This window comes from Pristiophorus japonicus, chromosome 5 (genome assembly GCF_044704955.1).
Source record: "Pristiophorus japonicus isolate sPriJap1 chromosome 5, sPriJap1.hap1, whole genome shotgun sequence".
NCBI lineage: Eukaryota > Metazoa > Chordata > Chondrichthyes > Pristiophoridae > Pristiophorus > Pristiophorus japonicus.
The window spans coordinates 112,767,198-112,839,286 of NC_091981.1; positions in this window are offsets into that span (position 1 = coordinate 112,767,198).

Consider the following 72,089-nt stretch of genomic DNA (forward strand, 5'->3'; position numbering starts at 1 on the left):
CAATATCCTATGCCCCCATGTCCACATGTCCCATGTCCCCATGTCCCATGTCCCCATGTCCCCATGTCCACATGTCCCCGTGTCCCATGTCCCCATGTCCCCCATGTCCCCACAGTATACCCTGTCCCCATGTCCCCATGTCCCCATGACCCCATGTCCCCATGTTCCATGTCCCCATGTCCTATGCTACCATGTCCCCATGTCCCATGTCCCATGTCCCCATGACCCCATGTCCCCATAACCCCATGTCCCCATGTCCCATGTCCCCATGTCCCCATGACCCCATGTCTCCATGTCCCCATGTCCCCATGTCCCCATGACCCCATGTCCCCATATCCCATGTTGCCATGTCAATTGTCCCCATGTCCCCACAGTGCCCTATGTCTCCATGTCCCATGTCGCCATGTCCCATGTCCCATGTCGCCATGTCCATTGTCCCCATGTCCCTACAGTGCCCCATGTCCCAATATCCCATGTCCCCATGTCCCATGTCCCCATGTCCCCATATCCAATGTCCCCATGTCCCCATGTCCAATGCCCCCGTGTTCCCATGTCCCCATGTCCACAGTGCCCATATCCACATGTCCCCATGTCCCCATGTCCACAGTGCCCATATCCACATGAGCCCATGTCCCCATGTCCACAGTGCCCATATCCCCATGTCCCCCATGTCCCCATGTCCCAATGTCCAATGACCCCGTGTCCCCATGTCCCCATGTCCACAGTGCCCCATGTCCCCACAGTGTCCCCATGTCCCATGTCCCTATGTCCCTATGTCCCCACAGTGTCCCCATGTCCCATGTCCACATGTCCCCATGTCCCCCTGTCCCCATGTCCCCACAGTGTCCCCATGTCCCAATGTCCCCATGTCCCCACAGTGTCCCCATGTCCCCATGTCCCCATGTCCCCACAGTGTCCCCATGTCCCAATTTCCCCATGTCCCATGTCCCCATGACCCCATGCCCCCATGACCCAATGTCCCCATGTCCCATGTCCCCATTACCCCATGTCCCCATGTTCCCACAATGTCCCCATGTCCCCACAGTGCACCCATGTCCCCATGTCCCTATGTCCCCATGTCCCCACAGTGTCCCCATGTCCCCACAGTGTCCACATGTACCCATGTCCCCATGTACCCATTTCCCATGTCCCCATGTCCCCATGCCCCATGTCCACATGTCCCCGTGTCCCATGTCCCCATGTCCCCATGTCCCCGTATTCCATGTCCCCATGTCCCATGCCCCCATGACCCCATGTCCCCATGTCCCATGTCCCCATGTCCCATGTCTCCATGATCCCAAGTCCCCATGACCCCATGTCCCCATAGTGTCCTCATGTCCCCACAATGTCCGCATGTCTCCAAGTCTGCATGTCCCCATGTCCCATGTCTCATGTCCCCATGTCCCATGTTCCATGTCCCCATGTACCCATAGTGTCCCCATGTCCCCGTGTCCCCATAGTGTCCCCATGTCCCATGTCCCCATGTCCCCATGTCCCATGCCCCCATTTCCCCACCGTGTCCCCATGTCCCAATATCCCATGTCTCCATGTCCACATGTCTCCATATCCCATGTTCCCATGTCCCATGTCCCCATGTCCCCAAAGTGTCCCCGTTTCCCCATGTCCCCATATACCCATGTCCCCATGTCCCCATGTCCCATGTCCCCATGACCCCATGTCCCCATGTCCCATGTCCCCATGTCCTATGCCCCCATGACCCCATGACCCCATGTTCCATGTCCACATGTCCCATGTCCCCATGACCCCATGTCCCATGTCCCCATGTCCTATGCCCCCATGTCCCCATGACCCCATGTCCCCAAGTCCCATGTCCCCATGTCCCCATGTCCCCATGTCCCATGTCCCCATGACCCCATGTCCTCATGACGCCATGTCCCCAATTCCCATTTCCACAGTGCCCATGTCCCCATGTCCCCATGTCCCAATGTCCCCAAAGTGCCGACATGTCCCCATGTTCCATGTCCCCATGTCCCCATGTCCCATGTCCCCATGTCCCCATGTCCCCACCGTGTCCCCATGTCCCCATTTCCCCACAGTGTCCCCATGACCCATGTCCCCAAGTCCGCCTGACCCATGTCCCCATGTCCCCATGTCCCATTTCCCCATGTCCCCATGTCCCATGTCCCCTTGACTCCATGTCCCTATGTCTCATGTCCCCATGTCCCCATGTCCCATGCCCCCATTTCCCCACCGTGTCCCCATGTCCCAATATCCCATGTCTCCATGTCCACATGTCCCCATATCCCATGTTCCCATGTCCCATGACCCCAAGTCCCCAAAGTGTCCCCGTTTCCCCATGTCCCCATATACCCATGTCCCCATGTCCCCATGTCCCATGTCCCCATGTCCCCATGTCCCATGTCCCCATGTCCACATGTCCACAGTTTCCCATGACCCCATGTCCCCATGTCCCATGTCCACATGTCCCATGTCCCCAGGTCCCCATGTCCCCATGTTCCAATATCCCATGTCTCCAAGTCCACATGTCCCCATATACCATGTCCCCATGTCCCATGTCCCCATGTCCCCATGTCCCATGTCCCTTTGTCCCATGTCCCATGTCCCCATATCCCCATGTCCACATGTCCCATGTCCCCATGTTCACAATGGCCCATATCCCCATGTCCCCATGTCCACAGTTTCCCATGTCCACAAGTCCCCATGTCCCAATGTCTCCACATTGCCCCATGTGCCCATGTCCCCATGACTCCATTTTCAAATGTCCCCATGTCCCCATGACCGCATGTCCCGACAGTGATCCCCATGTCCCCATGTCCCCAGGTCCCCGTGTTCCCATGTCCCCATGTCCCCATGTCCCATGTCCCCATGTCGCAATGTCCCCATGACCGCATGTCCCCAAAGTGATCCCCATGTCTCCATGTCCCATGTCCCCTTGTCTCCATGTCCCCTTGTCCCCATGACCCCATGTCCTCATGTCCCCATGTCCCATGTCCCCATGTCCCCATGTCCCCACAGTGTCCCCATTTCCCCATATTCCCACAGTGTCCCCAAGTCCCCGTGTCCCCACAGTGTACCCATGTCCCCATGTCCAGACAGTGTTCCCATGTCCCCATTTCCCCATGTCCCATGTCCACATGTGCCCATGTCCCCGTGTCTCAATGACCCATGTCTCCATTTCCCCATGTCCCATGTCCCCTTATCCCATGTCCCCATGTCCCCATAGTGTCCTCATGTCCCCACAGTGTCCGCATGTCTCCAAGTCTGCATGTCCCCATGTCCCATATCTCATGTCCCCATGTCCCATGTTCCATGTCCCCATGTACCCATAGTGTCCCCATGTCCCCGTGTCCCCATAGTGTCCCCATGTCCCATGTCCCCATCTCCCATGTCCCCACAGAGCCCCCATGTCCCCACAGTGTCCCCATGTCCCCAAGTCCCCATGTCCCATGCCCCTTGTTCTCATGTCCCATGTCCCCATGTCTCAAGGTCCCCATGACCCCATGTCCCATGTACCCATATCCCCATGTCCCATGTCCCATGTCCCCATGTCCCATGTCCCCATAGTGTCCCCATGTCCCACAGTGTCCCCATGTCCCCACAGTATCCCCATGTCCCCATGTCCCCATATCCCATGTCCCCATGTCCCATGTCCCCACAGTGTCCCCATGTCCCCACAATGTCCCCATGTCCCCATGTCCCAATATCCTATGCCCCCATGTCCACATGTCCCATGTCCCCATGTCCCATGTCCCCATGTCCCCATGTCCACATGTCCCCGTGTCCCATGTCCCCATGTCCCCCATGTCCCCACAGTATACCCTGTCCCCATGTCCCCATGTCCCCATGACCCCATGTCCCCATGTTCCATGTCCCCATGTCCTATGCTACCATGTCCCCATGTCCCATGTCCCATGTCCCCATGACCCCATGTCCCCATAACCCCATGTCCCCATGTCCCATGTCCCCATGTCCCCATGACCCCATGTCTCCATGTCCCCATGTCCCCATGTCCCCATGACCCCATGTCCCCATATCCCATGTTGCCATGTCAATTGTCCCCATGTCCCCACAGTGCCCTATGTCTCCATGTCCCATGTCGCCATGTCCCATGTCCCATGTCGCCATGTCCATTGTCCCCATGTCCCTACAGTGCCCCATGTCCCAATATCCCATGTCCCCATGTCCCATGTCCCCATGTCCCCATATCCAATGTCCCCATGTCCCCATGTCCAATGCCCCCGTGTTCCCATGTCCCCATGTCCACAGTGCCCATATCCACATGTCCCCATGTCCCCATGTCCACAGTGCCCATATCCACATGAGCCCATGTCCCCATGTCCACAGTGCCCATATCCCCATGTCCCCCATGTCCCCATGTCCCAATGTCCAATGACCCCGTGTCCCCATGTCCCCATGTCCACAGTGCCCCATGTCCCCACAGTGTCCCCATGTCCCATGTCCCTATGTCCCTATGTCCCCACAGTGTCCCCATGTCCCATGTCCACATGTCCCCATGTCCCCCTGTCCCCATGTCCCCACAGTGTCCCCATGTCCCAATGTCCCCATGTCCCCACAGTGTCCCCATGTCCCCATGTCCCCATGTCCCCACAGTGTCCCCATGTCCCAATTTCCCCATGTCCCATGTCCCCATGACCCCATGCCCCCATGACCCAATGTCCCCATGTCCCATGTCCCCATTACCCCATGTCCCCATGTTCCCACAATGTCCCCATGTCCCCACAGTGCACCCATGTCCCCATGTCCCTATGTCCCCATGTCCCCACAGTGTCCCCATGTCCCCACAGTGTCCACATGTACCCATGTCCCCATGTACCCATTTCCCATGTCCCCATGTCCCCATGCCCCATGTCCACATGTCCCCGTGTCCCATGTCCCCATGTCCCCATGTCCCCGTATTCCATGTCCCCATGTCCCATGCCCCCATGACCCCATGTCCCCATGTCCCATGTCCCCATGTCCCATGTCTCCATGATCCCAAGTCCCCATGACCCCATGTCCCCATAGTGTCCTCATGTCCCCACAATGTCCGCATGTCTCCAAGTCTGCATGTCCCCATGTCCCATGTCTCATGTCCCCATGTCCCATGTTCCATGTCCCCATGTACCCATAGTGTCCCCATGTCCCCGTGTCCCCATAGTGTCCCCATGTCCCATGTCCCCATGTCCCCATCTCCCATGTCCCCACAGAGCCCCCATATCCCCACAGTGTCCCCATGTCCCCAAGTCCCCATGTCCCATGCCCCATGTTCTCATGTCCCATGTCCCCATGTCTCAAGGTCCCCATGTCCCCATGTCCCATGTACCCATATCCCCATGTCCCATGTCCCATGTCCCCATGTCCCATGTCCCCATAGTGTCCCCATGTCCCACAGTGTCCCCATGTCCCCACAGTATCCCCATGTCCCCATGTCCCCATATCCCATGTCCCCATGTCCCATGTCCCCACAGTGTCCCCATGTCCCCACAATGTCCCCATGTCCCCATGTCCCAATATCCTATGCCCCCATGTCCACATGTCCCATGTCCCCATGTCCCATGTCCCCATGTCCCCATGTCCACATGTCCCCGTGTCCCATGTCCCCATGTCCCCCATGTCCCCACAGTATACCCTGTCCCCATGTCCCCATGTCCCCATGACCCCATGTCCCCATGTTCCATGTCCCCATGTCCTATGCTACCATGTCCCCATGTCCCATGTCCCATGTCCCCATGACCCCATGTCCCCATGACCCCATGTCCCCATGTCCCATGTCCCCATGTCCCCATGACCCCATGTCCCCATGTCCCCATGTCCCCATGTCCCCATGACCCCATGTCCCCATATCCCATGTTGCCATGTCAATTGTCCCCATGTCCCCACAGTGCCCTATGTCTCCATGTCCCATGTCGCCCTGTCCCATGTCCCATGTCGCCATGTCCATTGTCCCCATGTCCCCACAGTGCCCCATATCCCCATATCCCATGTCCCCATGTCCCATGTCCCCATGTCCCCATATCCAATGTCCCCATGTCCCCATGTCCAATGCCCCCGTGTTCCCATGTCCCCATGTCCACAGTGCCCATATCCACATGTCCCCATGTCCCCATGTCCACACTGCCCATATCCACATGATCCCATGTCCCCATGTCCACAGTGCCCATATCCCCATGTCCCCCATGTCCCCATGTCCCAATGTCCAATGACCCCGTGTCCCCATGTCCCCATGTCCACAGTGCCCCATGTCCCCACAGTGTCCCCATGTCCCATGTCCCTATGTCCCTATGTCCCCACAGTGTCCCCATGTCCCGTGTCCACATGTCCCCATGTCCCCATGTCCCCCTGTCCCCATGTCCCCACAGTGTCCCCATGTCCCAATGTCCCCATGTCCCCACAGTGTCCCCATGTCCCCATGTCCCCATGTCCCCACAGTGTCCCCATGTCCCCATTTCCCCATGTCCCATGTCCCCATGACCCCATGCCCCCATGACCCAATGTCCCCACAGTGTACCCATGTCCCCAAGTCCCTATGTCCCCATGTCCCCACAGTGTCCCCATGTCCCCACAGTGTCCACATGTACCCATGTCCCCATGTACCCATTTCCCATGTCACCATGTCCCCATGCCCCATGTCCACATGTCCCCGTGTCCCATGTCCCCATGTCCCCATGTCCCCGTATTCCATGTCCCCATGTCCCATGCCCCCATGACCCCATGTCCCCATGTCCCATGTCCCCATGTCCCATGTCTCCATGATCCCATGTCCCCATGACCCCATGTCCCCATGTCCCATGTCTCCATGTCCCTATGTCCCCATGTCTGATGTCCCCATGTCCCATGTCCCCATGACCCCATGTCCCCCTGTCCCATGTCCCCATGACCCCATGTCCCCATGTCCCCATGACCCCATGTCCCCATGACCACATGTCCTCATGACCCCATGTCCCCATATCCCATGTTGCCATGTCAATTGTCCCCATGTCCCCACAGTGCCCTATGTCCCCATGTCCCATGTCGCCATGTCCCATGTCGCATGTCGCCATGTCCATTGTCCCCATGTCCCCACAGTGCCCCATGTGCCCATGTCCCATGTCCCCATGTCCCATTTCGCCAATTCCCATGTCCCCATGTCCCCAAAGTGCCCCCTGTCCCCATGTCCCCATGTCCCCTGTCCCCATGTCCCCACAGTGTCCCCATGTCCCAATGTCCCCATGTCCCCACAGAGTCCGCATGTCCCCATGTCCCCATGTCCACACAGTGTCCCCATGTCCCCATTTCCCCATGTCCCATGTCCCCATGACCCCATGCCCCCATGACCCAATGTCCCCATGTCCCATGTCCCCATTACCCCATGTCCCCATGTTCCCACAGTGTCCCCATGTCCCCACAGTGTACCCATGTCCCCATGTCCCCATGTCCCTATGACCCCATGTCCCCACAGTGTCCCCATGTCCCCACAGTGTCCACATGTCCCATGTCCCCATGTACCCATGTCCCATGTCCCCATGTCCCCATGTCCCCCATGTCCCCACAGTGTACCCTGTCCCCATGTGCCCATGTCCCATGTCACCATGTCCCCATATCCATACAGTGTCCCCATGTCCACAGTTTCCCATGACCCCATGTCCCCATGTCCCATGTCCACATGTCCCATGTCCCCAGGTCCCCATGTCCCCATGTCCCAATATCCCATGTCTCCAAGTCCACATGTCCCCATATCCCATGTCCCCATGTCCCATGTCCCCATGTCCCCATGTCCCATGTCCCTTTGTCCCATGTCCCATGTCCCCATATCCCCATGTCCACATGGCCCATGTCCCCATGTTCACAATGCCCCATATCCCCATGTCCCCATGTCCACAGCTTCCCATGTCCACAAGTCCCCATGTCCCAATGTCTCCACATTGCCCCATGTGCCCATGTCCCCATGACTCCATTTTCACATGTCCCCATGTCCCCATGACCGCATGTCCCCACAGTGATCCCCATGTCCCCATGTCCCCATGTCCCCGTGTTCCCATGTCCCCATGTCCCCATGTCCCATGTCCCCATGTCCCCCTGTCCCCATGTCCCCACAGTGTCCCCATGTCCCCATTTCACCATGTCCCATGTCCCCATGACTCCATGTCCCATGTCCCCATGTCCCATGTCCCCATGAACCCATGTCTCCATGTCCCATGTCGCCATGTCCCATGCCCCCATGACCCAATGTCCCCATGTCCCATTTCCCCATGTCCCATGTCCCCATGTCCCCATTACCCCATGTCCCCATGTTCCCACAGTGTCCCCATGGCCCCACAGTGTAGCCATGTCCCCATGTCCCCATGTCCCCATGTCCCCATGTCGCCACAGTGTCCCCATGTCCCCAGAGTGTCCACATGTACGCATATCCCCATGTACCCATGTCCCTTGTCCCCATGTCCCCATGACCCCATTTCCCCATGTCCCATGTCCCCATGTCCTATGCCCCCATGACCCCATGACCCCATGTCCCATGTCCACATGTCCCATGTCCCCATGACCCCATGTCCCATGTCCCCATGTCCTATGCCCCCATGACCCCATGACCCCATGTCCCATGTCCACATGTCCCATGTCCCCATGACCCCATGTCCCATGTCCCCATGTCCTATGCCCCCATGTCCCCATGACCCCATGTCCCCATGTCCCATGTCCACATGTCCCTATGTCCCCATGTCCCATGTCCCCATGACCCCATGTCCTCATGACGCCATGTCCCCAATTCCCATTTCCAAAGTGCCCATGTCCCCATGTCCCCATGTCCCAATATCCCCAAAGTGCCGACATGTCCCCATGTTCCATGTACCCATGTCCCCATGTCCCATGTCCCCATGTCCCCATGTCCCCACCGTGTCCCCATGTCCCCATTTCCCCACACTGTCCCCATGTCCCCATGACCCATGTCCCCATGTCCACCTGACCCATGTCCCCATGTCCCCATGTCCCATTTCCCCATGTCCCCATGTCCCATGTCCCCTTGACTCCATGTCCCTATGTCTCATGTCCCCATGTCCCCATGTCCCATGCCCCCATTTCCCCACCGTGTCCCCATGTCCCAATATCCCATGTCTCCATGTCCACATGTCCCCATATCCCATGTTCCCATGTCCCATGTCCCCATGACCCCATGTCCCCATGTCCCATGTCCCCATGTCCTATGCCCCCATGACCCCATGACCCCATGTCCCATGTCCACATGTCCCATGTCCCCATGACCCCATGTCCCATGTCCCCATGTCCTATGCCCCCATGTCCACATGACCCCATGTCCCCAAGTCCCATGTCCCCATGTCCCCATGTCCCCATGTCCCATGTCCCCATGACCCCATGTCCTCATGACGCCATGTCCCCAATTCCCATTTCCACAGTGCCCATGTCCCCATGTCCCCATGTCCCAATGTCCCCAAAGTGCGGACATGTCCCCATGTTCCATGTCCCCATGTCCCCGTGTCCCATGTCCCCATGTCCCCATGTCCCCACCGTGTCCCCATGTCCCCATTTCCCCACAGTGTCCCCATGTCCCCATGACCCATGTCCCCAAGTCCGCCTGACCCATGTCCCCATGTCCCCATGTCCCATTTCCCCATGTCCCCATGTCCCATGTCCCCTTGACTCCATGTCCCTATGTCTCATGTCCCCATGTCCCCATGTCCCATGCCCCCATTTCCCCACCGTGTCCCCATGTCCCAATATCCCATGTCTCCATGTCCACATGTCCCCATATCCCATGTTCCCATGTCCCATGTCCCCATGTCCCCAAAGTGTCCCCGTTTCCCCATGTCCCCATATACCCATGTCCCCATGTCCCCATGTCCCATGTCCCCATGTCCCCATGTCCCATGTCCCCATGTCCACATGTCCACAGTTTCCCATGACCCCATGTCCCCATGTCCCATGTCCACATGTCCCATGTCCCCAGGTCCCCATGTCCCCATGTCCCAATATCCCATGTCTCCAATTCCACATGTCCCCATATCCCATGTCCCCATGTCCCATGTCCCCATGTCCCCATGTCCCATGTCCCTTTGTCCCATGTCCCATGTCCCCATATCCCATGTCCACATGTCCCATATCCCCATGTTCACAATGCCCCATATCCCCATGTCCCCATGTCCACAGTTTCCCATGTCCACAAGTCCCCATGTCCCAATGTCTCCACATTGCCCCATGTGCCCATGTCCCCATGACTCCATTTTCACATGTCCCCATGTCCCCATGACCGCATGTCCCCACAGTGATCCCCATGTCCCCATGTCCCCATGTCCCCGTGTTCCCATGTCCCCATGTCCCCATGTCCCATGTCCCCATGTCACAATGTCCCCATGACCGCATGTCCCCAAAGTGATCCCCATGTCTCCATGTCCCATGTCCCCTTGTCTCCATGTCCCCTTGTCCCCATGACCCCATGTCCTCATGTCCCCATGTCCCATGTCCCCATGTCCCCATGTCCCCACAGTGTCCCCATTTCCCCATATTCCCACAGTGTCCCCAAGTCCCCGTGTCCCCACAGTGTCCCCATGTCCCCATGTCCAGACAGTGTTCCCATGTCCCCATTTCCCCATGTCCCATGTCCACATGTGCCCATGTCCCCATGTCTCAATGACCCATGTCTCCATTTCCCCATGTCCCATGTCCCCTTATCCCATGTCCCCATGTCCCCATAGTGTCCTCATGTCCCCACAGTGTCCGCATGTCTCCAAGTCTGCATGGCCCCATGTCCCATGTCTCATGTCCCCATGTCCCATGTTCCATGTCCCCATGTACCCATAGTGTCCCCATGTCCCCGTGTCCCCATAGTGTCCCCATGTCCCATGTCCCCATGTCCCCATCTCCCATGTCCCCACAGAGCCCCCATGTCCCCACAGTGTCCCCATGTCCCCAAGTCCCCATGTCCCATGCCCCATGTTCTCATGTCCCATGTCCCCATGTCTCAAGGTCCCCATGTCCCCATGTCCCCATGTCCCATGTACCCATATCCCCATGTCCCATGTCCCATGTCCCCATGTCCCATGTCCCCATAGTGTCCCCATGTCCCACAGTGTCGCCATATACCCACAGTATCCCCATGTCCCCATGTCCCCATATCCCATGTACCCATGTCCCATGTCCCCACAGTGTCCCCATGTCCCCACAATGTCCCCATGTCCCCATGTCCCAATATCCTATGCCCCCATGTCCACATGTCCCATGTCCCCATGTCCCATGTCCCCATGTCCCCATGTCCCCATGTCCACATGTCCCCGTGTCCCATGTCCCCATGTCCCCCATGTCCCCACAGTGTACCCTGTCCCCATGATCCCATGTCCCCATGACCCCATGTCCCCATGTTCCATGTCCCCATGTCCCATGTCCCCATGTCCCCATTTCCACAGTGCCCATATCCACATGAGCCCATGTCCCCATGTCCACAGTGCCCCATGTCCCCACAGTGTCCCCATGTCCCATGTCCCTATGTCCCTATGTCCCCACAGTGTCCCCATGTCCCATGTCCACATGTCCCCATGTCCCCATGTCCCCCTGTCCCCATGTCCCCACAGTGTCCCCATGTCCCAATGTCCCCATGTCCCCACAGTGTCCCCATGTCCCCATGTCCCCATGTCCCCACAGTGTCCCCATGTCCCCATTTCCCCATGCCCCATGTCCCCCTGACCCCATGCCCCCATGACCCAATGTCCCCATGTCCCATGTCCCCATTACCCCATGTCCCCATGTCCCCATGTCCCATGTCCCTTTGTCCCATGTCCCCATGTCCCATGTCCCCATGTCCCCATGTCCCCCTGTCCCCATGTCCCCACAGTGTCCCCATGTCCCCATTTCACCATGTCCCATGTCCCCATGACTCCATGTCCCATGTCCCCATGTCCCTTGACCCCATGAACCCATGTCTCCATGTCCCATGTCGCCATGTCCCATGCCCCCATGACCCAATGTCCCCATGTCCCATTTCCCCATGTCCCATGTCCCCATGTCCCCATTACCCCATGTCCCCATGTTCCCACAGTGTCCCCATGGCCCCACAGTGTCGCCATGTCCCCATGTCACCATGTCCCCATGTCGCCACAGTGTCCCCATGTCCCCAGAGTGTCCACATGTACGCATATCCCCATGTACCCATGTCCCTTGTCCCCATGTCCCCATGACCTCATGTCCCCATGTCCCATGTGCTCATGTCCTATGCCCCCATGACCCCATGACCCCATGTCCCATGTCCACATGTCCCATGTCCCCATGACCCCATGTCCCATGTCCCCATGTCCTATGCCCCCATGTCCCCATGACCCCATGTCCCCATGTCCCATGTCCCCATGTCCCTATGTCCCCATGTCCCATGTCCCCATGACCCCATGTCCTCATGACGCCATGTCCCCAATTCCCATTTCCACAGTGCCCATGTCCCCATGTCCCCATGTCCCAATGTCCCCAAAGTGCCGACATGTCCCCATGTTCCATGTCCCCATGTCCCCATGTCCCATGTCCCCATGTCCCCATGTCCCCACCGTGTCCCCATGTCCCCATTTCCCCACAGTGTCCCCATGTCCCCATGACCCATGTCCCCATGTCCGCCTGACCCATGTCCCCATGTCCCCATGTCCCATTTCCCCATGTCCCCATGTCCCATGTCCCCTTGACTCCATGTCCCTATGTCTCATGTCCCCATGTCCCCATGTCCCATGCCCCCATTTCCCCACCGTGTCCCCATGTCCCAATATCCCATGTCTCCATGTCCACATGTCCCCATATCCCATGTTCCCATGTCCCATGTCCCCATGTCCCCAAAGTGTCCCCGTTTCCCCATGTCCCCATATACCCATGTCCCCATGTCCCCATGTCCCATGTCCCCATGACCCCATGTCCCCATGTCCCAAGTCCCCATGTCCTATGCCCCCATGACCCCATGACCCCATGTCCCATGTCCACATGTCCCATGTCCCCATGACCCCATGTCCCATGTCCCCATGTCCTATGCCCCCATGTCCCCATGACCCCATGTCCCCAAGTCCCATGTCCCCATGTCCCCATGTCGCCATGTCCCATGTCCCCATGACCCCATGTCCTCATGACGCCATGTCCCCAATTCCCATTTCCACAGTGCCCATGTCCCCATGTCCCCATGTCCCAATGTCCCCAAAGTGCCGACATTTCCCCATGTTCCATGTCCCCATGTCCCCATTTCCCATGTCCCCATGTCCCCATGTCCCCACCGTGTCCCCATGTCCCCATTTCCCCACAGTGTCCCCATGTCCCCATGACCCATGTCCCCAAGTCCGCCTGACCCATGTCCCCATGTCCCCATGTCCCATTTCCCCATGTCCCCATGTCCCATGTCCCCTTGACTCCATGTCCCTATGTCTCATGTCCCCATGTCCCCATGTCCCATGCCCCCATTTCCCCACCGTGTCCCCATGTCCCAATATCCCATGTCTCCATGTCCACATGTCCCCATATCCCATGTTCCCATGTCCCATGTCCCCATGTCCCCAAAGTGTCCCCGTTTCCCCATGTCCCCACATACCCATGTCCCCATGTCCCCATGTCGCAATGTCCCCATGACCGCATGTCCCCAAAGTGATCCCCATGTCTCCATGTCCCATGTCCCCTTGTCTCCATGTCCCCTTGTCCCCATGACCCCATGTCCTCATGTCCCCATGTCCCATGTCCCCATGTCCCCATGTCCCCACAGTGTCCCCATTTCCCCATATTCCCACAGTGTCCCCAAGTCCCCGTGTCCCCACAGTGTCCCCATGTCCCCATGTCCAGACAGTGTTCCCATGTCCCCATTTCCCCATGTCCCATGTCCACATGTGCCCATGTCCCCATGTCTCAATGACCCATGTCTCCATTTCCCCATGTCCCATGTCCCCTTATCCCATGTCCCCATGTCCCCATAGTGTCCTCATGTCCCCACAATGTCCGCATGTCTCCAAGTCTGCATGTCCCCATGTCCCATGTCTCATGTCCCCATGTCCCATGTTCCATGTCCCCATGTACCCATAGTGTCCCCATGTCCCCGTGTCCCCATAGTGTCCCCATGTCCCATGTCCCCATGTCCCCATCTCCCATGTCCCCACAGAGCCCCCATGTCCCCACAGTGTCCCCATGTCCCCAAGTCCCCATGTCCCATGTCCCCATGTCGCAATGTCCCCATGACCGCATGTCCCCAAAATGATCCCCATGTCTCCATGTCCCATGTCCCCTTGTCTCCATGTCCCCTTGTCCCCATGACCCCATGTCCTCATGTCCCCATGTCCCATGTCCCCATGTCCCCATGTCCCCACAGTGTCCCCATTTCCCCATATTCCCACAGTGTCCCCAAGTCCACGTGTCCCCACAGTGTCCCCATGTCCCCATGTCCAGACAGTGTTCCCATGTCCCCATTTCCCCATGTCCCATGTCCACATGTGCCCATGTCCCCATGTCTCAATGACCCATGTCTCCATTTCCCCATGTCCCATGTCCCCTTATCCCATGTCCCCATGTCCCCATAGTGTCCTCATGTCCCCACAGTGTCCGCATGTCTCCAAGTCTGCATGTCCCCATGTCCCATGTCTCATGTCCCCATGTCCCATGTTCCATGTCCCCATGTACCCATAGTGTCCCCATGTCCCCGTGTCCCCATAGTGTCCCCATGTCCCATGTCCCCATGTCCCCATCTCCCATGTCCCCACAGAGCCCCCATATCCCCACAGTGTCCCCATGTCCCCAAGTCCCCATGTCCCAGGCCCCATGTTCTCATGTCCCATGTCCCCATGTCTCAAGGTCCCCATGTCCCTATGTCCCCATGTCCCATGTACCCATATCCCCATGTCCCATGCCCCATGTCCCCATGTCCCATGTCCCCATAGTGTCCCCATGTCCCACAGTGTCCCCATGTCCCCACAGTATCCCCATATCCCCATGTCCCCATATCCCATGTCCCCATGTCCCATGTCCCCACAGTGTCCCCATGTCCCCACAATGTCCCCATGTCCCCATGTCCCAATATCCTATGCCCCCATGTCCACATGTCCCATGTCCCCATGTCCCATGTTCCCATGTCCCCATGTCCCCATGTCCACATGTCCCCGTGTCCCATGTCCCCATGTCCCCCATGTCCCCACAGTGTACCCTGTCCCCATGTCCCCATGTCCCCATGACCCCATGTCCCCATGTTCCATGTCCCCATGTCCCATGTCCCCATGTCCCCATGTCCACAGTGCCCATATCCACATGAGCCCATGTCCCCATGTCCACAGTGCCCCATGTCCCCACAGTGTCCCCATGTCCCATGTCCCTATGTCCCTATGTCCCCACAGTGTCCCCATGTCCCATGTCCACATGTCCCCATGTCCCCATGTCCCCCTGTCCCCATGTCCCCACAGTGTCCCCATGTCCCAATGTCCCCATGTCCCCACAGTGTCCCCATGTCCCCATGTCCCCATGTCCCCACAGTGTCCCCATGTCCCCATTTCCCCATGCCCCATGTCCCCCTGACCCCATGCCCCCATGACCCAATGTCCCCATGTCCCATGTCCCCATTACCCCATGTCCCCATGTCCCCATGTCCCATGTCCCTTTGTCCCATGTCCCCATGTCCCATGTCCCCATGTCCCCACAGTGTCCCCCTGTCCCCATGTCCCCACACTGTCCCCATGTCCCCATTTCACCATGTCCCATGTCCCCATGACTCCATGTCCCACGTCCCCATGTCCCTTGACCCCATGAACCCATGTCTCCATGTCCCATGTCGCCATGTCCCATGCCCCCATGACCCAATGTCCCCATGTCCCATTTCCCCATGTCCCATGTCCCCATGTCCCCATTACCCCATGTCCCCATGTTCCCACAGTGTCCCCATGGCCCCACAGTGTCGCCATGTCCCCATGTCACCATGTCCCCATGTCGCCACAGTGTCCCCATGTCCCCAGAGTGTCCACATGTACGCATATCCCCATGTACCCATGTCCCTTGTCCCCATGTCCCCATGACCCCATGTCCCCATGTCCCATGTCCTCATGTCCTATGCCCCCATGACCCCATGACCCCATGTCCCATGTCCACATGTCCCATGTCCCCATGACCCCATGTCCCATGTCCCCATGTCCCATGTCCCCATGTCCCCATGTCCCCCTGTCCCCATGTCCCCACAGTGTCCCCATGTCCCCATGACCCATGTCCCCATGTCCGCCTGACCCATGTCCCCATGTCCCCATGTCCCATTTCCCCATGTCCCCATGTCCCATGTCCCCTTGACTCCATGTCCCTATGTCTCATGTCCCCATGTCCCCATGTCCCATGCCCCCATTTCCCCACCGTGTCCCCATGTCCCAATATCCCATGTCTCCATGTCCACATGTCCCCATATCCCATGTTCCCATGTCCCATGTCCCCATGTCCCCAAAGTGTCCCCGTTTCCCCATGTCCCCATATACCCATGTCCCCATGTCCCCATGTCCCATGTCCCCATGACCCCATGTCCCCATGTCCCATGTCCCCATGTCCTATGCCCCCATGACCCCATGAACCCATGTCCCATGTCCACATGTCCCATGTCCCCATGACCCCATGTCCCATGTCCCCATGTCCTATGCCCCCATGTCCCCATGACCCCATGTCCCCAAGTCCCATGTCCCCATGTCCCCATGTCGCCATGTCCCATGTCCCCATGACCCCATGTCCTCATGACGCCATGTCCCCAATTCCCATTTCCACAGTGCCCATGTCCCCATGTCCCCATGTCCCAATGTCCCCAAAGTGCCGACATGTCCCCATGTTCCATGTCCCCATGTCCCCATTTCCCATGTCCCCATGTCCCCATGTCCCCACCGTGTCCCCATGTCCCCATTTCCCCAAAGTGTCCCCATGTCCCCATGACCCATGTCCCCAAGTCCGCCTGACCCATGTCCCCATGTCCCCATGTCCCATTTCCCCATGTCCCAATGTCCCATGTCCCCTTGACTCCATGTCCCTATGTCTCATGTCCCCATGTCCCCATGTCCCATGCCCCCATTTCCCCACCGTGTCCCCATGTCCCAATATCCCATGTCTCCATGTCCACATGTCCCCATATCCCATGTTCCCATGTCCCATGTCCCCATGTGCCCAAAGTGTCCCCGTTTCCCCATGTCCCCATATACCCATGTCCCCATGTCCCCATGTCCCATGTCCCCATGTCCCCATGTCCCATGTCCCCATGTCCACATGTCCACAGTTTCCCATGACCCCATGTCCCCATGTCCCATGTCCACATGTCCCATGTCCCCAGGTCCCCATGTCCCCATGTCCCAATATCCCATGTCTCCAATTCCACATGTCCCCATATCCCATGTCCCCATGTCCCATGTCCCCATGTCCCCATGTCCCATGTCCCTTTGTCCCATGTCCCATGTCCCCATATCCCCATGTCCACATGTCCCATGTCCCCATGTTCACAATGCCCCATATCCCCATGTCCCCATGTCCACAGTTTCCCATGTCCACAAGTCCCCATGTCCCAATGTCTCCACATTGCCCCATGTGCCCATGTCCCCATGACTCCATTTTCACATGTCCCCATGTCCCCATGACCGCATGTCCCCACAGTGATCCCCATGTCCCCATGTCCCCATGTCCCCGTGTTCCCATGTCCCCATGTCCCCATGTCCCATGTCCCCATGTCGCAATGTCCCCATGACCGCATGTCCCCAAAGTGATCCCCATGTCTCCATGTCCCATGTCCCCTTGTCTCCATGTCCCCTTGTCCCCATGACCCCATGTCCTCATGTCCCCATGTCCCATGTCCCCATGTCCCCATGTCCCCACAGTGTCCCCATTTCCCCATATTCCCACAGTGTCCCCAAGTCCCCGTGTCCCCACAGTGTCCCCATGTCCCCATGTCCAGACAGTGTTCCCATGTCCCCATTTCCCCATGTCCCATGTCCACATGTGCCCATGTCCCCATGTCTCAATGACCCATGTCTCCATTTCCCCATGTCCCATGTCCCCTTATCCCATGTCCCCATTTCCCCATAGTGTCCTCATGTCCCCACAATGTCCGCATGTCTCCAAGTCTGCATGTCCCCATGTCCCATGTCTCATGTCCCCATGTCCCATGTTCCATGTCCCCATGTACCCATAGTGTCCCCATGTCCCCGTGTCCCCATAGTGTCCCCATGTCCCATGTCCCCATGTCCCCATCTCCCATGTCCCCACAGAGCCCCCATGTCCCCACAGTGTCCCCATGTCCCCAAGTCCCCATGTCCCATGCCCCATGTTCTCATGTCCCATGTCCCCATGTCTCAAGGTCCCCATGTCCCCATGTCCCATGTACCCATATCCCCATGTCCCATGTCCCATGTCCCCATGTCCCATGTCCCCATAGTGTCCCCATGTCCCACAGTGTCCCCATGTCCCCACAGTATCCCCATGTCCCCATGTCCCCATATCCCATGTCCCCATGTCCCATGTCCCCACAGTGTCCCCATGTCCCCACAATGTCCCCATGTCCCCATGTCCCAATATCCTATGCCCCCATGTCCACATGTCCCATGTCCCCATGTCCCATGTCCCCATGTCCCCATGTCCCCATGTCCACATGTCCCCGTGTCCCATGTCCCCATGTCCCCCATGTCCCCACAGTGTACCCTGTCCCCATGTCCCCATGTCCCCATGACCCCATGTCCCCATGTTCCATGTCCCCATGTCCCATGTCCCCATGTCCCCATGTCCACAGTGCCCATATCCACATGAGCCCATGTCCCCATGTCCACAGTGCCCCATGTCCCCACAGTGTCCCCATGTCCCATGTCCCTATGTCCCTATGTCCCCACAGTGTCCCCATGTCCCATGTCCACATGTCCCCATGTCCCCATGTCCCCCTGTCCCCATGTCCCCACAGTGTCCCCATGTCCCAATGTCCCCATGTCCCCACAGTGTCCCCATGTCCCCATGTCCCCATGTCCCCACAGTGTCCCCATGTCCCCATTTCCCCATGCCCCATGTCCCCATGACCCCATGCCCCCATGACCCAATTTCCTCATGTCCCATGTCCCCATTACCCCATGTCCCCATGTCCCCATGTCCCATGTCCCTTTGTCCCATGTCCCCATGTCCCATGTCCCCATGTCCCCATGTCCCCCTGTCCCCATGTCCCCACAGTGTCCCCATGTCCCCATTTCACCATGTCCCACGTCCCCATGACTCCATGTCCCATGTCCCCATGTCCCTTGTCCCCATGAACCCATGTCTCCATGTCCCATGTCGCCATGTCCCATGCCCCCATGACCCAATGTCCCCATGTCCCATTTCCCCATGTCCCATGTCCCCATGTCCCCATTACCCCATGTCCCCATGTTCCCACAGTGTCCCCATGACCCCACAGTGTCGCCATGTCCCCATGTCACCATGTCCCCATGTCGCCACAGTGTCCCCATGTCCCCAGAGTGTCCACATGTACGCATATCCCCAGGTACCCATGTCCCTTGTCCCCATGTCCCCATGACCCCATGTCCCCATGTCCCATGTGCTCATGTCCTATGCCCCCATGACCCTATGACCCCATGTCCCATGTCCACATGTCCCATGTCCCCATGACCCCATGTCCCATGTCCCCATGTCCTATGCCCCCATGTCCCCATGACCCCATGTCCCCATGTCCCATGTCCCCATGTCCCTATGTGCCCATGTCCCATGTCCCCATGACCCCATGTCCTCATGACGCCATGTCCCCAATTCCCATTTCCACAGTGCCCATGTCCCCATGTCCCCATGTCCCAATGTCCCCAAAGTGCCGACATGTCCCCATGTTCCATGTCCCCATGTCCCCATGTCCCATGTCCCCATGTCCCCATGTCCCCACCGTGTCCCCATGTCCCCATTTCCCCACAGTGTCCCCATGTCCCCATGACCCATGTCCCCATGTCCGCCTGACCCATGTCCCCATGTCCCCATGTCCCATTTCCCCATGTCCCCATGTCCCATGTCCCCTTGACTCCATGTCCCTATGTCTCATGTCCCCATGTCCCCATGTCCCATGCCCCCATTTCCCCACCGTGTCCCCATGTCCCAATATCCCATGTCTCCATGTCCACATGTCCCCATATCCCATGTTCCCATGTCCCATGTCCCCATGTCCCCAAAGTGTCCCCGTTTCCCCATGTCCCCATATACCCATGTCCCCATGTCCCCATGTCCCATGTCCCCATGACCCCATGACCCCATGTCCCATTTCTCCATGTCCTATGCCCCCATGTCCCCATGACCCCATGTCCCCAAGTCCCATGTCCCCATGTCCCCATGTCACCATGTCCCATGTCCCCATGACCCCATGTCCCCATGTCCCAATGTCCCCAAAGTGCCGACATGTCCCCATGTTCCATGTCCCCATGTCCCCATTTCCCATGTCCCCATTCCCCATGTCCCCACCGTGTCCCCATGTCCCTTTTTCCCCACAGTGTCCCCATGTCCCCATGACCCATGTCCCCAAGTCCGCCTGACCCATGTCCCCATGTCCCCATGTCCCATTTCCCCATGTCCCCATGTCTCATGTCCCCTTGACTCCATGTCCCTATGTCTCATGTCCCCATGTCCCCATCTCCCATGTCCCCACAGAGCCCCCATGTCCCCACAGTGTCCCCATGTCCCCAAGTCCCCGTGTCCCATGCCCCATGTTCTCATGTCCCATGTCCCCATGTCTCAAGGTCCCCATGTCCCCATGTCCCCATGTCCCATGTACCCATATCCCCATGTCCCATGTCCCATGTCCCCATGTCCCATGTCCCCATAGTGTCCCCATGTCCCACAGTGTCCCCATGTCCCCACAGTATCCCCATATCCCCATGTCCCCATATCCCATGTCCCCATGTCCCATGTCCCCACAGTGTCCCCATGTCCCCACAATGTCCCCATGTCCCCATGTCCCAATATCCTATGCCCCCATGTCCACATGTCCCATGTCCCCATGTCCCATGTTCCCATGTCCCCATGTCCCCATGTCCACATGTCCCCGTGTCCCATGTCCCCATGTCCCCCATGTCCCCACAGTGTACCCTGTCCCCATGTCCCCATGTCCCCATGACCCCATGTCCCCATGTTCCATGTCCCCATGTCCCATGTCCCCATGTCCCCATGTCCACAGTGCCCATATCCACATGAGCCCATGTCCCCATGTCCACAGTGCCCCATGTCCCCACAGTGTCCCCATGTCCCATGTCCCTATGTCCCTATGTCCCCACAGTGTCCCCATGTCCCATGTCCACATGTCCCCATGTCCCCATGTCCCCCTGTCCCCATGTCCCCACAGTGTCCCCATGTCCCAATGTCCCCATGTCCCCACAGTGTCCCCATGTCCCCATGTCCCCATGTCCCCACAGTGTCCCCATGTCCCCATTTCCCCATGCCCCATGTCTCCCTGACCCCATGCCCCCATGACCCAATGTCCCCATGTCCCATGTCCGCATTACCCCATGTCCCCATGTCCCCATGTCCCATGTCCCTTTGTCCCATGTCCCCATGTCCCATGTCCCCATGTCCCCATGTCCCCCTGTCTCCATGTCCCCACAGTGTCCCCATGTCCCCATTTCACCATGTCCCATGTCCCCATGACTCCATGTCCCATGTCCCCATGTCCCTTGACCCCATGAACCCATGTCTCCATGTCCCATGTCGCCATGTCCCATGCCCCCATGACCCAATGTCCCCATGTCCCATTTCCCCATGTCCCATGTCCCCATGTCCCCATTACCCCATGTCCCCATGTTCCCACAGTGTCCCCATGGCCCCACAGTGTCGCCATGTCCCCATGTCACCATGTCCCCATGTCGCCACAGTGTCCCCATGTCCCCAGAGTGTCCACATGTACGCATATCCCCATGTACCCATGTCCCTTGTCCCCATGTCCCCATGACCCCATGTCCCCATGTCCCATGTCCTCATGTCCTATGCCCCCATGACCCCATGACCCCATGTCCCATGTCCACATGTCCCATGTCCCCATGACCCCATGTCCCATGTCCCCATGTCCTATGCCCCCATGTCCCCATGACCCCATGTCCCCATGTCCCATGTCCCCATGTCCCTATGTCCCCATGTCCCATGTCCCCATGACCCCATGTCCTCATGACGCCATGTCCCCAATTCCCATTTCCACAGTGCCCATGTCCCCATGTCCCCATGTCCCAATGTCCCCAAAGCGCCGACATGTCCCCATGTTCCATGTCCCCATGTCCTCATTTCCCATGTCCCCATGTCCCCATGTCCCCACCGTGTCCCCATGTCCCCATTTCCCCACAGTGTCCCCATGTCCCCATGACCCATGTCCCCATGTCCGCCTGACCCATGTCCCCATGTCCCCATGTCCCATTTCCCCATGTCCCCATGTCCCATGTCCCCTTGACTCCATGTCCCTATGTCTCATGTCCCCATGTCCCCATGTCCCATGCCCCCATTTCCCCACCGTGTCCCCATGTCCCAATATCCCATGTCTCCATGTACACATGTCCCCATATCCCATGTTCCCATGTCCCATGTCCCCATGTCCCCAAAGTGTCCCCGTTTCCCCATGTCCCCATATACCCATGTCCCCATGTCCCCATGTCCCATGTCCCCATGACCCCATGTCCCCATGTCCCATGTCCCCATGTCCTATGCCCCCATGAACCCATGAACCCATGTCCCATGTCCACATGTCCCATGTCCCCATGACCCCATGTCCCATGTCCCCATGTCCTATGCCCTCATGTCCCCATGACCCCATGTCCCAAAGTCCCATGTCCCCATGTCCCCATGTCGCCATGTCCCATGTCCCCATGACCCCATGTCCTCATGACGCCATGTCCCCAATTCCCATTTCCACAGTGCCCATGTCCCCATGTCCCCATGTCCCAATGTCCCCAAAGTGCCGACATGTCCCCATGTTCCATGTCCCCATGTCCCCATTTCCCATGTCCCCATGTCCCCATGTCCCCACCGTGTCCCCATGTCCCCATTTCCCCAAAGTGTCCCCATGTCCCCATGACCCATGTCCCCAAGTCCGCCTGACCCATGTCCCCATGTCCCCATGTCCCATTTCCCCATGTCCCCATGTCCCATGTCCCCTTGACTCCATGTCCCTATGTCTCATGTCCCCATGTCCCCATGTCCCATGCCCCCATTTCCCCACCGTGTCCCCATGTCCCAATATCCCATGTCTCCATGTCCACATGTCCCCATATCCCATGTTCCCATGTCCCATGTCCCCATGTCCCCAAAGTGTCCCCGTTTCCCCATGTCCCCATATACCCATGTCCCCATGTCCCCATGTCCCATGTCCCCATGTCCCCATGTCCCATGTCCCCATGTCCACATGTCCACAGTTTCCCATGACCCCATGTCCCCATGTCCCATGTCCACATGTCCCATGTCCCCAGGTCCCCATGTCCCCATGTCCCAATATCCCATGTCTCCAATTCCACATGTCCCCATATCCCATGTCCCCATGTCCCATGTCCCCATGTCCCCATGTCCCATGTCCCTTTGTCCCATGTCCCATGTCCCCATATCCCATGTCCACATGTCCCATATCCCCATGTTCACAATGCCCCATATCCCCATGTCCCCATGTCCACAGTTTCCCATGTCCACAAGTCCCCATGTCCCAATGTCTCCACATTGCCCCATGTGCCCATGTCCCCATGACTCCATTTTCACATGTCCCCATGTCCCCATGACCGCATGTCCCCACAGTGATCCCCATGTCCCCATGTCCCCATGTCCCCGTGTTCCCATGTCCCCATGTCCCCATGTCCCATGTCCCCATGTCGCAATGTCCCCATGACCGCATGTCCCCAAAGTGATCCCCATGTCTCCATGTCCCATGTCCCCTTGTCTCCATGTCCCCTTGTCCCCATGACCCCATGTCCTCATGTCCCCATGTCCCATGTCCCCATGTCCCCATGTCCCCACAGTGTCCCCATTTCCCCATATTCCCACAGTGTCCCCAAGTCCCCGTGTCCCCACAGTGTCCCCATGTCCCCATGTCCAGACAGTGTTCCCATGTCCCCATTTCCCCATGTCCCATGTCCACATGTGCCCATGTCCCCATGTCTCAATGACCCATGTCTCCATTTCCCCATGTCCCATGCCCCTTATCCCATGTCCCCATGTCCCCATAGTGTCCTCATGTCCCCACAATGTCCGCATGTCTCCAAGTCTGCATGTCCCCATGTCCCATGTCTCATGTCCCCATGTCCCATGTTCCATGTCCCCATGTACCCATAGTGTCCCCATGTCCCCGTGTCCCCATAGTGTCCCCATGTCCCATGTCCCCATGTCCCCATCTCCCATGTCCCCACAGAGCCCCCATGTCCCCACAGTGTCCCCATATCCCCAAGTCCCCATGTCCCATGCCCCATGTTCTCATGTCCCATGTCCCCATGTCTCAAGGTCCCCATGTCCCCATGTCCCATGTACCCATATCCCCATGTCCCATGTCCCATGTCCCCATGTCCCATGTCCCCAAAGTGTCCCCATGTCCCACAGTGTCCCCATGTCCCCACAGTATCCCCATGTCCCCATGTCCCCATATCCCATGTCCCCATGTCCCATGTCCCCACAGTGTCCCCATGTCCCCACAATGTCCCCATGTCCCCATGTCCCAATATCCTATGCCCCCATGTCCACATGTCCCATGTCCCCATGTCCCATGTCCCCATGTCCCCATGTCCCCATGTCCCCATGTCCCCATGTATACATGTCCCCGTGTCCCATGTCCCCATGTCCCCCATGTCCCCACAGTGTACCCTGTCCCCATGTCCCCATGTCCCCATGACCCCATGTCCCCATGTCCCATGCCCCCATTTCCCCACCGTGTCCCCATGTCCCAATATCCCATGTCTCCATGTCCACATGTCCCCATATCCCATGTTCCCATGTCCCATGTCCCCATGTCCCCAAAGTGTCCCCGTTTCCCCATGTCCCCATATACCCATGTCCCCATGTCCCCATGTCCCATGTCCCCATGACCCCATGTCCCCATGTCCCATGTCCCCATGTCCTATGCCCCCATGAACCCATGAACCCATGTCCCATGTCCACATGTCCCATGTCCCCATGACCCCATGTCCCATGTCCCCATGTCCTATGCCCCCATGTCCCCATGACCCCATGTCCCAAAGTCCCATGTCCCCATGTCCCCATGTCGCCATGTCCCATGTCCCCATGACCCCATGTCCTCATGACGCCATGTCCCCAATTCCCATTTCCACAGTGCCCATGTCCCCATGTCCCCATGTCCCAATGTCCCCAAAGTGCCGACATGTCCCCATGTTCCATGTCCCCATGTCCCCATTTCCCATGTCCCCATGTCCCCATGTCCCCACCGTGTCCCCATGTCCCCATTTCCCCAAAGTGTCCCCATGTCCCCATGACCCATGTCCCCAAGTCCGCCTGACCCATGTCCCCATGTCCCCATGTCCCATTTCCCCATGTCCCCATGTCCCATGTCCCCTTGACTCCATGTCCCTATGTCTCATGTCCCCATGTCCCCATGTCCCATGCCCCCATTTCCCCACCGTGTCCCCATGTCCCAATATCCCATGTCTCCATGTCCACATGTCCCCATATCCCATGTTCCCATGTCCCATGTCCCCATGTCCCCAAAGTGTCCCCGTTTCCCCATGTCCCCATATACCCATGTCCCCATGTCCCCATGTCCCATGTCCCCATGTCCACATGTCCACAGTTTCCCATGACCCCATGTCCCCATGTCCCATGTCCACATGTCCCATGTCCCCAGGTCCCCATGTCCCCATGTCCCAATATCCCATGTCTCCAATTCCACATGTCCCCATATCCCATGTCCCCATGTCCCATATCCCCATGTCCCCATGTCCCATGTCCCTTTGTCCCATGTCCCATGTCCCCATATCCCCATGTCCACATGTCCCATGTCCCCATGTTCACAATGCCCCATATCCCCATGTCCCCATGTCCACAGTTTCCCATGTCCACAAGTCCCCATGTCCCAATGTCTCCACATTGCCCCATGTGCCCATGTCCCCATGACTCCATTTTCACATGTCCCCATGTCCCCATGACCGCATGTCCCCACAGTGATCCCCATGTCCCCATGTCCCCATGTCCCCGTGTTCCCATGTCCCCATGTCCCCATGTCCCATGTCCCCATGTCGCAATGTCCCCATGACCGCATGTCCCCAAAGTGATCCCCATGTCTCCATGTCCCATGTCCCCTTGTCTCCATGTCCCCTTGTCCCCATGACCCCATGTCCTCATGTCCCCATGTCCCATGTCCCCATGTCCCCATGTCCCCACAGTGTCCCCATTTCCCCATATTCCCACAGTGTCCCCAAGTCCCCGTGTCCCCACAGTGTCCCCATGTCCCCATGTCCAGACAGTGTTCCCATGTCCCCATGTCCCCATGTCCCATGTCCACATGTGCCCATGTCCCCATGTCTCAATGACCCATGTCTCCATTTCCCCATGTCCCATGCCCCTTATCCCATGTCCCCATGTCCCCATAGTGTCCTCATGTCCCCACAATGTCCGCATGTCTCCAAGTCTGCATGTCCCCATGTCCCATGTCTCATGTCCCCATGTCCCATGTTCCATGTCCCCATGTACCCATAGTGTCCCCATGTCCCCGTGTCCCCATAGTGTCCCCATGTCCCATGTCCCCATGTCCCCATCTCCCATGTCCCCACAGAGCCCCCATGTCCCCACAGTGTCCCCATATCCCCAAGTCCCCATGTCCCATGCCCCATGTTCTCATGTCCCATGTCCCCATGTCTCAAGGTCCCCATGTCCCCATGTCCCATGTACCCATATCCCCATGTCCCATGTCCCATGTCCCCATGTCCCATGTCCCCAAAGTGTCCCCATGTCCCACAGTGTCCCCATGTCCCCACAGTATCCCCATGTCCCCATGTCCCCATATCCCATGTCCCCATGTCCCATGTCCCCACAGTGTCCCCATGTCCCCACAATGTCCCCATGTCCCCATGTCCCAATATCCTATGCCCCCATGTCCACATGTCCCATGTCCCCATGTCCCATGTCCCCATGTCCCCATGTCCCCATGTCCCCATGTCCACATGTCCCCGTGTCCCATGTCCCCATGTCCCCCATGTCCCCACAGTGTACCCTGTCCCCATGTCCCCATGTCCCCATGACCCCATGTCCCCATGTTCCATGTCCCCATGTCCCATGTCCCCATGTCTCCATGTCCACAGTGCCCATATCCACATGAGCCCATGTCCCCATGTCCACAGTGCCCCATGTCCCCACAGTGTCCCCATGTCCCATGTCCCTATGTCCCTATGTCCCCACAGTGTCCCCATGTCCCATGTCCACATGTCCCCATGTCCCCATGTCCCCCTGTCCCCATGTCCCCACAGTGTCCCCATGTCCCAATGTCCCCATGTCCCCACAGTGTCCCCATGTCCCCATGTCCCCATGTCCCCACAGTGACCCCATGTCCCCATTTCCCCATGCCCCATGTCCCCATGACCCCATGCCCCCATGACCCAATTTCCTCATGTCCCATGTCCCCATTACCCCATGTCCCCATGTCCCCATGTCCCATGTCCCTTTGTCCCATGTCCCCATGTCCCATGTCCCCATGTCCCCTTGTCCCCCTGTCCCCATGTCCCCACAGTGTCCCCATGTCCCCATTTCACCATGTCCCACGTCCCCATGACTCCATGTCCCATGTCCCCATGTCCCTTGTCCCCATGAACCCATGTCTCCATGTCCCATGTCGCCATGTCCCATGCCCCCATGACCCAATGTCCCCATGTCCCATTTCCCCATGTCCCATGTCCCCATGTCCCCATTACCCCATGTCCCCATGTTCCCACAGTGTCCCCATGGCCCCACAGTGTCGCCATGTCCCCATGTCACCATGTCCCCATGTCGCCACAGTGTCCCCATGTCCCCAGAGTGTCCACATGTACGCATATCCCCAGGTACCCATGTCCCTTGTCCCCATGTCCCCATGACCCCATGTCCCCATGTCCCATGTGCTCATGTCCTATGCCCCCATGACCCCATGACCCCATGTCCCATGTCCACATGTCCCATGTCCCCATGACCCCATGTCCCATGTCCCCATGTCCTATGCCCCCATGTCCCCATGACCCCATGTCCCCATGTCCCATGTCCCCATGTCCCTATGTGCCCATGTCCCATGTCCCCATGACCCCATGTCCTCATGACGCCATGTCCCCAATTCCCATTTCCACAGTGCCCATGTCCCCATGTCCCCATGTCCCAATGTCCCCAAAGTGCCGACATGTCCCCATGTTCCATGTCCCCATGTCCCCATGTCCCCATGTCCCCACCGTGTCCCCATGTCCCCATTTCCCCACAGTGTCCCCATGTCCCCATGACCCATGTCCCCATGTCCGCCTGACCCATGTCCCCATGTCCCCATGTCCCATTTCCCCATGTCCCCATGTCCCATGTCCCCTTGACTCCATGTCCCTATGTCTCATGTCCCCATGTCCCCATGTCCCATGCCCCCATTTCCCCACCGTGTCCCCATGTCCCAATATCCCATGTCTCCATGTCCACATGTCCCCATATCCCATGTTCCCATGTCCCATGTCCCCATGTCCCCAAAGTGTCCCCGTTTCCCCATGTCCCCATATACCCATGTCCCCATGTCCCCATGACCCCATGTCCCCATGTCCCAATGTCCCCAAAGTGCCGACATGTCCCCATGTTCCATGTCCCCATGTCCCCATTTCCCATGTCCCCATTCCCCATGTCCCCACCGTGTCCCCATGTCCCTTTTTCCCCACAGTGTCCCCATGTCCCCATAACCCATGTCCCCAAGTCCGCCTGACCCATGTCCCCATGTCCCCATGTCCCATTTCCCCATGTCCCCATGTCTCATGTCCCCTTGACTCCATGTCCCTATGTCTCATGTCCCCATGTCCCCATCTCCCATGTCCCCACAGAGCCCCCATGTCCCCACAGTGTCCCCATGTCCCCAAGTCCCCGTGTCCCATGCCCCATGTTCTCATGTCCCATGTCCCCATGTCTCAAGGTCCCCATGTCCCCATGTCCCCATGTCCCATGTACCCATATCCCCATGTCCCATGTCCCATGTCCCCATGTCCCATGTCCCCATAGTGTCCCCATGTCCCACAGTGTCCCCATGTCCCCACAGTATCCCCATATCCCCATGTCCCCATATCCCATGTCCCCATGTCCCATGTCCCCACAGTGTCCCCATGTCCCCACAATGTCCCCATGTCCCCATGTCCCAATATCCTATGCCCCCATGTCCACATGTCCCATGTCCCCATGTCCCATGTTCCCATGTCCCCATGTCCCCATGTCCACATGTCCCCGTGTCCCATGTCCCCATGTCCCCCATGTCCCCACAGTGTACCCTGTCCCCATGTCCCCATGTCCCCATGACCCCATGTCCCCATGTTCCATGTCCCCATGTCCCATGTCCCCATGTCCCCATGTCCACAGTGCCCATATCCACATGAGCCCATGTCCCCATGTCCACAGTGCCCCATGTCCCCACAGTGTCCCCATGTCCCATGTCCCTATGTCCCTATGTCCCCACAGTGTCCCCATGTCCCATGTCCACATGTCCCCATGTCCCCATGTCCCCCTGTCCCCATGTCCCCACAGTGTCCCCATGTCCCAATGTCCCCATGTCCCCACAGTGTCCCCATGTCCCCATGTCCCCATGTCCCCACAGTGTCCCCATGTCCCCATTTCCCCATGCCCCATGTCTCCCTGACCCCATGCCCCCATGACCCAATGTCCCCATGTCCCATGTCCGCATTACCCCATGTCCCCATGTCCCCATGTCCCATGTCCCTTTGTCCCATGTCCCCATGTCCCATGTCCCCATGTCCCCATGTCCCCCTGTCTCCATGTCCCCACAGTGTCCCCATGTCCCCATTTCACCATGTCCCATGTCCCCATGACTCCATGTCCCATGTCCCCATGTCCCTTGACCCCATGAACCCATGTCTCCATGTCCCATGTCGCCATGTCCCATGCCCCCATGACCCAATGTCCCCATGTCCCATTTCCCCATGTCCCATGTCCCCATGTCCCCATTACCCCATGTCCCCATGTTCCCACAGTGTCCCCATGGCCCCACAGTGTCGCCATGTCCCCATGTCACCATGTCCCCATGTCGCCACAGTGTCCCCATGTCCCCAGAGTGTCCACATGTACGCATATCCCCATGTACCCATGTCCCTTGTCCCCATGTCCCCATGACCCCATGTCCCCATGTCCCATGTCCTCATGTCCTATGCCCCCATGACCCCATGACCCCATGTCCCATGTCCACATGTCCCATGTCCCCATGACCCCATGTCCCATGTCCCCATGTCCTATGCCCCCATGTCCCCATGACCCCATGTCCCCATGTCCCATGTCCCCATGTCCCTATGTCCCCATGTCCCATGTCCCCATGACCCCATGTCCTCATGACGCCATGTCCCCAATTCCCATTTCCACAGTGCCCATGTCCCCATGTCCCCATGTCCCAATGTCCCCAAAGCGCCGACATGTCCCCATGTTCCATGTCCCCATGTCCTCATTTCCCATGTCCCCATGTCCCCATGTCCCCACCGTGTCCCCATGTCCCCATTTCCCCACAGTGTCCCCATGTCCCCATGACCCATGTCCCCATGTCCGCCTGACCCATGTCCCCATGTCCCCATGTCCCATTTCCCCATGTCCCCATGTCCCATGTCCCCTTGACTCCATGTCCCTATGTCTCATGTCCCCATGTCCCCATGTCCCATGCCCCCATTTCCCCACCGTGTCCCCATGTCCCAATATCCCATGTCTCCATGTACACATGTCCCCATATCCCATGTTCCCATGTCCCATGTCCCCATGTCCCCAAAGTGTCCCCGTTTCCCCATGTCCCCATATACCCATGTCCCCATGTCCCCATGTCCCATGTCCCCATGACCCCATGTCCCCATGTCCCATGTCCCCATGTCCTATGCCCCCATGAACCCATGAACCCATGTCCCATGTCCACATGTCCCATGTCCCCATGACCCCATGTCCCATGTCCCCATGTCCTATGCCCTCATGTCCCCATGACCCCATGTCCCAAAGTCCCATGTCCCCATGTCCCCATGTCGCCATGTCCCATGTCCCCATGACCCCATGTCCTCATGACGCCATGTCCCCAATTCCCATTTCCACAGTGCCCATGTCCCCATGTCCCCATGTCCCAATGTCCCCAAAGTGCCGACATGTCCCCATGTTCCATGTCCCCATGTCCCCATTTCCCATGTCCCCATGTCCCCATGTCCCCACCGTGTCCCCATGTCCCCATTTCCCCAAAGTGTCCCCATGTCCCCATGACCCATGTCCCCAAGTCCGCCTGACCCATGTCCCCATGTCCCCATGTCCCATTTCCCCATGTCCCCATGTCCCATGTCCCCTTGACTCCATGTCCCTATGTCTCATGTCCCCATGTCCCCATGTCCCATGCCCCCATTTCCCCACCGTGTCCCCATGTCCCAATATCCCATGTCTCCATGTCCACATGTCCCCATATCCCATGTTCCCATGTCCCATGTCCCCATGTCCCCAAAGTGTCCCCGTTTCCCCATGTCCCCATATACCCATGTCCCCATGTCCCCATGTCCCATGTCCCCATGTCCCCATGTCCCATGTCCCCATGTCCACATGTCCACAGTTTCCCATGACCCCATGTCCCCATGTCCCATGTCCACATGTCCCATGTCCCCAGGTCCCCATGTCCCCATGTCCCAATATCCCATGTCTCCAATTCCACATGTCCCCATATCCCATGTCCCCATGTCCCATGTCCCCATGTCCCCATGTCCCATGTCCCTTTGTCCCATGTCCCATGTCCCCATATCCCATGTCCACATGTCCCATATCCCCATGTTCACAATGCCCCATATCCCCATGTCCCCATGTCCACAGTTTCCCATGTCCACAAGTCCCCATGTCCCAATGTCTCCACATTGCCCCATGTGCCCATGTCCCCATGACTCCATTTTCACATGTCCCCATGTCCCCATGACCGCATGTCCCCACAGTGATCCCCATGTCCCCATGTCCCCATGTCCCCGTGTTCCCATGTCCCCATGTCCCCATGTCCCATGTCCCCATGTCGCAATGTCCCCATGACCGCATGTCCCCAAAGTGATCCCCATGTCTCCATGTCCCATGTCCCCTTGTCTCCATGTCCCCTTGTCCCCATGACCCCATGTCCTCATGTCCCCATGTCCCATGTCCCCATGTCCCCATGTCCCCACAGTGTCCCCATTTCCCCATATTCCCACAGTGTCCCCAAGTCCCCGTGTCCCCACAGTGTCCCCATGTCCCCATGTCCAGACAGTGTTCCCATGTCCCCATTTCCCCATGTCCCATGTCCACATGTGCCCATGTCCCCATGTCTCAATGACCCATGTCTCCATTTCCCCATGTCCCATGCCCCTTATCCCATGTCCCCATGTCCCCATAGTGTCCTCATGTCCCCACAATGTCCGCATGTCTCCAAGTCTGCATGTCCCCATGTCCCATGTCTCATGTCCCCATGTCCCATGTTCCATGTCCCCATGTACCCATAGTGTCCCCATGTCCCCGTGTCCCCATAGTGTCCCCATGTCCCATGTCCCCATGTCCCCATCTCCCATGTCCCCACAGAGCCCCCATGTCCCCACAGTGTCCCCATATCCCCAAGTCCCCATGTCCCATGCCCCATGTTCTCATGTCCCATGTCCCCATGTCTCAAGGTCCCCATGTCCCCATGTCCCATGTACCCATATCCCCATGTCCCATGTCCCATGTCCCCATGTCCCATGTCCCCAAAGTGTCCCCATGTCCCACAGTGTCCCCATGTCCCCACAGTATCCCCATGTCCCCATGTCCCCATATCCCATGTCCCCATGTCCCATGTCCCCACAGTGTCCCCATGTCCCCACAATGTCCCCATGTCCCCATGTCCCAATATCCTATGCCCCCATGTCCACATGTCCCATGTCCCCATGTCCCATGTCCCCATGTCCCCATGTCCCCATGTCCCCATGTCCCCATGTATACATGTCCCCGTGTCCCATGTCCCCATGTCCCCCATGTCCCCACAGTGTACCCTGTCCCCATGTCCCCATGTCCCCATGACCCCATGTCCCCATGTCCCATGCCCCCATTTCCCCACCGTGTCCCCATGTCCCAATATCCCATGTCTCCATGTCCACATGTCCCCATATCCCATGTTCCCATGTCCCATGTCCCCATGTCCCCAAAGTGTCCCCGTTTCCCCATGTCCCCATATACCCATGTCCCCATGTCCCCATGTCCCATGTCCCCATGACCCCATGACCCCATGTCCCATGTCCCCATGTCCTATGCCCCCATGTCCCCATGACCCCATGTCCCAAAGTCCCATGTCCCCATGTCCCCATGTCGCCATGTCCCATGTCCCCATGACCCCATGTCCTCATGACGCCATGTCCCCAATTCCCATTTCCACAGTGCCCATGTCCCCATGTCCCCATGTCCCAATGTCCCCAAAGTGCCGACATGTCCCCATGTTCCATGTCCCCATGTCCCCATTTCCCATGTCCCCATGTCCCCATGTCCCCACCGTGTCCCCATGTCCCCATTTCCCCAAAGTGTCCCCATGTCCCCATGACCCATGTCCCCAAGTCCGCCTGACCCATGTCCCCATGTCCCCATGTCCCATTTCCCCATGTCCCCATGTCCCATGTCCCCTTGACTCCATGTCCCTATGTCTCATGTCCCCATGTCCCCATGTCCCATGCCCCCATTTCCCCACCGTGTCCCCATGTCCCAATATCCCATGTCTCCATGTCCACATGTCCCCATATCCCATGTTCCCATGTCCCATGTCCCCATGTCCCCAAAGTGTCCCCGTTTCCCCATGTCCCCATATACCCATGTCCCCATGTCCCCATGTCCCATGTCCCCATGTCCACATGTCCACAGTTTCCCATGACCCCATGTCCCCATGTCCCATGTCCACATGTCCCATGTCCCCAGGTCCCCATGTCCCCATGTCCCAATATCCCATGTCTCCAATTCCACATGTCCCCATATCCCATGTCCCCATGTCCCATGTCCCCATGTCCCCATGTCCCATGTCCCTTTGTCCCATGTCCCATGTCCCCATATCCCCATGTCCACATGTCCCATGTCCCCATGTTCACAATGCCCCATATCCCCATGTCCCCATGTCCACAGTTTCCCATGTCCACAAGTCCCCATGTCCCAATGTCTCCACATTGCCCCATGTGCCCATGTCCCCATGACTCCATTTTCACATGTCCCCATGTCCCCATGACCGCATGTCCCCACAGTGATCCCCATGTCCCCATGTCCCCATGTCCCCGTGTTCCCATGTCCCCATGTCCCCATGTCCCATGTCCCCATGTCGCAATGTCCCCATGACCGCATGTCCCCAAAGTGATCCCCATGTCTCCATGTCCCATGTCCCCTTGTCTCCATGTCCCCTTGTCCCCATGACCCCATGTCCTCATGTCCCCATGTCCCATGTCCCCATGTCCCCATGTCCCCACAGTGTCCCCATTTCCCCATATTCCCACAGTGTCCCCAAGTCCCCGTGTCCCCACAGTGTCCCCATGTCCCCATGTCCAGACAGTGTTCCCATGTCCCCATGTCCCCATGTCCCATGTCCACATGTGCCCATGTCCCCATGTCTCAATGACCCATGTCTCCATTTCCCCATGTCCCATGCCCCTTATCCCATGTCCCCATGTCCCCATAGTGTCCTCATGTCCCCACAATGTCCGCATGTCTCCAAGTCTGCATGTCCCCATGTCCCATGTCTCATGTCCCCATGTCCCATGTTCCATGTCCCCATGTACCCATAGTGTCCCCATGTCCCCGTGTCCCCATAGTGTCCCCATGTCCCATGTCCCCATGTCCCCATCTCCCATGTCCCCACAGAGCCCCCATGTCCCCACAGTGTCCCCATATCCCCAAGTCCCCATGTCCCATGCCCCATGTTCTCATGTCCCATGTCCCCATGTCTCAAGGTCCCCATGTCCCCATGTCCCATGTACCCATATCCCCATGTCCCATGTCCCATGTCCCCATGTCCCATGTCCCCAAAGTGTCCCCATGTCCCACAGTGTCCCCATGTCCCCACAGTATCCCCATGTCCCCATGTCCCCATATCCCATGTCCCCATGTCCCATGTCCCCACAGTGTCCCCATGTCCCCACAATGTCCCCATGTCCCCATGTCCCAATATCCTATGCCCCCATGTCCACATGTCCCATGTCCCCATGTCCCATGTCCCCATGTCCCCATGTCCCCATGTCCCCATGTCCACATGTCCCCGTGTCCCATGTCCCCATGTCCCCCATGTCCCCACAGTGTACCCTGTCCCCATGTCCCCATGTCCCCATGACCCCATGTCCCCATGTTCCATGTCCCCATGTCCCATGTCCCCATGTCTCCATGTCCACAGTGCCCATATCCACATGAGCCCATGTCCCCATGTCCACAGTGCCCCATGTCCCCACAGTGTCCCCATGTCCCATGTCCCTATGTCCCTATGTCCCCACAGTGTCCCCATGTCCCATGTCCACATGTCCCCATGTCCCCATGTCCCCCTGTCCCCATGTCCCCACAGTGTCCCCATGTCCCAATGTCCCCATGTCCCCACAGTGTCCCCATGTCCCCATGTCCCCATGTCCCCACAGTGACCCCATGTCCCCATTTCCCCATGCCCCATGTCCCCATGACCCCATGCCCCCATGACCCAATTTCCTCATGTCCCATGTCCCCATTACCCCATGTCCCCATGTCCCCATGTCCCATGTCCCTTTGTCCCATGTCCCCATGTCCCATGTCCCCATGTCCCCTTGTCCCCCTGTCCCCATGTCCCCACAGTGTCCCCATGTCCCCATTTCACCATGTCCCACGTCCCCATGACTCCATGTCCCATGTCCCCATGTCCCTTGTCCCCATGAACCCATGTCTCCATGTCCCATGTCGCCATGTCCCATGCCCCCATGACCCAATGTCCCCATGTCCCATTTCCCCATGTCCCATGTCCCCATGTCCCCATTACCCCATGTCCCCATGTTCCCACAGTGTCCCCATGGCCCCACAGTGTCGCCATGTCCCCATGTCACCATGTCCCCATGTCGCCACAGTGTCCCCATGTCCCCAGAGTGTCCACATGTACGCATATCCCCAGGTACCCATGTCCCTTGTCCCCATGTCCCCATGACCCCATGTCCCCATGTCCCATGTGCTCATGTCCTATGCCCCCATGACCCCATGACCCCATGTCCCATGTCCACATGTCCCATGTCCCCATGACCCCATGTCCCATGTCCCCATGTCCTATGCCCCCATGTCCCCATGACCCCATGTCCCCATGTCCCATGTCCCCATGTCCCTATGTGCCCATGTCCCATGTCCCCATGACCCCATGTCCTCATGACGCCATGTCCCCAATTCCCATTTCCACAGTGCCCATGTCCCCATGTCCCCATGTCCCAATGTCCCCAAAGTGCCGACATGTCCCCATGTTCCATGTCCCCATGTCCCCATGTCCCCATGTCCCCACCGTGTCCCCATGTCCCCATTTCCCCACAGTGTCCCCATGTCCCCATGACCCATGTCCCCATGTCCGCCTGACCCATGTCCCCATGTCCCCATGTCCCATTTCCCCATGTCCCCATGTCCCATGTCCCCTTGACTCCATGTCCCTATGTCTCATGTCCCCATGTCCCCATGTCCCATGCCCCCATTTCCCCACCGTGTCCCCATGTCCCAATATCCCATGTCTCCATGTCCACATGTCCCCATATCCCATGTTCCCATGTCCCATGTCCCCATGTCCCCAAAGTGTCCCCGTTTCCCCATGTCCCCATATACCCATGTCCCCATGTCCCCATGTCCCATGTCCCCATGACCCCATGACCCCATGTCCCATGTCTCCATGTCCTATGCCCCCATGTCCCCATGACCCCATGTCCCCAAGTCCCATGTCCCCATGTCCCCATGTCGCCATGTCCCATGTCCCCATGACCCCATGTCCTCATGACGCCATGTCCCCAATTCCCATTTCCACAGTGCCCATGTCCCCATGTCCCCATGTCCCAATGTCCCCAAAGTGCCGACATGTCCCCATGTTCCATGTCCCCATGTCCCCATTTCCCATGTCCCCATGTCCTCATGTCCCCACCGTGTCCCCATGTCCCTTTTTCCCCACAGTGTCCCCATGTCCCCATGACCCATGTCCCCAAGTCCGCCTGACCCATGTCCCCATGTCCCCATGTCCCATTTCCCCATGTCCCCATGTCTCATGTCCCCTTGACTCCATGTCCCTATGTCTCATGTCCCCATGTCCCCATGTCCCATGCCCCCATTTCCGCACCGTGTCCCCATGTCCCAATATCCCATGTCTCCATGTCCACATGTCCCCATATCCCATGTTCCCATGTCCCATGTCCCCATGTCCCCAAAGTGTCCCGGTTTCCCCATGTCCCCATATACCCATGTCCCCATGTCCCCATGTCCCATGTCCCCATGTCCCCATGTCCCATGTCCCCATGTCCACATGTCCACAGTTTCCCATGACCCCATGTCCCCATGTCCCATGTCCACATGTCCCATGTCCCCAGGTCCCCATGTCCCCATGTCCCAATATCCCATGTCTCCAATTCCACATGTCCCCATATCCCATGTCCCCATGTCCCATGTCCCCATGTCCCCATGTCCCATGTCCCTTTGTCCCATGTCCCATGTCCCCATATCCCCATGTCCACATGTCCCATGTCCCCATGTTCACAATGCCACATATCCCCATGTCTCCATGTCCACAGTTTCCCATGTCCACAAGTCCCCATGTCCCAATGTCTCCACATTGCCCCATGTGCCCATGTCCCCATGACTCCATTTTCACATGTCCCCATGTCCCCATGACCGCATGTCCCCACAGTGATCCCCATGTCCCCATGTCCCCATGACTCCATTTTCACATGTCCCCATGTCCCCATGACCGCATGTCCCCATGTCGCAATGTCCCCATGACCGCATGTCCCCAAAGTGATCCCCATGTCTCCATGTCCCATGTCACCTTGTCTCCATGTCCCCTTGTCCCCATGACCCCATGTCCTCATGTCCCCATGTCCCATGTCCCCATGTCCCCATGTCCCCACAGTGTCCCCATTTCCCCATATTCCCACAGTGTCCCCAAGTCCCCGTGTCCCCACAGTGTACCCATGTCCCCATGTCCAGACAGTGTTCCCATGTCCCCATTTCCCCATGTCCCATGTCCACATGTGCCCATGTCCCCATGTCTCAATGACCCATGTCTCCATTTCCCCATGTCCCATGTCCCCTTATCCCATGTCCCCATGTCCCCATAGTGTCCTCATGTCCCCACAGTGTCCGCATGTCTCCAAGTCTGCATGTCCCCATGTCCCATGTCTCATGTCCCCATGTCCCATGTTCCATGTCCCCATGTACCCATAGTGTCCCCATGTCCCCGTGTCCCCATAGTGTCCCCATGTCCCATGTCCCCATGTCCCCATCTCCCATGTCCCCACAGAGCCCCCATGTCCCCACAGTGTCCCCATGTCCCCAAGTCCCCATGTCCCATGCCCCATGTTCTCATGTCCCATGTCCCCATGTCTCAAGGTCCCCATGTCCCCATGTCCCATGTACCCATATCCCCATGTCCCATGTCCCATGTCCCCATGTCCCATGTCCCCATAGTGTCCCCATGTCCCACAGTGTCCCCATGTCCCCACAGTATCCCCATGTCCCCATGTCCCCATATCCCATGTCCCCATGTCCCATGTCCCCACAGTGTCCCCATGTTCCCACAATGTCCCCATGTCCCCATGTCCCAATATCCTATGCCCCCATGTCCACATGTCCCATGTCCCCATGTCCCATGTCCCCATGTCCCCATGTCCCCATGTCCACATGTCCCCGTGTCCCATGTCCCCATGTCCCCCATGTCCCCACAGTGTACCCTGTCCCCATGTCCCCATGTCCCCATGACCCCATGTCCCCATGTTCCATGTCCCCATGTCCCATGTCCCCATGTCCCCATGTCCACAGTGCCCATATCCACATGAGCCCATGTCCCCATGTCCACAGTGCCCCATGTCCCCACAGTGTCCCCATGTCCCATGTCCCTATGTCCCTATGTCCCCACAGTGTCCCCATGTCCCATGTCCACATGTCCCCATGTCCCCATGTCCCCCTGTCCCCATGTCCCCACAGTGTCCCCATGTCCCAATGACCCCATGTCCCCACAGTGTCCCCATGTCCCCATGTCCCCATGTCCCCACAGTGTCCCCATGTCCCCATTTCCCCATGTCCCATGTCCCCATGACCCCATGCCCCCATGACCCAATGTCCCCATGTCCCATGTCCCCATTACCCCATGTCCCCATGTCCCCATGTCCCATGTCCCTTTGTCCCATGTCCCCATGTCCCATGTCCCCATGTCCCCACAGTGTCCCCCTGTCCCCATGTCCCCACAGTGTCCCCATGTCCCCATTTCACAATGTCCCATGTCCCCATGACTCCATGTCCCATGTCCCCATGTCCCTTGTCCCCATGAACCCATGTCTCCATGTCCCATGTCGCCATGTCCCATGCCCCCATGACCCAATGTCCCCATGTCCCATTTCCCCATGTCCCATGTCTCCATGTCCCCATTACCCCATGTCCCCATGTTCCCACAGTGTCCCCATGGCCCCACAGTGTCGCCATGTCCCCATGTCACCATGTCCCCATGTCGCCACAGTGTCCCCATGTCCCCAGAGTGTCCACATGTACGCATATCCCCATGTACCCATGTCCCTTGTCCCCATGTCCCCATGACCCCATGTCCCCATGTCCCATGTCCTCATGTCCTATGCCCCCATGACCCCATGACCACATGTCCCATGTCCACATATCCCATGTCCCCATGACCCCATGTCCCATGTCCCCATGTCCTATGCCCCCATGTCCCCATGACCCCATGTCCCCATGTCCCATGTCCCCATGTCCCTATGTCCCCATGTCCCATGTCCCCATAACCCCATGTCCTCATGACGCCATGTCCCCAATTCCCATTTCCACAGTGCCCATGTTCCCATGTCCCATGTCCCCATGTCCCCAAAGTGTCCCCGTTTCCCCATGTCCCCATATACCCATGTCCCCATGTCCCCATGTCCCATGTCCCCATGACCCCATGACCCCATGTCCCATGTCTCCATGTCCTATGCCCCCATGTCCCCATGACCCCATGTCCCCAAGTCCCATGTCCCCATGTCCCCATGTCGCCATGTCCCATGTCCCCATGACCCCATGTCCTCATGACGCCATGTCCCCAATTCCCATTTCCACAGTGCCCATGTCCCCATGTCCCCATGTCCCAATGTCCCCAAAGTGCCGACATGTCCCCATGTTCCATGTCCCCATGTCCCCATTTCCCATGTCCCCATGTCCTCATGTCCCCACCGTGTCCCCATGTCCCTTTTTCCCCACAGTGTCCCCATGTCCCCATGACCCATGTCCCCAAGTCCGCCTGACCCATGTCCCCATGTCCCCATGTCCCATTTCCCCATGTCCCCATGTCTCATGTCCCCTTGACTCCATGTCCCTATGTCTCATGTCCCCATATCCCCATGTCCCATGCCCCCATTTCCGCACCGTGTCCCCATGTCCCAATATCCCATGTCTCCATGTCCACATGTCCCCATATCCCATGTTCCCATGTCCCATGTCCCCATGTCCCCAAAGTGTCCCGGTTTCCCCATGTCCCCATATACCCATGTCCCCATGTCCCCATGTCCCATGTCCCCATGTCCCCATGTCCCATGTCCCCATGTCCACATGTCCACAGTTTCCCATGACCCCATGTCCCCATGTCCCATGTCCACATGTCCCATGTCCCCAGGTCCCCATGTCCCCATGTCCCAATATCCCATGTCTCCAATTCCACATGTCCCCATATCCCATGTCCCCATGTCCCATGTCCCCATGTCCCCATGTCCCATGTCCCTTTGTCCCATGTCCCATGTCCCCATATCCCCATGTCCACATGTCCCATGTCCCCATGTTCACAATGCCACATATCCCCATGTCTCCATGTCCACAGTTTCCCATGTCCACAAGTCCCCATGTCCCAATGTCTCCACATTGCCCCATGTGCCCATGTCCCCATGACTCCATTTTCACATGTCCCCATGTCCCCATGACCGCATGTCCCCACAGTGATCCCCATGTCCCCATGTCCCCATGACTCCATTTTCACATGTCCCCATGTCCCCATGACCGCATGTCCCCATGTCGCAATGTCCCCATGACCGCATGTCCCCAAAGTGATCCCCATGTCTCCATGTCCCATGTCACCTTGTCTCCATGTCCCCTTGTCCCCATGACCCCATGTCCTCATGTCCCCATGTCCCATGTCCCCATGTCCCCATGTCCCCACAGTGTCCCCATTTCCCCATATTCCCACAGTGTCCCCAAGTCCCCGTGTCCCCACAGTGTACCCATGTCCCCATGTCCAGACAGTGTTCCCATGTCCCCATTTCCCCATGTCCCATGTCCACATGTGCCCATGTCCCCATGTCTCAATGACCCATGTCTCCATTTCCCCATGTCCCATGTCCCCTTATCCCATGTCCCCATGTCCCCATAGTGTCCTCATGTCCCCACAGTGTCCGCATGTCTCCAAGTCTGCATGTCCCCATGTCCCATGTCTCATGTCCCCATGTCCCATGTTCCATGTCCCCATGTACCCATAGTGTCCCCATGTCCCCGTGTCCCCATAGTGTCCCCATGTCCCATGTCCCCATGTCCCCATCTCCCATGTCCCCACAGAGCCCCCATGTCCCCACAGTGTCCCCATGTCCCCAAGTCCCCATGTCCCATGCCCCATGTTCTCATGTCCCATGTCCCATGTCCCCATGTCTCAAGGTCCCCATGTCCCCATGTCCCATGTACCCATATCCCCATGTCCCATGTCCCATGTCCCCATGTCCCATGTCCCCATAGTGTCCCCATGTCCCACAGTGTCCCCATGTCCCCACAGTATCCCCATGTCCCCATGTCCCCATATCCCATGTCCCCATGTCCCATGTCCCCACAGTGTCCCCATGTTCCCACAATGTCCCCATGTCCCCATGTCCCAATATCCTATGCCCCCATGTCCACATGTCCCATGTCCCCATGTCCCATGTCCCCATGTCCCCATGTCCCCATGTCCACATGTCCCCGTGTCCCATGTCCCCATGTCCCCCATGTCCCCACAGTGTACCCTGTCCCCATGTCCCCATGTCCCCATGACCCCATGTCCCCATGTTCCATGTCCCCATGTCCCATGTCCCCATGTCCCCATGTCCACAGTGCCCATATCCACATGAGCCCATGTCCCCATGTCCACAGTGCCCCATGTCCCCACAGTGTCCCCATGTCCCATGTCCCTATGTCCCTATGTCCCCACAGTGTCCCCATGTCCCATGTCCACATGTCCCCATGTCCCCATGTCCCCCTGTCCCCATGTCCCCACAGTGTCCCCATGTCCCAATGACCCCATGTCCCCACAGTGTCCCCATGTCCCCATGTCCCCATGTCCCCACAGTGTCCCCATGTCCCCATTTCCCCATGTCCCATGTCCCCATGACCCCATGCCCCCATGACCCAATGTCCCCATGTCCCATGTCCCCATTACCCCATGTCCCCATGTCCCCATGTCCCATGTCCCTTTGTCCCATGTCCCCATGTCCCATGTCCCCATGTCCCCACAGTGTCCCCCTGTCCCCATGTCCCCACAGTGTCCCCATGTCCCCATTTCACAATGTCCCATGTCCCCATGACTCCATGTCCCATGTCCCCATGTCCCTTGTCCCCATGAACCCATGTCTCCATGTCCCATGTCGCCATGTCCCATGCCCCCATGACCCAATGTCCCCATGTCCCATTTCCCCATGTCCCATGTCTCCATGTCCCAATTACCCCATGTCCCCATGTTCCCACAGTGTCCCCATGGCCCCACAGTGTCGCCATGTCCCCATGTCACCATGTCCCCATGTCGCCACAGTGTCCCCATGTCCCCAGAGTGTCCACATGTACGCATATCCCCATGTACCCATGTCCCTTGTCCCCATGTCCCCATGACCCCATGTCCCCATGTCCCATGTCCTCATGTCCTATGCCCCCATGACCCCATGACCACATGTCCCATGTCCACATGTCCCATGTCCCCATGACCCCATGTCCCATGTCCCCATGTCCTATGCCCCCATGTCCCCATGACCCCATGTCCCCATGTCCCATGTCCCCATGTCCCTATGTCCCCATGTCCCATGTCCCCATAACCCCATGTCCTCATGACGCCATGTCCCCAATTCCCATTTCCACAGTGCCCATGTCCCCATGTCCCCATGTCCCAATGTCCCCAAAGTGCCGACATGTCCCCATGTTCCATGTCCCCATGTCCCCATGTCCCATGTCCCCATGTCCCCATGTCCCCACCGTGTCCCCATGTCCCCATTTCCCCACAGTGTCCCCATGTCCCCATGACCCATGTCCCCATGTCCGCCTGACCCATGTCCCCATGTCCCCATGTCCCATTTCCCCATGTCCCCATGTCCCATGTCCCCTTGACTCCATGTCCCTATGTCTCATGTCCCCATGTCCCCATGTCCCATGCCCCCATTTCCCCACCGTGTCCCCATGTCCCAATATCCCATGTCTCCATGTCCACATGTCCCCATATCCCATGTTCCCATGTCCCATGTCCCCATGTCCCCAAAGTGTCCCCGTTTCCCCATGTCCCCATATACCCATGTCCCCATGTCCCCATGTCCCATGTCCCCATGACCCCATGTCCCCATGTCCCATGTCCCCATGTCCTATGCCCCCATGACCCCATGACCCCATGTCCCATGTCCACATGTCCCATGTCCCCATGACCCCATGTCCCATGTCCCCATGTCCTATGCCCCCATGTCCCCATGACCCCATGTCCCCAAGTCCCATGTCCCCATGTCCCCATGTCCCCATGTCCCATGTCCCCATGACCCCATGTCCTCATGACGCCATGTCCCCAATTCCCATTTCCACAGTGCCCATGTCCCCATGTCCCCATGTCCCAATGTCCCCAAAGTGCCGACATGTCCCCATGTTCCATGTCCCCATGTCCCCATTTCCCATGTCCCCATGTCCCCATGTCCCCACCGTGTCCCCATGTCCCCATTTCCCCACAGTGTCCCCATGTCCCCATGACCCATGTCCCCATGTCCGCCTGACCCATGTCCCCATGTCCCCATGTCCCATTTCCCCATGTCCCCATGTCCCATGTCCCCTTGACTCCATGTCCCTATGTCTCATGTCCCCATGTCCCCATGTCCCATGCCCCCATTTCCCCACCGTGTCCCCATGTCCCAATATCCCATGACTCCATGTCCACATGTCCCCATATCCCATGTTCCCATGTCCCATGTCCCCATGTCCCCAAAGTGTCCCCGTTTCCCCATGTCCCCATATACCCATGTCCCCATGTCCCCATGTCCCATGTCCCCATGACCCCATGTCCCCATGTCCCATGTCCCCATGTCCTATGCCCCCATGACCCCATGACCCCATGTCCCATGTCCACATGTCCCATGTCCCCATGACCCCATGTCCCATGTCCCCATGTCCTATGCCCCCATGTCCCCATGACCCCATGTCCCCAAGTCCCATGTCCCCATGTCCCCATGTCCCCATGTCCCATGTCCCCATGACCCCATGTCCTCATGACGCCATGTCCCCAATTCCCATTTCCACAGTGCCCATGTCCCCATGTCCCCATATCCCAATGTCCCCAAAGTGCCGACATGTCCCCATGTTCCATGTCCCCATGTCCCCATTTCCCATGTCACCATGTCCCCATGTCCCCACCGTGTCCCCATGTCCCCATTTCCCCACAGTGTCCCCATGTCCCCATGACCCATGTCCCCAAGTCCGCCTGACCCATGTCCCCATGTCCCCATGTCCCATTTCCCCATGTCCCCATGTCCCATGTCCCCTTGACTCCATGTCCCTATGTCTCATGTCCCCATGTCCCCATGTCCCATGCCCCCATTTCCCCACCGTGTCCCCATGTCCCAATATCCCATGTCTCCATGTCCACATGTCCCCATATCCCATGTTCCCATGTCCCATGTCCCCATGTCCCCAAAGTGTCCCCGTTTCCCCATGTCCCCATATACCCATGTCCCCATGTCCCCATGTCCCATGTCCCCATGTCCCCATGTCCCATGTCCCCATGTCCACATGTCCACAGTTTCCCATGACCCCATGTCCCCATGTCCCATGTCCACATGTCCCATGTCCCCAGGTCCCCATGTCCCCATGTCCCAATATCCCATGTCTCCAAGTCCACATGTCCCCATATCCCATGTCCCCATGTCCCATGTCCCCATGTCCCCATGTCCCATGTCCCTTTGTCCCATGTCCCATGTCCCCATATCCACATGTCCACATGTCCCATGTCCCCATGTTCACAATGCCCCATATCCCCATGTCCCCATGTCCACAGTTTCCCATGTCCACAAGTCGCCATGTCCCAATGTCTCCACATTGCCCCATGTGCCCATGTCCCCATGACTCCATTTTCACATGTCCCCATGTCCCCATGACCGCATGTCCCCATGTCGCAATGTCCCCATGACCGCATGTCCCCAAAGTGATCCCCATGTCTCCATGTCCCATGTCACCTTGTCTCCATGTCCCCTTGTCCCCATGACCCCATGTCCTCATGTCCCCATGTCCCATGTCCCCATGTCCCCATGTCCCCACAGTGTCCCCATTTCCCCATATTCCCACAGTGTCCCCAAGTCCCCGTGTCCCCACAGTGTACCCATGTCCCCATGTCCAGACAGTGTTCCCATGTCCCCATTTCCCCATGTCCCATGTCCACATGTGCCCATGTCCCCATGTCTCAATGACCCATGTCTCCATTTCCCCATGTCCCATGTCCCCTTATCCCATGTCCCCATGTCCCCATAGTGTCCTCATGTCCCCACAGTGTCCGCATGTCTCCAAGTCTGCATGTCCCCATGTCCCATGTCTCATGTCCCCATGTCCCATGTTCCATGTCCCCATGTACCCATAGTGTCCCCATGTCCCCGTGTCCCCATAGTGTCCCCATGTCCCATGTCCCCATGTCCCCATCTCCCATGTCCCCACAGAGCCCCCATGTCCCCACAGTGTCCCCATGTCCCCAAGTCCCCATGTCCCATGCCCCATGTTCTCATGTCCCATGTCCCCATGTCTCAAGGTCCCCATGTCCCCATGTCCCATGTACCCATATCCCCATGTCCCATGTCCCATGTCCCCATGTCCCATGTCCCCATAGTGTCCCCATGTCCCACAGTGTCCCCATGTCCCCACAGTATCCCCATGTCCCCATGTCCCCATATCCCATGTCCCCATGTCCCATGTCCCCACAGTGTCCCCATGTCCCCACAATGTCCCCATGTCCCCATGTCCCAATATCCTATGCCCCCATGTCCACATGTCCCATGTCCCCATGTCCCATGTCCCCATGTCCCCATGTCCACATGTCCCCGTGTCCCATGTCCCCATGTCCCCCATGTCCCCACAGTGTACCCTGTCCCCATGTCCCCAGGTCCCCATGACCCCATGTCCCCATGTTCCATGTCCCCATGTCCTATGCTACCATGTCCCCATGTCCCATGTCCCATGTCCCCATGACCCCATGTCCCCATGACCCCATGTCCCCATGTCCCATGTCCCCATGTCCCCATGACCCCATGTCCCCATGTCCCCATGTCCCCATGTCCCCATGTCCACATGTCCCCATATCCCATGTTGCCATGTCAATTTTCCCCATGTCCCCACAGTGCCCTATGTCTCCATGTCCCATGTCGCCATGCCCCATGTCCCATGTCGCCATGTCCATTGTCCCCATGTCCCCACAGTGCCCCATGTCCCCATATCCCATGTCCCCATGTCCCATGTCCCCATGTCCCCATATCCAATGTCCCCATGTCCCCATGTCCAATGCCCCCGTGTTCCCATGTCCCCATGTCCACAGTGCCCATATCCACATGTCCCCATGTCCCCATGTCCACAGTGCCCATATCCACATGAGCCCATGTCCCCGTGTCCACAGTGCCCATATCCCCATGTCCCCCATGTCCCCATGTCCCAATGTCCAATGACCCCGTGTCCCCATGTCCCCATGTCCACAGTGCCCCATGTCCCCACAGTGTCCCCATGTCCCATGTCCCTATGTCCCTATGTCCCCACAGTGTCCCCATGTCCATGTCCACATGTCCCCATGTCCCCATGTCCCCCTGTCCCCATGTACCCACAGTGTCCCCATGTCCCAATGTCCCCATGTCCCCACAGTGTCCCCATGTCCCCATGTCCCCATGTCCCCACAGTGCCCCCATGTCCCCATTTCCCCATGTCCCATGTCCCCATGACCCCATGCCCCCATGACCCAATGTCCCCATGTCCCATGTCCCCATTACCCCATGTCCCCATGTTCCCACAGTGTCCCCATGTCCCCACAGTGTACCCTTGTCCCCATGTCCCTATGTCCCCATGTACCCACAGTGTCCCCATGTCCCCACAGTGTCCACATGTACCCATGTCCCCATGTACCCATTTCCCATGTCCCCATGTCCCCATGCCCCATGTCCACATGTCCCCGTGTCCCATGTCCCCATGTCCCCATGTCCCCGTATTCCATGTCCCCATGTCCCATGCCCCCATGTCCCCATGTCCCAATATCCCATGTCTCCAAGTCCACATGTCCCCATGTCCCATGTCCCCATGTCCCCATGTCCCATGTCCCTTTGTCCCATGTCCCATGTCCCCATATCCCCATGTCCACATGTCCCATCTCCCCATGTTCACAATGCCCCATATCCCCATGTCCCCATGTCCACAGTTTCCCATGTCCACAAGTCCCCATGTCCCAATGTCTCCACATTGCCCCATGTGCCCATGTCCCCATGACTCCATTTACACATGTCCCCATGTCCCCATGACCGCATGTCCCCACAGTGATCCCCATGTCCACATGTCCCCATGTCCCCGTGTTCCCATGTCCCCATGTCCCCATGTCCCATGTCCCCATTACCCCGTGTCCCCATGTCCCCACAGTGTCCCCATGTCCCCACAGTGTACCCATGTCCCCATGTCCCCATGTCCCTATGTCCCCATGTCCCCACAGTGTCCCCATGTCCCCACAGTGTCTACATGTCCCATGTCCCCATGTACCCATGTCCCATGTCCCCATGTCCCCCATGTCCCCACAGTGTACCCTGTCCCCATGTGCCCATGTCCCATGTCACCATGTCCCCATATCCATAGAGTGTCCCCATGTCCACAGTTTCCCATGACCCCATGTCCCCATGTCCCATGTCCACATGTCCCATGTCCCCAGGTGCCCATGTCCCCATGTCCCAATATCCCATGTCTCCAAGTCCACATGTCCCCATATCCCATGTCCCCATGTCCCATGTCCCCATGTCCCCATGTCCCATGTCCCTTTGTCCCATGTCCCATGTCCCCATATCCCCATGTCCACATGTCCCATGTCCCCATGTTCACAATGCCCCATATCCCCATGTCCCCATGTCCACAGTTTCCCATGTCCACAAGTCCCCATGTCCCAATGTCTCCACATTGCCCCATGTGCCCATGTCCCCATGACTCCATTTTCACATGTCCCCATGTCCCCATGACCGCATGTCCCCACAGTGATCCCCATGTCCCCATGTCCCCATGTCCCCATGTTCCCATGTCCCCATGTCCCCATGTCCCATGTCCCCATGTCGCCATGTCCCCCTGTCCCCATGTCCCCACAGTGTCCCCATGTCCCCATTTCACCATGTCCCATGTCCCCATGACTCCATGTCCCATGTCCCCATGTCCCATGTCCCCATGAACCCATGTCTCCATGTCCCATGTCGCCATGTCCCATGCCCCCATGACCCAATGTCCCCATGTCCCATTTCCCCATGTCCCATGTCCCCATGTCCCCATTACCCCATGTCCCCATGTTCCCACAGTGTCCCCATGGCCCCACAGTGTAGCCATGTCCCCATGTCCCCATGTCCCCATGTCGCCACAGTGTCCCCATGTCCCCAGAGTGTCCACATGTACGCATATCCCCATGTACCCATGTCCCTTGTCCCCATGTCCCCATGACCCCATGTCCCCATGTCCCATGTCCCCATGTCCTATGCCCCCATGACCCCATGACCCCATGTCCCATGTCCACATGTCCCATGTCCCCATGACCCCATGTCCCATGTCCCCATGTCCTATGCCCCCATGTCCCCATGTCCCATGTCCCCATGACCCCATGTCCCCATGTCCCATGTCCCCATGTCCTATGCCCCCATGACCCCATGACCCCATGTCCCATGTCCACATGTACCATGTCCCCATGACCCCATGTCCCATGTCCCCATGTCCTATGCCCCCATGTCCCCATGACCCCATGTCCCCAAGTCCCATGTCCCCATGTCCCCATGTCCCGATGTCCCATGTCCCCATGACCCCATGTCCTCATGACGCCATGTCCCCAATTCCCATTTCCACAGTCCCCATGTCCCCATGTCCCCATGTCCCAATGTCCCCAAAGTGCCGACATGTCCCCATGTTCCATGTCCCCATGTCCCCATGTCCCATGTCCCCATGTCCCCATGTCCCCACCGTGTCCCCATGTCCCCATTTCCCCACAGTGTCCCCATGTCCCCATGACCCATGTCCCCATGTCCGCCTGACCCATGTCCCCATGTCCCCATGTCCCATTTCCCCATGTCCCCATGTCCCATGTCCCCTTGACTCCATGTCCCCATGTCCCATGCCCCCATTTCCCCACCGTGTCCCCATGTCCCAATATCCCATGTCTCCATGTCCACATGTCCCCAGATCCCATGTCCCCATGTCCCATGTCCCCATGTCCACATGTCCACAGTTTCCCATGACCCCATGTCCCCATGTCCCATGTCCACATGTCCCATGTCCCCAGGTCCCCATGTCCCCATGTCCCAATATCCCATGTCTCCAAGTCCACATGTCCCCATATCCCATGTCCCCATGTCCCATGTCCCCATGTCCCCATGTCCCATGTCCCTTTGTCCCATGTCCCATGTCCCCATATCCCCATGTCCACATGTCCCATGTCCCCATGTTCACAATGCCCCATATCCCCATGTCCCCATGTCCACAGTTTCCCATGTCCACAAGTCCCCATGTCCCAATGTCTCCACATTGCCCCATGTGCCCATGTCCCCATGACTCCATTTTCACATGTCCCCATGTCCCCATGACCGCATGTCCCCACAGTGATCCCCATGTCCCCATGTCCCCATGTCCCCGTGTTACCATGTCCCCATGTCCCCATGTCCCATGTCCCCATGTCGCAATGTCCCCATGACCGCATGTCCCCAAAGTGATCCCCATGTCTCCATGTCCCATGTCCCCTTGTCTCCATGTCCCCTTGTCCCCATGACCCCATGTCCTCATGTCCCCATGTCCCATGTCCCCATGTCCCCATGTCCCCACAGTGTCCCCATTTCCCCATATTCCCACAGTGTCCCCAAGTCCCCGTGTCCCCACAGTGTCCCCATGTCCCCATGTCCAGACAGTGTTCCCATGTCCCCATTTCCCCATGTCCCATGTCCACATGTGCCCATGTCCCCATGTCTCAATGACCCATGTCTCCATTTCCCCATGTGCCATGTCCCCTTATCCCATGTCCCCATGTCCCCATAGTGTCCTCATGTCCCCACAGTGTCCGCATGTCTCCAAGTCTGCATGTCCCCATGTCCCATATCGCATGTCCCCATGTCCCATGTCCCCACAGTGTCCCCATGTCCCCCCATGTCCCATGTCCCCATGTCCCATGTCCCCATGTCCCCATGTCCCCATGTCCACATGACCCCGTGTCCCATGTCCACATGTCCCCCATGTCCCCACAGTGTACCCTGTCCCCATGTCCCCATGTGCCCATGACCCCATGTCCCCATGTTCCATGTCCCCATGTCCTATGCTACCATGTCCCCATTTCCCATGTCCCATGTCCCCATGACCCCATGTCCCCATGACCCCATGTCCCCATGTCCCATGTCCCCATGTCCCCATGACCCCATGTCCCTATGTCCCCATGTCCCCATGACCCCATGTCCCCATATCCCATGTTGCCATGTCAATTGTCCCCATGTCCCCATGTCCCAATATCCTATGCCCCCATGTCCACATGTCCCATGTCCCCATGTCCCATGTCCCCATGTCCCCATGTCCCCATGTCCACATGACCCCGTGTCCCATGTCCCCATGTCCCCCATGTCCCCACAGTGTACCCTGTCCCCATGTACCCATGTCCCCATGACCCCATGTCCCCATGTTCCATGTCCCCATGTCCTATGCTACCATGTCCCCATGTCCCATGTCCCATGTCCCCATGACCCCATGTCCCCATGACCCCATGTCCCCATGTCCCATATCCCCATGTCCCCATGAGCCCATGTCCCCATGTCCCCATGTCCCCATGTCCCCATGACCCCATGTCCCCATATCCCATGTTGCCATGTCAATTGTCCCCATGTCCCCACAGTGCCCCATGTCCCCATATCCCATGTCCCCATGTCCCATGTCCCATGTCCCCATGTCCCATGTCCCCATGTCCCCATGTCCCATGTCGCCATGTCCCATGTCCCATGTCGCCATGTCCATTGTCCCCATGTCCCCACAGTGCCCCATGTCCCCATATCCCATGTCCCCATGTCCCATGTCCCATGTCCCCATGTCCCATGTCCCCATAGTGTCCCCATGTCCCACAGTGTCCTCATGTCCCCACAGTATCCCCATGTCCCCATGTCCCCATATCCCATGTCCCCATGTCCCATGTCCCATGTCCCCATGTCCCATGTCCCCACAGTGTCCCCATGTCCCCACAATGTCCCCATGTCCCCATGTCCCAATATCCTATGCCCCCATGTCCACATGTCCCATGTCCCCATGTCCCATGTCCCCATGTCCCCATGTAACCATGTCCACATGTCCCCGTGTCCCATGTCCCCATGTCCCCCATGTCCCCACATTGTACCCTGTCCCCATGTCCCATGTCCCCATGACCCCATGTCCCCATGACCCCATGTCCCCATGTCCCATGTCCCCATGTCCCCATGACCCCATGTCGCCGTGTCCCCATGTCCCCATGTCCCCATGACCCCATGTCCCATGTCCCTTGTCGCCATGTCCATTGACCCCATGTCCCCACAGTGCCCCCTGTCCCCATATCCCATGTCCCCATGTCCCATGTCCCCATGTCCCCATATCCAATGTCCCCATGTCCCCATGTCCAATGCCCCCGTGTTCCCATGTCCCCATGTCCACAGTGCCCATATCCACATGTCCCCATGTCCCCATGTCCACAGTGCCCATATCCACATGAGCCCATGCCCCCATGTCCACAGTGCCCATATCCCCATGTCCCCCATGTCCCCATGTCCCAATGTCCAATGACCCCGTGTCCCCATGTCCCCATGTCCCCATGTCCACAGTGCCCCATGTCCCCACAGTGTCCCCATGTCCCATGTCCCTATGTCCCTATGTCCCCACAGTGTCCCCATGTCCCATGTCCACATGTCCCCATGTCCCCATGTCCCCCTGTCCCCATGTCCCCACAGTGTCCCCATGTCCCAATGTCCCCATGTCCCCACAGTGTCCCCATGTCCCCATGTCCCCATGTCCCCACAGTGTCCCCATGTCCCCATTTCCCCATGTCCCATGTCCCCATGACCCCATTACCCCATGTCCCCATGTTCCCACAGTGTCCCCATGGCCCCACAGTGTAGCCATGTCCCCATGTCCCCATGTCGCCACAGTGTCCCCATGTCCCCAGAGTGTCCACATGTACGCATATCCCCATGGATCCATGTCCCTTGTCCCCATGTCCCATGTCCCCATGACCCCATGTCCCATGTCCCCATGTCCTATGCCCCCATGTCCCCATGACCCCATGTCCCCATGTCCCATGTCCCCATGTCCCCATGTCCCCACCGTTTCCCCATGTCCCCATTTCCCCACAGTGTCCCCATGTCCCCATGACCCATGTCCCCATGTCCGCCTGACCCATGTCCCCATGTCCCCATGTCCCATTTCCCCATGTCCCCATGTCCGATGTCCCCTTGACTCCATGTCCCTATGTCTCATGTCCCCATGTCCCCATGTCCTATGCCCCCATTTCCCCACCGTGTCCCCATGCCACAATATCCCATGTCTCCATGTCCACATGTCCCCATATCCCATGTTCCCATGTCCCATGTCCCCATGTCCCCAAAGTGTGCCCGTTTCCCCATGTCCCCATATACCCATGTCCCCATGTCCCCATGTCCCATGTCCCCATGACCCCATGTCCCCATGTCCCATGTTCCCATGTCCTATGCCCCCATGACCCCATGACCCCATGTCCCATGTCCACATGTCCCATGTCCCCATGACCCCATGTCCCATGTCCCCATGTCCTATGCCCCCATGTCCCCATGACCCCATGTCCCCAAGTCCTATGTCCCCATGTCCCCATGTCCCCATGTCCCATGTCCCCATGACCCCATGTCCTCATGACGCCATGTCCCCAATTCCCATTTCCACAGTGCCCATGTCCCCATGTCCCCATGTCCCAATGTCCCCAAAGTGCCGACATGTCCCCATGTTCCATGTCCCCATGTCCCATGTCCCATGTCCCCATGTCCCCATGTCCCCACCGTGTCCCCATGTCCCCATTTCCCCACAGTGTCCCCATGTCCCCATGACCCATGTCCCCATGTCCGCCTGACCCATGTCCCCATGTCCCCATGTCCCATTTCCCCATGTCCCCATGTCCCATGTCCCCTTGACTCCATGTCCCTATGTCTCATGTCCCCATGTCCCCATGTCCCATGCCCCCATTTCCCCACCGTGTCCCCATGTCCCAATATCCCATGTCTCCATGTCCACATGTCCCCATATCCCATGTTCCCATGTCCCATGTCCCCATGTCCCCAAAGTGTCCCCGTTTCCACATGTCCCCATATACCCATGTCCCCATGTCCCCATGTCCCATGTCCCCATGTCCCATGTCCCCATGTCCACATGTCCACAGTTTCCCATGACCCCATGTCCCCATGTCCCATGTCCACATGTCCCGTGTCCCCAGGTCCCCATGTCCCCATGTCCCAATATCCCATGTCTCCAAGTCCACATGTCCCCATATCCCATGTCCCCATGTCCCATGTCCCCATGTCCCCATGTCCCATGTCCCTTTGTCCCATGTCCCATGTCCCCATATCCCCATGTCCACATGTCCCATGTCCCCATGTTCACAATGCCCCATATCCCCATGTCCCCATGTCCACAGTTTCCCATGTCCACAAGTCCCCATGTCCCAATGTCCCCATGTCCCCACAGTGTCCCCATGTCCCCATGTCCCCATGTCCCCACAGTGTCCCCATGTCCCCATTTCCCCATGTCCCATGTCCCCATGACCCCATGCCCCCATGACCCAATGTCCCCATGTCCCATGTCCCCATTACCCCATGTCCCCATGTTCCCACAATGTCCCCCATGTCCCCACAGTGTACCCATGTCCCCATGTCCCTATGTCCCCATGTCCCCATGACCCCATGTCCCCATGTCCCATGTCCCCATGTCCCCATGACCCCATGTCGCCGTGTCCCCATGTCCCCATGTCCCCATGACCCCATGTCCCATGTCCCATGTCGCCATGTCCATTGACCCCATGTCCCCACAGTGCCCCATGTCCCCATATCCCATGTCCCCATGTCCCATGTCCCCATGTCCCCATATCCAATGTCCCCATGTCCCCATGTCCAATGCCCCCGTGTTCCCATGTCCCCATGTCCACAGTGCCCATATCCACATGTCCCCATGTCCCCATGTCCACAGTGCCCATATCCACATGAGCCCATGTCCCCATGTCCACAGTGCCCATATCCCCATGTCCCCCATGTCCCCATGTCCCAATGTCCAATGACCCCGTGTCCCCATGTCCCCATGTCCACAGTGCCCCATGTCCCCACAGTGTCCCCATGTCCCATGTCCCTATGTCCCTATGTCCCCACAGTGTCCCCATGTCCCATGTCCACATGTCCCCATGTCCCCATGTCCCCCTGTCCCCATGTCGCCACAGTGTCCCCATGTCCCAATGTCCCCATGTCCCCACAGTGTCCCCATGTCCCCATGTCCCCATGTCCCCACAGTGTCCCCATGTCCCCATTTCCCCATGTCCCATGTCCCCATGACCCCATGCCCCCATGACCCAATGTCCCCATGTCCCATGTCCCCATTACCCCATGTCCCCATGTTCCCACAATGTCCCCATGTCCCCACAGTGTACCCATGTCCCCATGTCCCTATGTCCCCATGTCCCCACAGTGTCCCCATGTCCCCACAGTGTCCACATGTACCCATGTCCCCATGTACCCATTTCCCATGTCCCCATGTCCCCATGCCCCATGTCCACATGTCCCCGTGTCCCATGTCCCCATGTCCCCATGTCCCCGTATTCCATGTCCCCATGTCCCATGCCCCCATGACCCCATGTCCCCATGTCCCATGTCCCCATGTCCCATGTCTCCATGATCCCATGTCCCCATGACCCCATGTCCCCATGTCCCATGTCTCCATGTCCCTATGCCCCCATGTCTGATGTCCCCATGTCCCATGTCCCCATGACCCCATGTCCCCCTGTCCCATGTCCCCATGACCCCATGTCCCCATGTCCCCATGACCCCATGTCCCCATGACCCCATGTCCTCATGACCCCATGTCCCCATATCCCATGTTGCCATGTCAATTGTCCCCATGTCCCCACAGTGCCCTATGTCCCCATGTCCCATGTCGCCATGTCCCATGTCCCATGTCGCCATGTCCATTGTCTCCATGTCCCCACAGTGCCCCATGTGCCCATGTCCCATGTCCCCATGTCCCATTTCGCCAATTCCCATGTCCCCATGTCCCCAAAGTGCCCCATGTCCCCATGTCCCTATGTCCCCTGTCCCCATGTCCCCACAGTGTCCCCATGTCCCAATGTCCCCATGTCCCCACAGAGTCCCCATGTCCCCATGTCCCCATGTCCCCACAGTGTCCCCATGTCCCCATTTCCCCATGTCCCATGTCCCCATGACCCCATGCCCCCATGACCCAATGTCCCCATGTCCCATGTACCCATTACCCCATGTCCCCATGTTCCCACAGTGTCCCCATGTCCCCACAGTGTACCCATGTCCCCATGTCCCCATGTCCCTATGTCCCCATGTCCCCACAGTGTCCCCATGTCCCCACAGTGTCCACATGTCCCATGTCCCCATGTACCCAGGTCCCATGTCCCCATGTCCCCATGTCCCCCATGTCCCCACAGTGTACCCTGTCCCCATGTCCCCATGTCCCATGTCTCCATGTCCCTATGTCCCCATGTCTGATGTCCCCATGTCCCATGTCCCCATGACCCCATGTCCCCATGTCCCCATGACCCCATGTCCCCATGACCACATGTCCTCATGACCCCATGTCCCCATATCCCATGTTGCCATGTCAATTGTCCCCATGTCCCCACAGTGCCCTATGTCCCCATGTCCCATGTCGCCATGTCCCATGACCCATGTCGCCATGTCCATTGTCCCCATGTCGCCACAGTGCCCCATGTCCCCATGTCCCATGTCCCAATGTCCCATTTCGCCAATTCCCATGTCCCCATGTCCCCAAAGTGCCCCCTGTCCCCATGTCCCCATGTCCCCTGTCCCCATGTCCCCACAGTGTCCCCATGTCCCAATGTCCCCATGTCCCCACAGAGTCCGCATGTCCCCATGTCGCCATGTCCCCACAGTGTCCCCATGTCCCCATTTCCCCATGTCCCATGTCCCCATGACCCCATGCCCCCATGACCCAATGTCCCCATGTCCCATGTCCACATTACCCCATGTCCCCATGTTCCCACAGTGTCCCCATGTCCCCACAGTGTACCCATGTCCCCATGTCCCCATGTCCCTATGTCCCCATGTCCCCACAGTGTCCCCATGTCCCCACAGTGTCCACATGTCCCATGTCCCCATGTACCCATGTCCCATGTCCCCATGTCCCCCATGTCCCGACAGTGTACCCTGTCCCCATGTGCCCATGTCCCATGTCACCATGTCCCCATATCCATACAGTGTCCCCATGTCCACAGTTTCCCATGACCCCATGTCCCCATGTCCCATGTCCACATGTCCCATGTCCCCAGGTCCCCATGTCCCCATGTCCCAATATCCCATGTCTCCAAGTCCACATGTCCCCATATCCCATGTCCCCATGTCCCATGTCCCCATGTCCCCATGTCCCATGTCCCTTTGTCCCATGTCCCATGTCCCCATATCCCCATGTCCACATGCCCCATGTCCCCATGTTCACAATGCCCCATATCCCCATGTCCCCATGTCCACAGTTTCCCATGTCCACAAGTCCCCATGTCCCAATGTCTCCACATTGCCCCATGTGCCCATGTCCCCATGACTCCATTTTCACATGTCCCCATGTCCCCATGACCGCATGTCCCCACAGTGATCCCCATGTCCCCATGTCCCCATGTCCCCGTGTTCCCATGTCCCCATGTCCCCATGTCCCATGTCCCCATGTCCCCATGTCCCCACAATGTCCCCATGTCCCCACAGTGTCCCCATGTCCCCATTTCACCATGTCCCATGTCCCCATGACTCCATGTCTCATGTCCCCATGTCCCATGTCCTCATGAACCCATGTCTCCATGTCCCATGTCGCCATGTCCCATGCCCCCATGACCCAATGTCACCATGTCCCATTTCCCCATGTCCCATGTCCCCATGTCCCCATTACCCCATGTCCCCATGTTCCCACAGTGTCCCCATGGCCCCACAGTGTAGCCATGTCCCCATGTCCCCATGTCCCCATGTCGCCACAGTGTCCCCATGTCCCCAGAGTGTCCACATGTACGCATATCCCCATGTACCCATGTCCCTTGTCCCCATGTCCCATGTCCCCATGACCCCATGTCCCATGTCCCCATGTCCTATGCCCCCATGTCCCCATGACCCCATGTCCCCATGTCCCATGTCCCCATGTCCCCATGTCCCCACCGTTTCCCCATGTCCCCATTTCCCCACAGTGTCCCCATGTCCCCATGACCCATGTCCCCATGTCCGCCTGACCCATGTCCCCATGTCCCCATGTCCCATTTCCCCATGTCCCCATGTCCGATGTCCCCTTGACTCCATGTCCCTATGTCTCATGTCCCCATGTCCCCATGTCCCATGCCCCCATTTCCCCACCGTGTCCCCATGCCCCAATATCCCATGTCTCCATGTCCACATGTCCCCATATCCCATGTTCCCATGTCCCATGTCCCCATGTCCCCAAAGTGTCCCCGTTTCCCCATGTCCCCATATACCCATGTCCCCATGTCCCCATGTCCCATGTCCCCATGACCCCATGTCCCCATTTCCCATGTCCCCATGTCCTATGCCCCCATGACCCCATGACCCCATGTCCCATGTCCACATGTCCCATGTCCCCATGACCCCATGTCCCATGTCCCCATGTCCTATGCCCCCATGTCCCCATGACCCCATGTCCTCAAGTCCTATGTCCCCATGTCCCCATGTCCCCATGTCCCCATGTCCCAATGTCCCCAAAGTGCCGACATGTCCCCATGTTCCATGTCCCCATGACCCATGTCCCATGTCCCCATGTCCCCATGTCCCCACCGTGTCCCCATGTCCCCATTTCCCCACAGTGTCCCCATGTCCCCATGACCCATGTCCCCATGTCCGCCTGACCCATGTCCCCATGTCCCCATGTCCCATTTCCCCATGTCCCCATGTCCCATGTCCCCTTGACTCCATGTCCCTATGTCTCATGTCCCCATGTCCCCATGTCCCCACAGTGTCCCCATGTCCCCATTTCCCCATGTCCCATGTCCCCATGACCCCATGCCCCCATGACCCAATGTCCCCATGTCCCATGTACCCATTACCCCATGTCCCCATGTTCCCACAGTGTCCCCATGTCCCCACAGTGTACCCATGCCCCCATGTCCCCATGTCCCTATGTCCCCATGTCCCCACAGTGTCCCCATGTCCCCACAGTGTCCACATGTCCCATGTCCCCATGTACCCAGGTCCCATGTCCCCATGTCCCCATGTCCCCCATGTCCCCACAGTGTACCCTGTCCCCATGTCCCCATGTCCCATGTCTCCATGTCCCTATGTCCCCATGTCTGATGTCCCCATGTCCCATGTCCCCATGACCCCATGTCCCCATGTCCCCATGACCCCATGTCCCTATGACCACATGTCCTCATGACCCCATGTCCCCATATCCCATGTTGCCATGTCAATTGTCCCCATGTCCCCACAGTGCCCTATGTCCCCATGTCCCATGTCGCCATGTCCCATGACCCATGTCGCCATGTCCATTGTCCCCATGTCGCCACAGTGCCCCATGTGCCCATGTCCCATGTCCCCATGTCCCATTTCGCCAATTCCCATGTCCCCATGTCCCCAAAGTGCCCCCTGTCCCCATGTCCCCATGTCCCCTGTCCCCATGTCCCCACAGTGTCCCCATGTCCCAATGTCCCCATGTCCCCACAGAGTCCGCATGTCCCCATGTCGCCATGTCCCCACAGTGTCCCCATGTCCCCATTTCCCCATGTCCCATGTCCCCATGACCCCATGCCCCCATGACCCAATGTCCCCATGTCCCATGTCCACATTACCCCATGTCCCCATGTTCCCACAGTGTCCCCATGTCCCCACAGTGTACCCATGTCCCCATGTCCCCATGTCCCTATGTCCCCATGTCCCCACAGTGTCCCCATGTCCCCACAGTGTCCACATGTCCCATGTCCCCATGTACCCATGTCCCATGTCCCCATGTCCCCCATGTCCCGACAGTGTACCCTGTCCCCATGTGCCCATGTCCCATGTCACCATGTCCCCATATCCATACAGTGTCCCCATGTCCACAGTTTCCCATGACCCCATGTCCCCATGTCCCATGTCCACATGTCCCATGTCCCCAGGTCCCCATGTCCCCATGTCCCAATATCCCATGTCTCCAAGTCCACATGTCCCCATATCCCATGTCCCCATGTCCCATGTCCCCATGTCCCCATGTCCCATGTCCCTTTGTCCCATGTCCCATGTCCCCATATCCCCATGTCCACATGTCCCATGTCCCCATGTTCACAATGCCCCATATCCCCATGTCCCCATGTCCACAGTTTCCCATGTCCACAAGTCCCCATGTCCCAATGTTTCCACATTGCCCCATGTGCCCATGTCCCCATGACTCCATTTTCACATGTCCCCATGTCCCCATGACCGCATGTCCCCACAGTGATCCCCATGTCCCCATGTCCCCATGTCCCCGTGTTCCCATGTCCCCATGTCCCCATGTCCCATGTCCCCATGTCCCCATGTCCCCACAATGTCCCCATGTCCCCACAGTGTCCCCATGTCCCCATTTCACCATGTCCCATGTCCCCATGACTCCATGTCTCATGTCCCCATGTCCAATGTCCCCATGAACCCATGTCTCCATGTCCCATGTCGCCATGTCCCATGCCCCCATGACCCAATGTCCCCATGTCCCATTTCCCCATGTCCCATGTCCCCATGTCCCCATTACCCCATGTCCCCATGTTCCCACAGTGTCCCCATGGCCCCACAGTGTAGCCATGTCCCCATGTCCCCATGTCCCCATGTCGCCACAGTGTCCCCATGTCCCCAGAGTGTCCACATGTACGCATATCCCCATGTACCCATGTCCCTTGTCCCCATGTCCCATGTCCCCATGACCCCATGTCCCATGTCCCCATGTCCTATGCCCCCATGTCCCCATGACCCCATGTCCCCATGTCCCATGTCCCCACGTCCCCATGTCCCCACCGTTTCCTCATGTCCCCATTTCCCCACAGTGTCCCCATGTCCCCATGACCCATGTCCCCATGTCCGCCTGACCCATGTCCCCATGTCCCCATGTCCCATTTCCCCATGTCCCCATGTCCGATGTCCCCTTGACTCCATGTCCCTATGTCTCATGTCCCCATGTCCCCATGTCCCATGCCCCCATTTCCCCACCGTGTCCCCATGCCCCAATATCCCATGTCTCCATGTCCACATGTCCCCATATCCCATGTTCCCATGTCCCATGTCCCCATGTCCCCAAAGTGTCCCCGTTTCCCCATGTCCCCATATACCCATGTCCCCATGTCCCCATGTCCCATGTCCCCATGACCCCATGTCCCCATTTCCCATGTCCCCATGTCCTATGCCCCCATGACCCCATGACCCCATGTCCCATGTCCACATGTCCCATGTCCCCATGACCCCATGTCCCATGTCCCCATGTCCTATGCCCCCATGTCCCCATGACCCCATGTCCCCAAGTCCTATGTCCCCATGTCCCCATGTCCCCATGTCCCATGTCCCCATGACCCCATGTCCTCATGACGCCATGTCCCCAATTCCCATTTCCACAGTGCCCATGTCCCCATGTCCCCATGTCCCAATGTCCCCAAAGTGCCGACATGTCCCCATGTTCCATGTCCCCATGTCCCATGTCCCATGTCCCCATGTCCCCATGTCCCCACCGTGTCCCCATGTCCCCATTTCCCCACAGTGTCCCCATGTCCCCATGACCCATGTCCCCATGTCCGCCTGACCCATGTCCCCATGTCCCCATGTCCCATTTCCCCATGTCCCCATGTCCCATGTCCCCTTGACTCCATGTCCCTATGTCTCATGTCCCCATGTCCCCATGTCCCATGCCCCCATTTCCCCACCGTGTCCCCATGTCCCAATATCCCATGTCTCCATGTCCACATGTCCCCATATCCCATGTTCCCATGTCCCATGTCCCCATGTCCCCAAAGTGTCCCCGTTTCCACATGTCCCCATATACCCATGTCCCCATGTCCCCATGTCCCATGTCCCCATGTCCCCATGTCCCATGTCCCCATGTCCACATGTCCACAGTTTCCCATGACCCCATGTTCCCATGTCCCATGTCCACATGTCCCGTGTCCCCAGGTCCCCATGTCCCCATGTCCCAATATCCCATGTCTCCAAGTCCACATGTCCCCATATCCCATGTCCCCATGTCCCATGTCCCCATGTCCCCATGTCCCATGTCCCTTTGTCCCATGTCCCATGTCCCCATATCCCCATGTCCACATGTCCCATGTCCCCATGTTCACAATGCCCCATATCCCCATGTCCCCATGTCCACAGTTTCCCATGTCCACAAGTCCCCATGTCCCAATGTCTCCACATTGCCCCATGTGCCCATGTCCCCATGACTCCATTTTCACATGTCCCCATGTCCCCATGACCGCATGTCCCCACAGTGATCCCCATGTCCCCATGTCCCCATGTCCCCGTGTTACCATGTCCCCATGTCCCCATGTCCCATGTCCCCATGTCGCAATGTCCCCATGACCGCATGTCCCGAAAGTGATCCCCATGTCTCCATGTCCCATGTCCCCTGTCTCCATGTCCCCTTGTCCCCATGACCCCATGTCCTCATGTCCCCATGTCCCATGTCCCCATGTCCCCATGTCCCCACAGTGTCCCCATTTCCCCATATTCCCACAGTGTCCCCAAGTCCCCGTGTCCCCACAGTGTCCCCATGTCCCCATGTCCAGACAGTGTTCCCATGTCCCCATTTCCCCATGTCCCATGTCCACATGTGCCCATGTCCCCATGTCTCAATGACCCATGTCTCCATTTCCCCATGTCCCATGTCCCCTTATCCCATGTCCCCATGTCCCCATAGTGTCCTCATGTCCCCACAGTGTCCGCATGTCTCCAAGTCTGCATGTCCCCATGTCCCATGTCTCATGTCCCCATGTCCCATGTTCCATGTCCCCATGTACCCATAGTGTCCCCATGTCCCCGTGTCCCCATAGTGTCCCCATGTCCCATGTCCTTATGTCCCCATCTCCCATGTCCCCACAGAGCCCCCATGTCCCCACAGTGTCCCCATGTCCCCAAGTCCCCATGTCCCATGCCCCATGTTCTCATGTCCCATGTCCCCATGTCTCAAGGTCCCCATGTCCCCATGTCCCATATACCCATAGCCCCATGTCCCATGTCCCATGTCCCCATGTCCCATGTCCCCATAGTGTCCCCATGTCCCACAGTGTCCCCATGTCCCCACAGTATCCCCATGTCCCCATGTCCCCATATCCCATGTCCCCATGTCCCATGTCCCCACAGTGTCCCCATGTCCCCACAATGTCCCCATGTCCCCATGTCCCCATGTCCCAATATCCTATGCCCCCATGTCCACATGTCCCATGTCCCCATGTCCCATGTCCCCATGTCCCCATGTCCCCATGTCCACATGTCCCCGTGTCCCATGTCCCCATGTCCCCCATGTCCCCACAGTGTACCCTGTCCCCATGTCCCCATGTCCCCATGACCCTATGTCCCCATGTTCCATGTCCCCATGTCCCATGTCCCCATGTCCCCATGTCCACAGTGCCCATATCCACATGAGCACATGTCCCCATGTCCACAGTGCCCCATGTCCCCACAGTGTCCCCATGTCCCATGTCCCTATGTCCCTATGTCCCCACAGTGTCCCCATGTCCCCACAGTGTCTACATGTCCCATGTCCCCATGTCCCCACAGTGTCCCCATGTCCCCATGTCCCCATGTCCCCACAGTGTCCCCATGTCCCCATTTCCCCATGTGCCATGTCCCCATTACCCCATGCCCCCATGACCCAATGTCCCCATGTCCCATGTCCCCATTACCCCATGTCCCCATGTTCCCACAGTGTCCCCATGTTCCCACAGTGTCCCCATGTCCCCACAGTGTACCCATGTCCCCATATCCCTATGTCCCCATGTCCCCACAGTGTCCCCATGTCCCCACAGTGTCCACATGTACCCATGTCCCCATGTACCCATTTCCCATGTCCCCATGTCCCCATGCCCCATGTCCACATGTCCCCGTGTCCCATGTCCCCATGTCCCCGGATTCCATGTCCCCATGTCCCATGCCCCCATGACCCCATGTCCCCATGTCCCATGTCCCCATGTCCCATGTCTCCATGATCCCATGTCCCCATGACCCCATGTCCCCATGTCCCATGTCTCCATGTCCCTATGTCCCCATGTCTGATGTCCCCATGTCCCATGTCCCCATGACCCCATGTCCCCCGTCCCATGTCCCCATGACCCCATGTCCCCATGTCCCCATGACCCCATGTCCCCATGACCACATGTCCTCATGACCCCATGTCCCCATATCCCATGTTGCCATGTCAATTGTCCCAATGTCCCCACAGTGCCCTATGTCCCCATGTCCCATGTCGGCATGTCCCATGTCCCATGTCGCCATGTTCATTGTCCCCATGTCCCCACAGTGCCCCATGTGCCCATGTCCCATGTCCCCATGTCCCATTTCGCCAATTCCCATGTCCCCATGTCCCCAAAGTGCCCCCTGTCCCCATGTCCCCATGTCCCCTGTCCCCATGTCCCCACAGTGTCCCCATGTCCCAATGTCCCCATGTCCCCACAGAGTCCGCATGTCCCCATGCCCCCATGTCCCCACAGTGTCCCCATGTCCCCATTTCCCCATGTCCCATGTCCCCATGACCCCATGCCCCCATGACCCAATGTCCCCATGTTCCATGTCCCCATTACCCCATGTCCCCATGTTCCCACAGTGTCCCCATGTCCCAACAGTGTACCCATGTCCCCATTTCCCTATGTCCCCATGTCCCCACAGTGTCCCCATGTCCCCACAGTGTCCACATGTACCCATGTCCCCATGTCCCATGTCCCCATGTCCCCATGTCCCATGTCCCCATTTCCACATGTCCACAGTTTCCCATGACCCCATGTCCCCATGTCCCATGTCCACATGTCCCATATCCCCAGGTCCCCATGTCCCCATGTCCCAATATCCCATGTCTCCAAGTCCACATGTCCCCATATCCCATGTCCCCATGTCCCATGTCCCCATGTCCCCATGTCCCATGTCCCTTTGTCCCATGTCCCATGTCCCCATATCCCCATGTCCACATGTCCCATGTCCCCATGTTCACAATGCCCCATATCCCCATGTCCCCATGTCCACAGTTTCCCATGTCCACAAGTCCCCATGTCCCAATGTCTCCACATTGCCCCATGTGCCCATGTCCCCATGACTCCATTTTCACATGTCCCCATGTCCCCATGACCGCATGTCCCCACAGTGATCCCCATGTCCCCATGTCCCCATGTCCCCGTGTTCCCATGTCCCCATGTCCCCATGTCCCATGTCCCCATGTCGCAATGTCCCCATGACCGCATGTCCCCAAAGTGATCCCCATGTCTCCATGTCCCATGTCCCCTTGTCTCCATGTCCCCTTGTCCCCATGACCCCATGTCCTCATGTCCCCATGTCCCATGTCCCCATGTCCCCATGTCCCCACAGTGTCCCCATTTCCCCATATTCCCACAGTGTCCCCAAGTCCCCGTGTCCCCACAGTGTCCCCATGTCCCCATGTCCAGACAGTGTTCCCATGTCCCCATTTCCCCATGTCCACATGTGCCCATGTCCCCATGTCTCAATGACCCATGTCTCCATTTCCCCATGTCCCATGTCCCCTTATCCCATGTCCCCATGTCCCCATAGTGTCCTCATGTCCCCACAGTGTCCGCATGTCTCCAAGTCTGCATGTCCCCATGTCCCATGTCCCATGTTCCATGTCCCCATGTACCCATAGTGTCCCCATGTCCCCGTGTCCCCATAGTGTCCCCATGTCCCATGTCCCCATGTCCCCATCTCCCATGTCCCCACAGAGCCCCCATGTCCCCACAGTGTCCCCATGTCCCCATGTCCCATGCCCCATGTTCTCATGTCCCATGTCCCCATGTCTCAAGGTCCCCATGTCCCCATGTCCCATGTACCCATATCCCCATGTCCCATGTCCCATGTCCCCATGTCCCATGTCCCCATAGTGTCCCCATGTCCCACAGTGTCCCCATGTCCCCACAGTATCCCCATGTCCCCATGTCCCCATATCCCATGTCCCCATGTCCCATGTCCCCACAGTGTCCCCATGTCCCCACAATGTCCCCATGTCCCCATGTCCCAATATCCTATGCCCCCATGTCCACATGTCCCATGTCCCCATGTCCCATGTCCCCATGTCCCCATGTCCCCATGTCCACATGTCCCCGTGTCCCATGTCCCCATGTCCCCCATGTCCCCACAGTGTACCGTGTCCCCATGTCCCCATGTCCCCATGACACCATGTCCCCATGTTCCATGTCCCCATGTCCTATGCTACCATGTCCCCATGTCCCATGTCCCATGTCCCCATGACCCCATGTCCCCATGACCCCATGTCCCCATGTCCCATGTCCCCATGTCCCCATGACCCCATGTCCCCATGTCCCCATGTCCCCATGTCCCCATGACCCCATGTCCCCATATCCCATGTTGCCATGTCAATTTTCCCCATGTCCCCACAGTGCCCTATGTCTCCATGTCCCATGTCGCCATATCCCATGTCCCATGTCGCCATGTCCATTGTCCCCATGTCCCCACAGTGCCCCATGTCCCCATATCCCATGTCCCCATGTCCCATGTCCCCATGTCCCCATATCCAATGTGCCCATGTCCCCATGTCCAAAGCCCCCGTGTTCCCATGTCCCCATGTCCACAGTGCCCATATCCACATGTCCCCATGTCCCCATGTCCACAGTGCCCATATCCACATGTCCCCCATGTCCCCATGTCCCAATGTCCAATGACCCCGTGTCCCCATGTCCAGACAGTGTTCCCATGTCCCCATTTCCCCATGTCCCATGTCCACATGTGCCCATGTCCCCATGTCTCAATGACCCATGTCTCCATTTCCCCATGTCCCATGTCCCCTTATCCCATGTCCCCATGTCCCCATGTCCCCACAGTGTCCCCATTTCCCTATATTCCCACAGTGTCCCCAAGTCCCCGTGTCCCCACAGTGTCCCCATGTCCCCATGTCCAGACAGTGTTCCCATGTCCCCATTTCCCCATGTCCCATGTCCAAATATGCCCATGTCCCCATGTCTCAATGACCCATGTCTCCATTTCCCCATGTCCCATGTCCCCTTATCCCATGTCCCCATGTCCCCATAGTGTCCTCATGTCCCCACAGTGTCCGCATGTCTCCAAGTCTGCATGTCCCCATGTCCCATGTCTCATGTCCCCATGTCCCATGTTCCATGTCCCCATGTACCCATAGTGTCCCCATGTCCCCGTGTCCCCATAGTGTCCCCATGTCCCATGTCCTCATGTCCCCATCTCCCATGTCCCCACAGAGCCCCCATGTCCCCACAGTGTCCCCATGTCCCCAAGTCCCCATGTCCCATGCCCCATGTTCTCATGTCCCATGTCCCCATGTCTCAAGGTCCCCATGTCCCCATGTCCCATGTACCCATAGCCCCATGTCCCATGTCCCATGTCCCCATGTCCCATGTCCCCATAGTGTCCCCATGTCCCACAGTGTCCCCATGTCCCCACAGTATCCCCATGTCCCCATGTCCCCATATCCCATGTCCCCATGTCCCATGTCCCCACAGTGTCCCCATGTCCCCACAATGTCCCCATGTCCCCATGTCCCCATGTCCCAATATCCTATGCCCCCATGTCCACATGTCCCATGTCCCCATGTCCCATGTCCCCATGTCCCCATGTCCCCATGTCCACATGTCCCCGTGTCCCATGTCCCCATGTCCCCCATGTCCCCACAGTGTACCCTGTCCCCATGTCCCCATGTCCCCATGACCCCATGTCCCCATGTTCCATGTCCCCATGTCCCATGTCCCCATGTCCCCATGTCCACAGTGCCCATATCCACATGAGCCCATGTCCCCATGTCCACAGTGCCCCATGTCCCCACAGTGTCCCCATGTCCCATGTCCCTATGTCCCTATGTCCCCACAGTGTCCCCATGTCCCCACAGTGTCTACATGTCCCATGTCCCCATGTCCCCACAGTGTCCCCATGTCCCCATGTCCCCATGTCCCCACAGTGTCCCCATGTCCCCATTTCCCCATGTGCCATGTCCCCATGACCCCATGCCCCCATGACCCAATGTCCCCATGTCCCATGTCCCCATTACCCCATGTCCCCATGTTCCCACAGTGTCCCCATGTCCCCACAGTGTACGCATGTCCCCATATCCCTATGTCCCCATGTCCCCACAGTGTCCCCATGTCCCCACAGTGTCCACATGTACCCATGTCCCCATGTACCCATTTCCCATGTCCCCATGTCCCCATGTCCCCGGATTCCATGTCCCCATGTCCCATGCCTCCATGACCCCATGTCCCCATGTCCCATGTCCCCATGTCCCATGTCTCCATGATCCCATGTCCCCATGACCCCATGTCCCCATGTCCCATGTCTCCATGTCCCTATGTCCCCATGTCTGATGTCCCCATGTCCCATGTCCCCATGACCCCATGTCCCCCGTCCCATGTCCCCATGACCCCATGTCCCCTGTCCCCATGACCCCATGTCCCCATGACCACATGTCCTCATGACCCCATGTCCCCATATCCCATGTTGCCATGTCAATTGTCCCAATGTCCCCACAGTGCCCTATATCCCCATGTCCCATGTCGGCATGTCCCATGTCCCATGTCGCCATGTTCATTGTCCCCATGTCCCCACAGTGCCCCATGTGCCCATGTCCCATGTCCCCATGTCCCATTTCGCCAATTCCCATGTCCCCATGTCCCCAAAGTGCCCCCTGTCCCCATGTCCCCATGTCCCCTGTCCCCATGTCCCCACAGTGTCCCCATGTCCCAATGTCCCCATGTCCCCACAGAGTCCGCATGTCCCCATGCCCCCATGTCCCCACAGTGTCCCCATGTCCCCATTTCCCCATGTCCCATGTCCCCATGACCCCATGCCCCCATGACCCAATGTCCCCATGTTCCATGTCCCCATTACCCCATGTCCCCATGTTCCCACAGTGTCCCCATGTCCCAACAGTGTACCCATGTCCCCATGTCCCTATGTCCCCATGTCCCCACAGTGTCCCCATGTCCCCACAGTGTCCACATGTACCCATGTCCCCACGTCCCATGTCCCCATGTCCCCATGTCCCATGTCCCCATTTCCACATGTCCACAGTTTCCCATGACCCCATGTCCCCATGTCCCATGTCCACATGTCCCATATCCCCAGGTCCCCATGTCCCCATGTCCCAATATCCCATGTCTCCAAGTCCACATGTCCCCATATCCCATGTCCCCATGTCCCATGTCCCCATGTCCCCATGTCCCATGTCCCTTTGTCCCATGTCCCATGTCCCCATATCCCCATGTCCACATGTCCCATGTCCCCATGTTCACAATGCCCCATATCCCCATGTCCCCATGTCCACAGTTTCCCATGTCCACAAGTCCCCATGTCCCAATGTCTCCACATTGCCCCATGTGCCCATGTCCCCATGACTCCATTTTCACATGTCCCCATGTCCCCATGACCGCATGTCCCCACAGTGATCCCCATGTCCCCATGTCCCCATGTCCCCGTGTTCCCATGTCCCCATGTCCCCATGTCCCATGTCCCCATGTCGCAATGTCCCCATGACCGCATGTCCCCAAAGTGATCCCCATGTCTCCATGTCCCATGTCCCCTTGTCTCCATGTCCCCTTGTCCCCATGACCCCATGTCCTCATGTCCCCATGTCCCATGTCCCCATGTCCCCATGTCCCCACAGTGTCCCCATTTCCCCATATTCCCACAGTGTCCCCAAGTCCCCGTGTCCCCACAGTGTCCCCATGTCCCCATGTCCAGTCAGTGTTCCCAAGTCCCCATTTCCCCATGTCCACATGTGCCCATGTCCCCATGTCTCAATGACCCATGTCTCCATTTCCCCATGTCCCATGTCCCCTTATCCCATGTCCCCATGTCCCCATAGTGTCCTCATGTCCCCACAGTGTCCGCATGTCTCCAAGTCTGCATGTCCCCATGTCCCATGTCCCATGTTCCATGTCCCCATGTACCCATAGTGTCCCCATGTCCCCGTGTCCCCATAGTGTCCCCATGTCCCATGTCCCCATGTCCCCATCTCCCATGTCCCCACAGAGCCCCCATGTCCCCACAGTGTCCCCATGTCCCCATGTCCCATGCCCCATGTTCTCATGTCCCATGTCCCCATGTCTCAAGGTCCCCATGTCCCCATGTCCCATGTACCCATATCCCCATGTCCCATGTCCCATGTCCCCATGTCCCATGTCCCCATAGTGTCCCCATGTCCCACAGTGTCCCCATGTCCCCACAGTATCCCCATGTCCCCATGTCCCCATATCCCATGTCCCCATGTCCCATGTCCCCACAGTGTCCCCATGTCCCCACAATGTCCCCATGTCCCCATGTCCCAATATCCTATGCCGCCATGTCCACATGTCCCATGTCCCCATGTCCCATGTCCCCATGTCCCCATGTCCCCATGTCCACATGTCCCCGTGTCCCATGTCCCCATGTCCCCCATGTCCCCACAGTGTACCGTGTCCCCATGTCCCCATGTCCCCATGACACCATGTCCCCATGTTCCATGTCCCCATGTCCTATGCTACCATGTCCCCATGTCCCATGTCCCATGTCCCCATGACCCCATGTCCCCATGACCCCATGTCCCCATGTCCCATGTCCCCATGTCCCCATGACCCCATGTCCCCATGTCCCCATGTCCCCATGTCCCCATGATCCCATGTCCCCATATCCCATGTTGCCATGTCAATTTTCCCCATGTCCCCACAGTGCCCTATGTCTCCATGTCCCATGTCGCCATATCCCATGTCCCATGTCGCCATGTCCATTGTCCCCATGTCCCCACAGTGCCCCATGTCCCCATATCCCATGTCCCCATGTCCCATGTCCCCATGTCCCCATATCCAATGTGCCCATGTCCCCATGTCCAAAGCCCCCGTGTTCCCATGTCCCCATGTCCACAGTGCCCATATCCACATGTCCCCATGTCCCCATGTCCACAGTGCCCATATCCACATGTCCCCCATGTCCCCATGTCCCAATGTCCAATGACCCCGTGTCCCCATGTCCAGACAGTGTTCCCATGTCCCCATTTCCCCATGTCCCATGTCCACATGTGCCCATGTCCCCATGTCTCAATGACCCATGTCTCCATTTCCCCATGTCCCATGTCCCCTTATCCCATGTCCCCATGTCCCCATGTCCCCACAGTGTCCCCATTTCCCTATATTCCCACAGTGTCCCCAAGTCCCCGTGTCCCCACAGTGTCCCCATGTCCCCATGTCCAGACAGTGTTCCCATGTCCCCATTTCCCCATGTCCCATGTCCAAATGTGCCCATGTCCCCATGTCTCAATGACCCATGTCTCCATTTCCCCATGTCCCATGTCCCCTTATCCCATGTCCCCATGTCCCCATAGTGTCCTCATGTCCCCACAGTGTCCGCATGTCTCCAAGTCTGCATGTCCCCATGTCCCATGTCTCATGTCCCCATGTCCCATGTTCCATGTCCCCATGTACCCATAGTGTCCCCATGTCCCCGTGTCCCCATAGTGTCCCCATGTCCCATGTCCTCATGTCCCCATCTCCCATGTCCCCACAGAGCCCCCATGTCCCCACAGTGTCCCCATGTCCCCAAGTCCCCATGTCCCATGCCCCATGTTCTCATGTCCCATGTCCCCATGTCTCAAGGTCCCCATGTCCCCATGTCCCATGTACCCATAGCCCCATGTCCCATGTCCCCATGTCCCATGTCCCCATAGTGTCCCCATGTCCCACAGTGTCCCCATGTCCCCACAGTATCCCCATGTCCCCATGTCCCCATATCCCATGTCCCCATGTCCCATGTCCCCACAGTGTCCCCATGTCCCCACAATGTCCCCATGTCCCCATGTCCCCATGTCCCAATATCCTATGCCCCCATGTCCACATGTCCCATGTCCCCATGTCCCATGTCCCCATGTCCCCATGTCCCCATGTCCACATGTCCCCGTGTCCCATGTCCCCATGTCCCCCATGTCCCCACAGTGTACCCTGTCCCCATGTCCCCATG